At 38.2% G+C, this 72,089-nt stretch overlaps 2 protein-coding genes across 2 annotated transcripts; both read right to left on the reverse strand.

The window, feature by feature from the left end:
• Positions 1-258: 258 nt before the first annotated feature.
• Positions 259-21,695, reverse strand: LOC132106720 (terminal nucleotidyltransferase 4B-like). Its single transcript, XM_059512679.1, has 12 exons — positions 20,886-21,695; positions 7,760-7,883; positions 6,064-6,110; positions 4,745-4,865; positions 4,556-4,663; positions 3,397-3,525; positions 2,815-3,028; positions 2,567-2,693; positions 1,960-2,069; positions 1,687-1,880; positions 1,208-1,357; positions 259-730 (listed from the first exon to the last, which is right to left on the reverse strand). The coding sequence occupies exons 1-12, from the start codon at positions 21,347-21,349 to the stop codon at positions 593-595; spliced, it is 1,926 nt and encodes a 641-aa protein (XP_059368662.1). The 5' UTR covers positions 21,350-21,695; the 3' UTR covers positions 259-592.
• A 1,120-nt stretch (positions 21,696-22,815) lies between these two features.
• Positions 22,816-41,227, reverse strand: LOC132106729 (HEAT repeat-containing protein 3-like). Its single transcript, XM_059512692.1, has 15 exons — positions 40,980-41,227; positions 39,255-39,427; positions 38,637-38,724; positions 37,871-37,974; positions 37,341-37,450; positions 36,684-36,824; positions 36,066-36,358; positions 35,207-35,297; positions 34,875-35,029; positions 32,715-32,797; positions 32,500-32,636; positions 29,839-29,927; positions 29,600-29,743; positions 26,538-26,714; positions 22,816-23,130 (listed from the first exon to the last, which is right to left on the reverse strand). Exons 1-15 carry the CDS (start codon positions 41,109-41,111, stop codon positions 23,017-23,019), a joined length of 2,031 nt encoding a protein of 676 aa, XP_059368675.1. The 5' UTR covers positions 41,112-41,227; the 3' UTR covers positions 22,816-23,016.
• Between the last annotated feature and the right edge of the window lie 30,862 nt (positions 41,228-72,089).

The raw sequence follows: 72,089 nt of genomic DNA on the forward strand, positions 1-72,089 counted from the left end.
TGAAACCATTTCCATGTTTGATATTTTTGGGTTATTGTGTGGTGCTTTTTTTTTTTTTTTTAATAATATTTGTATAATCTGCTTTGACAAAAAAGAAAAAGAAAAAAAGAACCACTCTTCAAAGAAGAAAAAAAAAACCATGCATAATTCCTCTTGTACAAATTACATTTTCTTTTCTTTTTTTAGACAATTAAAAATCTTTGCACTTTCAATATAACTTTTTTTTTGTGTGTGTTTTTTTTTTATTATTATTATTTCAGTTGTCCTCAGTGAGGCAAAATCCAGGGCTTCAGGTATTGCTCAAGTTGAATTCTCTCTCCTACATTCTCTGGTCCTTCACATGTCCAGCAGAGCAGTGCAGCTCCCACATGGGCCGTGAGCAGAAGCCAGTGGAAATCAGGCCTAGACTCTCCCACATGATTCCAGTCCCATGGCCAATGCCACACTTGAATTATTCTCTTTTTTTTTTCTTTTCCATCAACAAAGTCACACACATCCCTTAAACAGTGGGACAGGAGAGATAAATGACAGCAGCACCCTTCTGTGGTCAGAGACATTAAAAGCATGTGTAAGTCTGAAAGAACAGCTCCTCCTATCTACACAGGTCCTCACGCGCTACCTCACGCTGAGGTTTCCTCTTCTTCATGTTGGTTTTTTGGGACTTGCTGTTTTGCAGGATCTTGTTGGGGTTGTTGTGTGGCCCTTGAGCACTTTTAGCAAGCTGCCGACTCTGAAAAAGAAAAAAGATAACACATTAAGTTTAAAACTCTAACAATGAAACTAACATGCTATGTTGTTAACATCAGTTAATGTTTTAGATATCAAAATAAAAACGAACAGTTTAAAAGCATTCATTCATCTAGATTATTTAATAAATCTACTGTTGTTCTCTGTTAATTTGCTGACAATTATCATTCATAACATATATGGTATTATAGACAGTTGTGGTACACAATGCCAGGTTTAACAGAAAGCTGGATTAGGCTAAAGCAGAGGAGAAATGCAAGAAAAAAAACAACTTAATGTATCAGTGAACAGTAACCGTAAACAAGATGAATAAATGATAGCTTGAATGTGTTAATACCACATCAATCTGTCAACTAATGCTAATGAATTTAATGTTATAGTAAAGTGTTGCCTACTGGGATATTGTACCAATATGTCTCAATTGTAAATTGAATCATAATCACTTCCATCAAGTTCTTACCTTATTGCCCTTATAAGTGGGGGTGGGCATTGTTGCTGAATGATTTTGTGATCTGTGATTGGACAGATTCCTTACTGTATTCTCACTGTAAGAGTTAGAGCCCCGGCCACCCAAAGCTTTCAAAGTTTTATAGGGTGTTCCATCAGAGTCCTGCAGAAAGAAAAAAATACATGTATACAAATACAAAAATACATTTTCTATCTGTTTTGAAATAATATTTGACCAAATCAGTGTCTAAAATGTATTAGGTTTTATGCTAAAACAGCTTTTTCTACGGTAAGAAAATGTTCATGATAAAATCAGTTTAAAAAAAGATCAATCAAAATAAGTAAGTGGATGTTATTAATATTTCCGTATTTAATACGAAGTAAGGAACAGACAAACATGATCATTTACATATAGAAAGAAAATCAATACAACATTTTAAGTGTGGCCAAAGAGAAAATGTGGATTTGCACGGATCCATATATTGAACTGACCGCATCACTCGAGCTAGAGGCTGTTGAAGAAGGCGATGATGAGGATGGTGATGAAGGGAGAGAGGGGGAAGGAGAGGAGGAGTTTGAGGACACTTTGCTCCGGGGAACAGTAGGAAGCACCGCACTATCTTCTGAAACATTATTATTACACTCATCAAGCTCCTCCGACTCCACGAGCAGCGTGACATCATTTGCTATGGAGAAACAAAACAGGGATATTCAGCTTTCTAAAGTGAAAGACAGAGCGAAATAAACTCAGGGATAATGTCTCACCATTACAGTTGAGGACCGGCTCATTGTTGCTCTGCTGGCCCCAATGTGCACTGATCCAGTCACGGTACTCCGCTACTTCCTGTGTGACACGGATTATTCTACCTAGAATACTGCGGGGGAAAGATAACACCAATCATGAATCCCATCCCAAATAGATCCTGATTTTAATCACAGTCATTTTTCCCCCTAAGACTATTAATATTAGTTTTCATTTCAGTTTGCAGTTGTTTTTTTACTGTTTTATGCACTTTACTATTTATGGGTGTTTAGAATACTCCAAATACATTAAGATTAAAACAAGGTTAAGAACAAATTCACATGCATATACACGTGTTGTAAACTATGCAAAAAATCTTGAGAAGTTCTCCTGTGTGCATAAATACAAATAAGCCTCGTAAATATTAGTGAATGCAACCCATTACCTACGTATGATAAGGAAGTGCATATGTCTTAAACCAAGAGAGCTTGAATACTGCTGTCATAGTCAATAAAGAAACTCTTTCTTCCAATTCATGAAATAATACCAAACACATTTAATGTTCTGCCCAGCCCTTACAACTAAGAAAGTTAAACGCACACATCTTTTACACGGTTCTCCTTGTCTCACCTCTCTGACTTGTTGTTGGGGTAGTACTTGGCAATCGGGGACACAGCATGATTTAAGACAACGTAAGCGTAATCAAAAGCCGCTTTCACCTGCATCGCCCCATATGAACTTCGCCCAACATCATTTCCTATGACACGGAAACACATGAACAAATGATAAGGATCAGAACATCTTCCATCCAATCTTTGATGACATTTACGTATCAGTTTGAAAGGTGCATGTGTGCGTGAGGGTGTGTGTGTTTGTACCTGGCTGCAAAGGATCCTCAATGTAAAGCATAGAAGGTCTGTACCCATCCAGCATGCCTTTCTGCACTTCATCCTTGGCCACGTAAGAGCCACCATCTTTTATCCTGATCCCTGTCTTCAGGTAGTTAAAATGGCGTCCGTACAGCTCAAAAAACTCAATCAGCAGGACACCCAGGTTTGGGTTTGAACTACACGCATCCTCTCTGTAGTGCAGCTGAGAAATAAAATGTTACTTATAACTACTTAATATGAAAGCCTATGGTCAATTATCTTTAAGTAGGTGATTTTCACTTTGGAGGCAAATCTGACGATGTATATACCTTGGATAACAAAAACAAGCGTTAGCAAGCTGATATTCACCATGAGTGTTGAATCTTGTACATTTAAAGCTGTATTCTAATGTGCATAACTGTTATAACTTTAAGTCTATAACGCTTACCAAGGCTTTTCATAAATATAGTAAAAACAGTAATATTGAAATATTAGAAATAACCGTTTTCAGTACACACGTTTGTTAGTATTATGTATTTTTTGGGTACTAGTGAGAGTGTGTGTTTATCTGAATGTGTAGAAGTGTGTTACCTGTAAGAAGCTGACAACCATGAGGAAGAGACTGTACGATCCGATGCCTCCCGTAAAAACCTCATTCAGCTCTCTTTGCAGCAAAAACTGCTTCAAAACCAGCACCAGGTACGGTAATACGGGAAATTGCTAAAACACGCACAAATACAAGTCAGAAAATAAATCTGTATAAAGACTGCAACTACAAGACTGAAGACCACCTCACATTTAAAGGACACCTATTGTGCCCCTTTGTACAAGATGTAATATTAATCTTATGGTTCTCCTGAATATGCCTGTGAAGTTTCAGCTCAAAATACCATACAGATCGTTTATTATAACGTGTTGATATGTGTCATTTTTGGGGCGGGTCTAAAAAGTGCTGTTTCAGGGGTGTGTTCCCTTACATGAAAATGAGCTGCAACTTCCCGCCTGACTCCAGAAGGGGGCGGAGCCTAGACGTCTCTGCTTTGCGTATGGCAATAAACAGAGAGGAGAAGCAACATGAGCAAGAGTGAGAGGACCGGTATTCAGCTGTACATGTACGAACCGGACTCAGACCCAGTACAAGGAGAGACTACAGCAGAAGAAACAATAATATGAATGAACCAGAATGTCTCGGAATGGTAGTGTGAATAATTTATGTACTTGTATAGTTTTTCACAGCCGCTTTATAACGTTGGATGCGACACAGCCAATCACACGCAGACAAAATAACTGACATGGGACAACACACTGAGGGCAGAGGATATGGTAATGTGTGCCTGTCAGTCAATAGAGTCTAGAGGGAGAGTGAAACCTGTGCGCTGAACACTGTTGGGGCGTGCGGCGCCCTATATATTTACGGATCATATTTTCAGCTCTTTTTCTCTTTTGGCCCAGAAGCGAAAATATAAGTTTTGGCTGATAATTTCCAGTGGCCAAATTTTGGAGCATCCTTAGACTGGATCTGGAACTAGTAGGAGCGTGTCTCACAAGCACACACACTCTCGACGAGAATCAACATCACGCACATAATACGATCTAGGACTTCATGTCAGGTAGTAATCGGACTTGAGTCTTGTAGTATGCACTTGACTTTAGGAGATGTTGAAAATCCAGCTCGAGTGAGTTTCTAAAACTGTCATCTTTTCGGTTTCCCCGATTTATGGCTCGAGTTGAAAGAGGACTCCACACTCACCTGTTTGAACTCCTTGATGAGGTTTGCAGCTTTAACACCGTTCTGTACATTAAAGCTGATGTCCACTTTTACCTCTGTGTGCAGATCTGTCAGTTTAATGATGGGAACCTACAAACACACAGAGCATTTAACACAAGCAGGGATGTCTGACAGCTTACAAACGTGTATGACACAAAGCACTGCGCGTACCGTTGCTTTGTCCAGGACTTTGACAGAGTTCTCATCTGCAATTTTTCTCTTGCGTAGCGCCTCTTCCAGAGTCCAGAGAGGTAAAGTCTCCCAGTGACCAAAAACCACCAAGTCTATATCACTGGTATAAAGAGGGAGAAGAGAAAGTGTTAAATATAAGCAAACAAAAATGATTTTTCTTCTTAATGAATGAACAATGTTGTTTTGGAACAAGTTTGAAAGGCAAACGCAGGTCTACGCAGAAACCAAACTATAAAGTTGGCTTCAAAGACAACAAGACACTGTGCAGTGCAAAGTCTTTGCATTGCCTTTCTTCTGATCCTAACATTAGGAAAGAGTGGATGGAGTTTATTTTTAATAAACATCAAGACTGCATCAGTTAGAACTTAGTCCTTTGTTCACTTAATTTCACAGAGGATTCTTTTACAAACAAGGCACAATTCAACGCAGGATTCTCAGAAAGACTGAAACTAAAAGACGATGCAGTGTCAAGTTTTCTATATTGGATCTGATAGTAATGTCGCGCCACACGAGTGTGAGTAACTTTTTAATTACATGGTCACTTTTGCTTTGTCTGTTATTTATATATGTCTAGTATTTATGCATTTTTAACCTAAATCACAGCCGTGTCCATCTATGTAGGATGTCAAACATACACAAATGTTCTGAGTCTTTTACTTCTGAGTCTACAGTCCACCACACACCTATTCAAACGGAGCGTTCTGATGAGAGGGTCAAAACAGGACAGAACATAGCCCATTACTTCTAAATTATTGTTTTTTTTATGTAAAAATCTTGATAACATTATAAACGCCTTTAAATAAATTAAAAACAAACTTGGGTGAGGGCAGCCAAGTATATTACAAATAAATTTATGGAAACTGGATAAAAACTGAATACTAAACTCAACTGTTTAAGCAACTAGCATACTTGTGCATTGGCACAGACAGATTTATTCCACTAAGCCACAGTTCAGGAATCCAGGTGGCGTATTAACACAGTATGACTAGTCTGAGAGACGTGAGATTGCCACAATTTTTTTTTTTTAAACAAATAAATACAAAAATTCACACACTCGGGATAGCAGGATAATCAGATCTAAAATTTCACATCTTAATCCACTCCTTGCAAGCACACAAAAAGTACACAGACACACACACAGCGGCAAGTCATAATACAATAATTTACCCAATTACTAAAATTTGACTTTCATTTAACACACATCACAAATCAGGTTTATGTACACTAACATTTATGATCATATGGATATTGAGCTGAGTGTAAAAAATGTAGCAAGAGCAAAAAAATCATAACATTACCTTGTAGGTAAATACAAGCCTGTGCTGAAGCTGCCAAACACTTGAACCTGAATCAGAAAATAGAAAAACAGATTAAATCTGCCCTTATAGGAATCTGCCCATGGAAATAATAGTCCCAACAGCCAGCCTGTGTTCATATGTAACACCGAGCATGTGGTGTTTGAGTACATGAGTGCAAAAACATTGCAGAAACAAACTAGGGCTGAAAATGGCAAGAAAGATGTGTGGCAAGAAAGAGACAAATATTTTTGCTGAAAGCTGTAAAATAAACTACATTAATCTGTGTATGCTGTTAATTAACACAGAAAATAATAATATGTAATAATGTAAAAAAAAAAGGAATATATAATATAATGTAATGTTGATCATTACATGCTATGCAAGCCTACGGGATAATTTAATAAGCACAAAATAAATATAAATTAAAGCATAAATAAATCATTTAAATCAAGCATTCAACAACTAATATACATGAAGTAAGGTATTCATTCATACAGCGACTTAATGACATAAGTACTTGGTTCTAAAAAAGTAGAACCGTGCAAAGTTAAATACTCAATCGTCTTACACCGACACAGACTATGCACAACCCTTTAGGTAATGTTGAGAGAGTCATTGAGAATAACTGATCTTTAGTACTAACCATTAGCAGCTGCTAGACTGTGCACTGCTTTCAGCTTACAGTAGAAATGATCATTATAGGAGCTAGAAAGTCTGAAATAAATATGAATTCCCAAATTGCACAAGCAACCAAACATTAGCACTGAGAAGGAAATGCTAGTTCAGTTTCCTCAATGTGTAAAAGCAGGAAGACAAACACTACATTGAGATTCAAACATAAACATGCCTCTGATACAAATGCATGTCTTATCTTCAAGTGCCATGGCTACTTTTCATATATACTACAAAGATACGTGATCCTCTGTTGCACCATTTAGCCTATGCTTCCTTGGAACATTATCCTGCAATCTGAGCTAAATATAAACACAGTTACAACCAGAAATAAAACCAGACTTTTTTTGTTTTTTTTTTTACAACACAAAAGGTCAAATAAGGGTGTTGACACTTTGAATTATTTTTCAGCTCATTATCCATGCATTTAGAGCTACATTTTAGCAACAGAAGGTCCTGCCACTTTTGGCATGCACAAAAGGTTTCACTGCTGAGTTAGCGGTGCTATTTTCTCTTAGCAGATTCTGTGCAGTTTAAATTTCCACATCACTTGTCTTTATTATTTCACTTTGTACACCCATTGGGCATATTTTTTTTTCTATGTTAGAAAACATCCACAAGCTACAGCTGGAATATAAATAAGATGATTAGTACTAACCAATTCAAAATAGCTGGACTGAACAATGCAAACTGTAAAAAATGTATATATAGCAAATTCATTGTTAAGTCAATAAACATGTCCTTTTAGATATACAGGTAAACTGAGAGGAGTATTTATTGTATTTCTGACAACTGTTCCAGTGACAACTTAGAAATGGAGTCCCTCAAGGCTCTATATTTAGACCTCTGCATGTCCATGACACCAATGTGTAATGGTGAACTACTGCAAGAGCAAATTCACGTATGGGCTTTGATATTTAAAAGGTCAAGAAGAATTGTAGTATTGATTGTTCTTCATCATCCAAATTTTCAAGAATACAAATGACATAAACCCCAAGAAGACAATCATATGAGTTAAACTAACCTCAGCATTGGGCCACAAGTCCTTGATGACTCTCTGGATCCTGTCCACCACCTCTTGCCTCATGTGGTCCTCCTCTGGACGAGGAGAAATATACTCATAAAAGTCCTTTATCTCCTCATGCAGCCTGGAAAGAGAGAGAAATTAAGGGTTACATAATCAAAAAGTTGGTGCATTATTGACAATAAAGCTCTTTAATGTTTAACTCAAATACTACATTAAAAGAGATTTGGTGGCACAGTACCACAAATAGGTGTTGTTAATGATAAACTTGGTTTCCGGTGACCTGAACGGTTGCGAGTGTAAATCAATATCAATAAAAGGTAGAACAAGAAATAACAGCCAATAGTTAGGCATATAAATGTGTTTGTTTTTCTAGTACACCAAAACCTAATCTAACTGCTTTTGGCAGAAGTCTCTTATGCTCACCAAGACTGCATTTATTTGATCAAAAATAAATCAGTAAAAGCAGTAATATTGTGAAATATTACAACTTAAAATTGTTTGTAATACAATTTAAAACCGTTTTCTATTTGAATATTTTTTAATTATGAAATTTACTCCTGTGATGGCAAAGCTGAATTTTCATTCCTCCAGTCTTTAATCCTTCATGATCCTTCAAAAATCATTCTAATATGCCGATTTGCTGCTCAAGAAAGATTTCTTATTCTCAATTATTCAAACTGTTTTAAATTTACATCTTTTAACATTATAATTGTTTTACTGTCACTTTTGATCCATTCAATGCTCCCCCACTGAATTAAATTATATAAATATTAGAGGTCTTCCGATGTATCAGTTTTGCCGATTCGCCACCGATAGTTGATTGCTAGAACAATCAGTTATCGGCAAAAATCCATGCCGATAGTTTTCCGGGTTGCGTCCGTTGCTGGAGCGGCTGAAAAGGGTATGTTTTCATTATACAGTGCGAGAGCAGTCTCTAGTGGTTGAAATCACTGACAGCACGTGCTGCTTGTTTAGACACGTGATGCTGCACGCTGAATACAGCGAGAATCCGCAATGCGGAAAACGCGGACGGAATCGCAGAATCCATTCATAAAAATGGAATTCAGTTTTACGCGCATGACGCTCGCGGTGATTGCAGCGTCTGCCGTCTGATTAAATGAAGTAAACACATGAAGAACATCTCCAAAACTGCTCTGAGAGTCACTTCATGAGCATTTGACCCGTCAAAATAAAAGTCAGGTTTTTTTTTTTAAGTCTATTTTTCAGTAGAATGTACATTGCCTGCTACAACTACTAAAATTAAACAAACATAATTTTTTTAAGGAATAATCACACAACATTTCTTCCATTATTTTAATTTGAATAGTAAATCCCCTTTATTTGCCAAAAAAAAAGTTTGCTCAATTTTCAGTAATTAAAAGATAAATAAAATGAATGTTTCATGCCTTGATTTGTATTTATATATATATATATATATATATATATATATATATATATATATATATATATATATATATATATATATAATAAAAATCATTAGGCTTCTTTAAGAAAAAAGAAATAAATTAAATTGTTTTATGCGTTCAAATAATTAGACATCAAATAATTAGACACGCTAAAACAGAATTTGGTAACAATAAAAAAATATGGTGAGAAAAAATAAAACCTTTCATAGGGCCCTTAACATGTAATTTTTGTGAAATATGATTAATAAACTTTAATTTAACTATTAAAAAGGAGTGGAGAAAAATATTAATGCAGAAAAATTAAATAACAGAATTTCAAAATAAATACAATTTAATTTAGGGGAAAATTAAACTGATTTCATAGGGCCCTATTAGATTGTAGTAATTTCAACATTTACTATTACGGTTATTATTAATTTTATTACTACTACTATTACTACTACTATTAGTATGGGTCCGTGCTGTATTTTTGTTTTGTTTAGTTTTTTGTAAATAAAGCACTATTTAAATTTTTGTTTTGTAAATTTTTATCCATTTTAAAAACTATCAGTTAATTAATCGGTATCGGCCAGTGTGGTCCAAATATCGGTTGACCTCATATTCATATATAAGAATGCCGATATATATATGTATATGAGCATTGTGCTAGCAATGCACCTGAACGCACCTCTTTTTTAGACCAGCATGCCCGCCCATGGGCGCAAAAATGAGCGCAAATGCATTTGCTTATTAAACGTCGTGGCGCTGGACGGGAAAATGTAAACGGCGCCGGACTGAAACTAGCAAACATACTTGCGCAGCGCCTTGTGTCGCATTGCGCCGGGTGTATGATAGGGCCCACAGTCTTTATATTAATCGAACAGGAACAACAAAGAAATCACTCAGTGCTCTTGATTGAATAGCTTTTGTAACTTTAATAAAGAATAATCTTTAATTTATACAGTCCAATTTGCAATGTTGTTTTACATTTGATTACTTAATTCAATTTCTTTATTCAGTTTCAGTACCTATTTCTGTACCTAACTAATGTTAGACCTACATAAAAAAAAACTGAAAAATCACTGTTAATTTTTGTATCTTTACTCTATTGCATTTATTTGCGCTGTTGCTTGTAGTTAGAATTTTTTTCTTTTTATTTGAAAGTATAGTTTTCCATAAACATAGCACATACCGAACTGTACCGAAACAGTGGCTCTAAAACCATGAAACAAACTGAACCGTGCCACCCCAATATACATATACACACACTTTTTTTTTTTTTTTTTTAGCTTACTGACACCAAACTTTTGAATGATATTGTATGCAGTCATGTAAGTGATGAGAACATTGGTTAACATGACTCAAGAAAAGAACGAATTCACACCCTAGTTACACTTAAGTAAACTTTCAAAGGCAGGTTACTACAGTTAGTGAGGCTTCAGTCAGGAAAGGGAGAGTATAGCTAGGTGACACCTCATTATTACTCATCTCTAATAATTTGACCCTAGAAAGCAGCGTACCATTACCTCGACTCAACTCAACCTGACACAGCAGTCCAAGTTTATTCCAACCTGAACTCTAAATTCAAGCAATGGTAGCAGCATCTAACACTGCATGGGACACACCTGCAGAAATATTACAAATGCAAGCTGCTTAGAGAAGCAGAATTAATTCACTGAAATAATCTCTTGGTGCCACACAAGTTCAGTATGTTCAGTAGATGACTGCGCCAAGAAACCTGCTATGACCTCTCATTCTGTTCCAGCTTTTACTAACACTGGTCTTCTGGTGCCAGGTGGCAATCCCATGACTAGGGTTGAATCCACATATGCCTGCCAAACTGGCCGCCATCCTTATTTATGAACATGTAGCTGCTACTGCAAGGGGTTTTATGTAAGGTTGCAACAATTAATCGATAAAATCGATTATCATCAATAATGAAAATCATCGACCACAATTCTCATTATTGACTAGTTGGGTTTGCCCACAGTGCATGTACAACTTCAGCCAGTTGCATGTGGGTCTTTGTCAATAAAATTTAAATAAAGAAAATATTGGGGGGGGGGGGTTATCTGATTATCTGATCTGAAAAAAATATTCGCCAACAAATCTTAAAAAAAGTTAGTTGCATCCCTAGTTTAATCATTCTGTACATGTGCCGAGTTTGCCCATGACTTAAGTAGGGATGCACGATCATGATTTTTCATGGCCGATTCCGATACAGATTTTTTTTTTCAAGCCAACTGGCCGATTCCGATACCGATTTCCGATTTTTTTTTATCTTTAAGCAACAAACAAGAAAGAAGGAAAGTATGCATAAACAAGATTTATTTGGTATTTAATAGGCCAAACTGGCTTTTTGCTATTTAAAACAAAAACTGTAACCATCTGAAATTAACGGCAGTAACTGCACAGTAAGTAGCCTACATTCAATACAAACATAGATGGTACAGGCATCAGCATTTAGTTTTTGTTTTTGAATTGGGTTGAAACTACATAGAACTGGCCTTAAATGAAAAGATTAACTGCAACCATGTGACATTAAAGGCAATAACTGCATAGTTCTACAATCCAAACAACACAATCAACACACATTCAATAAGATGTTTCTTAATCCGCATTTAGTATTTTAGTTTTTAAATTTGGTTTTAAATTTAAAAAAAGGTCTTTACCAGTGAGACTAAATAAAAGTATGCTATATAAATACATTATTCCAAAATGTTAAAATCAAGTAATGTTGGTTTCATTCATTGAGCTAATGAAAAAAAATAACTATTGTCTCAAGTTAAAAAATATAGATGTGAATCATTACCCTAAAATGTTTTAATTGGATGAATGAAACCCTTTTTTTCAGTGTGCTACAGCAGGTGATTTTTAAATCAAATTAAGTCAATGTAATTTTAAGGTAAAATAAAAATAATCATCATATACAGAACTGACGTTTACTTCTGGCTTTACAAACGTGTATGCAAGTTCTACTTCACAAAAAAACAAACAAAAAAAACAAGTCAGTTTTGTCACAGTGTAGTCCGTTTCGTTTCTCATCCAACACGCGAGAAGTTGAGCTGAACATCCCTTCACAGGGCGCGTACAGGTACAGTAAGCTCGCGCAGCTGTGTAAAGGAACTCTTAATTTGTGCAGTCGGCTGTTCACTTCCTGCTATCTGTGCCTAAGATCATAGACATCAAAAGAAATGGACACAGCGACCCCATTGGAACTCAATTGAGACAAGTGAAGCCCATTTTTAGTGATTTTTAGCACTTCCGTTTCTGACGCGCAGACTCAAACTAAGCTTGATGACGTCAGCAACCTGTCTGACAGATGTAAATCTTCTAGTAGCTGTGCGTGCAAACTGCCATCGTTAATCTTCCAGAGACGGCGAGCTTGAGCGGGGAGTTCTTTGGCGTTAGTGAGCAGGAGTAAGTATTCTGATTAATTATTTTGTATAGTATTTTAAAATGTAACGCCAGGGCTTGTATCTATGGGCTTCTCTCTTGACGTCTCCCCGATTGCCTGCGAGCTTCTCCTCCTGTCTGTACGGTAATTTCTCTACTGTGTGACAGAGAGTCGAGTGGTTATGACGCAATCGTTAGCCTATTTTTACAAAAACTGTTTCTACGGGGCCATAATGTAACATAGAAGGTAATGAAGCCCTTTATACATTGTCATGTACCTTTAGAAATAAATAATGGACAAATGGAGTCTTTAAACGCCTCATATGTAAAGTTATTCGTCAATGGGATGCTAACGCAAGTGAAGTTCTGCTACAAGATGGCGGCACGCGGCCGACTTCAACTTCCGGTCGACTTCCTTCCCGCCTGCCTAAGATGTGTGTAGCTCTGCGCTTCCAGCGCTGAACCGCTGCCCGTGTCCTGCGCACAGATTTCGAAATACTTCCACACAAATGACATGATAGCGAATGATTACAATGTAGTCTGTGCACGCGGGTGAACTTCCGGAAAAATCGGCCGGGAAAAGATAAAAAACGGGCCGATTGCCGATCGCATATTTTGAGCAAAAACCGTCCGGTTCCGATTTATGGTCGGTCAACCGGTGCATCCCTAGACTTAAGTAATGATTCTAATAAACTTCCTGTAGCTCAAACATGGAGCTAACAATGCCATGGTCATGGGGTTGGTTTAAAAAGAATGCATGAACTGATATAACATACACAATGAATAGTGTGTGTGTGAACATTGAAACTCAATTAAAGCTGCTTTACATAAGTGTGCCAAAACCATAAAAGAAAATAAGAGGAAAAAAATAAATAATACATAGTTCACATTAGGGCTGAAACGATTCCTCGAGTAACTCGATTACAAAAAATGATCGAGGAAAATTCCTCTCCCTCGAAAACTCTTTTAATTTATTTTAAATCTCACGTCAGGTTCTTTCGCAATGATTTTTTTAATGTGACAATGCGTTTACGTCACCAACAAAGCGGAAGGAGACACAAGCGATGCTTCTGAAATTGCATACTGCAAGGAGTCAGCAGTGTTTTGATTTGAGGGCGCGGGCAAACATCAAGAGAACGTTGTGGCGTGTGTCCATTGCAAGCTAGAGCTGGCATACCACAACTAGGGCCCTATGATTTCCGCGATGCCGGAAACGCAAAGGGAATCGCGGAATCCAATCATAAAAACGGAATTTACAGTTAAACGCGGAATGGCACGGACTTTGCCAAATTTTGTATGAATTAATCAAAAATAGGTCATTGCACTTACATCAAATCACGATATGGGTTAATATCTGTAAATATTAAGCCGGAACAATCTATTTAAATATGAATCCTGCATGTTCTGCGGAGCAGAAGTGCATCTTCATTCATTAAACACACAGAAGCGCGCGTGACGCTCCGGTGATTTCAGCATCTGCTGTTTCACTAAATAAGGCATGAACACATTGCTGTATTTGTATCACATGACTTTGACTAGTTACATACGTATTACGTATGCGTAAAAAACTTTGAAGAAGTATACAGAAGGAAGGAAGGGTTGGAACTAGACCATCTTTTGAACGTGAAAAATTTCTCGTTTTTGAAACTGGAATAAGTGTAGACTTTATTTTTGAATTTATTTTGTAATGTAACAAGACAAAGAAAAAGTAAAAAATTTCAAGCAAAGTTTTTGATTCACGCGACGAGTCCTTTGTGCCACCCCTTAATGGAAATGGTGAAGACTAAGCCATGGAACGCCATTACACACGATATTATTGTGCATGGGTGGAGCAAGAGAGAGACTCTTTTTTTCTTGTCATAGCATAACTATTTGATGTTTTAAACTGCGCGGGTGCGAGAGAGAGAGCCTATGGAATCACCAATAATCGAAAAATATACTTTCAAACATACTGATAAACTAACGTTAAATATGACTATTTAAAACAGCTAGTTCATATATAGTCGGAGGCAACTGTCATATCGTGCGTACTGTGACAAATTTGCCGCATCTGTGCAGTTATCAGTCTAGCCTAAATGTTCTGCAAAATCAGTCAACGGTGAAAATCAATAGATTTCATTTAAAGTCCAGCAGTTTAACACTAATATTGGACATAAATTAACATGTTAAATATAAAGTATTCAAAACAGGTGAGTTCATATATTTGGAGTAAAGTTGAATTGAACTGATGCATCAGTCATACAGCACTCCGGACCGCGTGCCTCATGACAAGCCCGACGCACCGCCACAGAAACAAGAATGAGATGCGTTTTAACATAGCGGTGGCATTAAACTCAGTTAGTGAGGGCTCGTTTACAATATTGCACATATATAGGCTGTTCAGATTACTTGTTAAAGTGCAATGAAATACCTTATATCTGCAGACTATGTACATTTGTTTGTGGATGGAGCCTTCACCGGCTACAGGCTGTGCGTGCGCGCGTGTGTGTGTGTAATAGCTATGTGTGTGAAATAGCTGGGCAGTTTGATAACTGAATTATAATAGGTCGCTAATAAAAAATTATTATTAATAATATTATAATTTAATACATTACTTGGAGAATGATCCTAATCTCGTCTTGACTATCGACTGAGACATCTGCTTACGTCGATATCTCTGACTATCCTCGATACACGATGCTATCGTCTATCGGCACAACCCTAGTGGAGAGGCCACTTATGGTGTTTTTCCACTGCGCGGCACAACACGGCACAGCTCGGTACAGCATGGTTTGCATTTCCACTGCAGTTTAGTATCGCTTTAGAGTTGGTGGGATTATTTACATGCCTTACCATGCAGTGGAAAAGTGCAATTATAAGACGTTTTCACACCTGGCTCCTTTGGAGCATTTGTTTCCCTAAAAAAGGTTTTAAAAATGGAACATAATAATCATTTAAGTCCCTGTTTCAGAACAATCTCAGTGTGGTGGATGTCAATTAATCTCAGCTTTCGGTTAAACGAGACAATCACTCTTTTTTTAGTCGTAAACATACATGCACATTAGCTGAACCAGTCTGAACAAATTACACTTTCATGCTGATTCGATTTAAATAAGCTATATTTATGATACCACTGATTTCAAACTTTATTGCTGATTTGATATTCTATTTTTTTTTATTTAACTATTTTATTTTGGTGTTTTAATCAAATAGGATAGTTTCTATGTACCAACATAGAAACTACTCAAGAAAGTTAAGATGGCAGAGTGGATAGGCTTGCTTTGTCGTCCTGAGGTTGAACACAAAATCTGTGTGGAATCTGCAATTGCACCTACACTAAGTGAACATTCTTCTTTGGTTATTTCTATATTTGCAAACTGCTAGAGCAGCCTAACATAAAATATACTGTTCTTAACATAATCTGATCCCTTCTCCACATTTGACAGCAAGTGAAGTGCTGCAAACTCAGGTTAATCTCAAGGAAGGTCTTAGTACCTTCGGTCAAAGCAAAGGGCCACAAAAACAAGTCATGCAAAGCTTTGAGCATAAACACCAATACACAGACACACACACAAGTTTCTTCTGGGGCTCTGATCAGTGTCTAAGCACATTTGTCTATCCATGCTGGTAAAACTAAACTGCATGATAAAGTTCTGCCCTGGGCATGAAGCTCTGCAGAGGCAGTATGACAGCATTCATCAGAGCCAGCCAGCCTGCAACATGAACACACCTTCAGCAGGCGCACACTCATGACTCCACAGATCAGGCCCTTGGATTAGTGTTTTGGGACTAAGGGTGGTTCATGTTACCAAGACGAAAATCATCATACATACAAAAAAAAAAGCCCATTACATCACAGAGTTTCTATGCAAACAAAACAGAACATAAATTTATAGAGCATCTCTGCTAATATTTTCATTTTGCAAAGCGTGTGTTGTTTCATCAAGACTAGACAGAAGTGTTTTTCAGTCCTGGCAAAAAAAAATAAAAAATCAGTCTAAGAAATGGAACTGAGAGAAAGCAAAAGTGGAATCACAGACACTGAACGGCCTCCTGATCTCACCATATCTGCTTTAACAGCACTCTCACAAAATGGACAAGAAAGAGCAGAAGCAAACTGATCAAATCTAAAACAAGATGAAAATTGAAAAAAACTGAAAGTACTTAATTTAACTGGAGCTAAATAAATCAGTGTCATCAAGCATTGCTGTGGAAAACTGATAACAAAAACATAGTCTGAGTTTCGTTTCAATGAATAAACGGTTCAGATCAGTTTCAATTCTCCAGAGCAGTCTGTTGTGTCTTCCAATCAAGTACAAGCAGCGTGCAGTTTACTCCCAGTGTCAGCCAATAAGAGAGCAGACTCGGTCACTAAGAAACTCTTCACTGGGAGGGCCAACACAAGTTTTGCTGTTACTGCTGTGGATTCACTGACTCACATTATACACACACACACAGTTAGCCTAGATACTGATAAACACACAATCATCCTGATTTACATTCATGAGATGAATTATAGCAAAGCACTAATATAAATGACCACTTTGTTGTTTTTAATTCAAACGTCATCGACCAATCCACATGCATCTGTTTACAGATGGCATGAAATCAAATCAATCGATATCAATAACTATGATAATTTTCAAATCTTAAAATTACATTTAGTTTAAAACTTTTTTAGTCACTGCATGTTCTATTGAGTGATATTGTTTTAAATCATGAAACAGGTTTAAGTTGCCTGACTTTGATGACACTTGTCTTCAGCACAGTTTGCAGTGGAGGCAGCAATATTAAAATAACTTTTTTGTCTCTCTGAAATGCTCACTTGACAGTAGCTTAAGTTGACAGCAGTAGTATCTTAAGCTTATAAAGAGAAGCTTTTCTCTCCATACCAGATTGTTGCTATGGCCCTGTAGTAACCCCACAAGTCAATATTGTACATTAGTATTATACTGGATATAAGCACCTAACCAAAGTTAGTTACCATTCACATTTCATTTTTGAGTTCATGTCAACTTGACCGATTTCAATTTAAGAGCAAAACCAACACCGCTAACTTCTGTGTGAAACTTACAGACTGTAAATGGGTTTTCTGGTGGTGCAGATGCCAAAACCTTGCCTTTTTGATTGAAGGTCCATGTTGAACTCATCTAAATGTACATTCGACAATGTTCTGTGATGAATTACTTACATTCACGCTATTACATAAGTTCAAAGTGCTCCCACCCAACTCTGACTCAAGTCTCAGAATCTCCCTGTAAATCAAATGGGGCAAAGCATAAGCAATTGTCCATTCCATGTTGCTAGGCACAGCATGACAGTAGTCATGTGATATGTTCTAACAGCTCTGGTCCCCTCATATTTTGCTCCTATATTCTTCATCTGGTGTAAACAGACCACAAAAGGTACACGGACATGAACATCTTGGATGACACGTATGTGAGCAAATTATTGGAAAATTTTAATTCTGGAGTGAACTAATCCTTTAATGTTTTGTAATGAATAACACAAAAAAACTACTATAATTACTATAATTAGAACTGCATGCAGTGATCATCTTAATGCAAAGATGAACTAATTTACAATTCTTTAAAGCTTCAGCATGACCAAAAACTATTCAAAGACATTAACTCAGGACACCATATGTTCAGCAACGCTTTCTGAATACAAATGAACGTTAGTGTGCAGAAATATATCCTTTGCATCCATTCAGTGTTTTTCATAAAGAGACCAGTGCACTGAACTCATCCCACACTTAAAAAAAAAACATTGAGAAGAGAAGACCCAACATAAAAAATTCAGCAGCAGCTGCTCAACCAAGCGTGGAGAGGATGTTCCCTCTTCTCTCATTGCAACACAGCTGTCAGGCAGATGAAAGAATCTCGACTCACTCTGATTGGCTGAAAGCACCATGACATCACAGAGACGGGGGGGATTGTGTGTCAGCTAGAAGGAAGGGGGAACATTTGTTTTGGGTAGAGCAAGGAAGGAACTTGTCCAACATACAGAGAATAACAACATAAAAAAATCTCTCAACACACACACACACACACACACACACACACCCATAAAACCATATGTCTGTTTTCTCACACCTCCAAACAGAATAGCAAAAATGATTGTGAATTTAGCCTCCAACACATCCACAAAAATTTATATCATGTAGGTTGGAAATACTTTGGGATGTAGGAAGGAAGCACATTCTACATCCTAGAGACAAGCAGAGATGGAAAATAATAAAATCCAAAATGATCCCAGAACAAGATTAAAATCTTTAAAGCATTTCAGACACGCTCTCTGAATACAATGCTATAGCATGAGCCAATCTGGGGTGCGTTTCCCAAAAGCATAGTTGCTTGGTTGGTTGGTTGTCAATGGGAAATTGTATTTCAACCAACAAAGTTGCTGACTTAGCAGCTATGCTTTTGGGAAATGCACCCCTGGTCTTAATCTGTACATTTTGCCCCACTTTTATAAAACAGAGCTGATGGGAGTCATTCATTTGAGAAACAAGAACAACATTGAAGGGGGTAGGGCTGGGTACCGAACTTCGATGCCTTTATGGTATCGAACAAAAAACTTTGATACTATGAGTATCGAAAAATTATTTATCTTTCGGTGCCAAATTTCGGTTCCAAAACGCAAGCGGGCGTTTTTTTTTTTTTTTTTTTTTTTTAAGCGGCTGTGTCTGTGTGAGCTTGTTGCTGCACATATCACTAAAGAGGACAATCTGAACTTTCAAAAAACCTACCAAACAACCACCACACCCTTTAGACCTATTCTAACATCATACCACTACTCAATCCATAATCCAGCACTACTTCATCATGCTTCATTCAAAACGGCACCTCATACAGTTTGACAATCGACCTCTCCAGCACACCCTTAAAGTATGGCCACTAAAACCTAAGTGAACCTCTCCCAAATTGTGGTTTGAGAGTATGCTGCTGCTTTGTTTTCATTTCACACATTCCACATTTAAAGAGATCACTCCATAATGAAAAATTCTGGCATTTACTTTTGTTTATCTTTGGAACACAAATGAAGATATTTTTCATTAGCCTTATGAGTTTGGAACAACCTCAGGCTAAGTAAATGATATGAATTAAAATTTTTGAGTGAACCTTCCCTTTCAAGCCATTTTATTCATATCAGGAAAAAAATATTCAGCAATTTTAGTAATGACAGCAATAAAACAAGGAGTAAAGAAAGAAGTCTATGTAATCATGACTTTTGATCACTAAGTAACCGGAGTGTGAAGTGCAAGGTGTAGATTATTGATTGACAAGATTGTGACTGGGAGAAGATAATGATTAATAGAGAAAGTAACTATAGAGATATCTGGGATTGGTCTCATTAAATAAATTCATGCACACAAAAGAAAAGATCCACAGAGATACAGTATGTAATCATCCATGATGGCACATTTATAAACCTTCAACTTCTAGATTTTAAATTAAGCATTTTGAAGTCTTCTACTAGTTTTTCCCCAAAGATTAATCATAATAATAATAATAATAATAATAGAAAAACTTACTACAGTAAAACAAATTAACATGGGCTTTCCTTTAAACTGTGTAAAAAGCGGAGACCAAAGTAACCACATTTTTCTAGTAGTTCTAACCACTGTAGTAACTATGGGATAAAGACAGAAACCGAACATTATATGGCTCGTGACAAGCAGCAGATTAAGTAATAGCTTCCCCCAAATGTCATGTCATCCCGAACCTGGCTTTCTTTTACAGAACATAATAAAATAAAATAAAAATTCTGAGTGTAATTTATGTCCATACAAAGTCAAAGTAACCAACATTCTTCAAAATATCCAAATATGTTCCACAGAAGAAAGAACGTTACACAGGTTTGGAACGCCAAGTGGGTGAGTAAATAATGACAACATTTAGTTTTTAGGTGAGTTATCCCTTTGAGACTAAGTGGACTTTGAGCTCGTGCTACTTGTGATTCGGGCACCAGAGACGTCAGGGGAGCAGCTGACAGGCCAGACAGCGCAGGACATTTAAAAGGAAGGATTGCAAGGATACTCTAGACATGCAAAATATGGTGAAGAAACGGCTCGAATGTCAAACCACTGGTAGACCTAAGAGAACCTTATAGCCTAGATATTTTAAGGAAACGAATGGTCGCAGGTCCAACACCGTGCTGTTGTAAGTCTTCTTATTCGGGTCATGACATGTTTAACATGTACTGATTAAACAACCCTCAGTTTAGTGTCAAACGCGTAAGAGTTAGGCCAGCTCCTGAATTCGAGCAAACAAACCGGGCCCTGCGCCGAGGTCATCATCATATACACCCACTCATATAAAGTTCGTTTCTGCACTCACCCCACAATGCCTTCCGAGTAGTTTCTGCTCTTCCACGGTGTGCCCGTGTAAATGTCCTCCACTCCATCTGTCAGCAGCAGATTTCTGTTAAAACCAAAGGTGCTCGCCTTGTTGTCTCTTTTCCTCTTGCTTGGCAACTCAGTTCCCACGACCGCAAACCTACTGCCAACCACTTGCCCCCCTCCGCCGACACCCCTGCTGCTGCTATTGGCTTCCAGAGGGATAAAATCTTGTTGATCGGAGACATCACTGTCGGGTTTGGATCCAGACATCCCCCGATGATCCTTGGGCTTGCCGCTGCGGTCGGCCGCGTTGCTGCTGCTCGTCAGTTTGGCGCTGGCTGTGTTGCAGTTGCTGTTGAAGTAGAGTCTTCCCAGCGTCTGCGTCGTTTCCCAAATGTGCATCCACAGGTTGTTGGCAGGTCCGCGCTGTTCTGGCTGAAACCAGGCGATTCTAGGATCCATCAAACGCTGAGCTGCTGCAGTCGCGCTTGCCCCCAGAGCAGAGCCTGGCTCGGTTCGCTTAACCCACTAACGGGAACACGTTCGCCCTGGACAGCTACTAAAATATCCTGTGCGGGTCCATCAACGTATTTCGGGACAAGAAAAAAAAAGACAAAGGAAAAAATGCACCAGTGTAAACTGACTGTAAAGACGTTGTTAAAAAAAACGGTAATCGTCACACTTCAGAGCACGAGGAATGGAGAATCGTGAGTGTCGTCTGTGTCACTGCCTCTGACTCGTTTCCATCGGAGATCGTGTATTTCAATGGCGGATAGACTACAGCGCGAATGCGCATGCGCGGTCAGACGCGAGCGAGCAGCGCAGGAGCCTCTTTTACTGTCTATGGGAGGAGCGCGTGGTCTACGAGAGTTACGCAAGAGAGCACGTTACAATGTCTGTTGCGTAACGTAACAACAGTGGGTTTGATACTTTGTAGTAATATATGAAACTCTCTCGTTTGTGTCATGTTCAGACCACAGACTTTATATAAAAACAGACGTACCATTTCGTTTATCTAATTCATGGGGCCTCAGTTTTATCTTCTAATTTGATTATTTTGTAATGCAGTGACAGAAATAAGATTACTGGGAATAGGAGTCCGCGAATAGAATATGAAAAACAGTATTATTGTTATGACAAGTGTTTCTTTTCTACTACTTATAAGACATATAAAACATAAGTCATATTTCGTGCCGTTCCTAATCTTCTTTCTTCAGTGAATGTCAAAAGATCCTAGGAACAAACACCTAATATTCAGAAACCTATATATATGTATGTGTGTGTGTGTGTGTGTGTGTATATATACACACATACATACTGTATATATACAAAAAAAACTATATATTTTTTTTAACAATGTAAGTGAAAGGTAACTGAGATTGTCAAACATACAGTGTCCTTTAGTGTTCCACACAATAAAGTCAGTGGTTCAGGTTGGAACAATATGAGGATTGGTCATTCAAGACTGATTTGAATTATTTTTTGGTGAGAAGTTATTTTAAGATGACACAACACCTACAAGATAATGTTTCCTTCTCCAAAAATGTGTTTCTAAGGGATCTAATACAACTCATAAACATCTGATAATCTACTGTTGTTGTGGGCCATAAAATGCTACATAAAAGGGTTTTGTTCTTGTCGCATTACTATGGACCGGGTGAGAGGGAAAGCATTGCAGTGTTTATAAAATAACCCCCGAGCACTGATCCTTCATCATTTTACAGATGATCTCACCGAAGACAAGGACAAGTCTTACCTGAAGCTCAAAAGCCAGAATATTAAGGGGGTTAAAGGGGAATCTGTTATGAGACTGGATGACATTGTTGAACTTTTCAGTTTAATTTAAATGATGGCCAATGGAGTATACGTTAAAAATCTAAAACAGACACTACTGATTCATCCTCCTAATACTATACGACACAAGACCATTCTGATATTTTATGCTTTAATTAAAGCACTTACATATGTTTGGTTTTACAAACATTATTTTTTAACTTAATTTCCTCACATAAACAATCTCACATTACAATAAAACCAAAAGAAACCCAGAGAAGAATATTGGCAAAAAAATGCTAAATAAAACAAGGTCAGATGTTTACAGAGAATTTGTACTACTGATCTTTGAAATCTCATTTTCTCTGCAGGTTCTCCAAGTAGCTGATGAATCTCTTCAGGTTGATCCTTATGTTATCCAGAACACAAAGCTGATCAGGGCTGTATTTTCCTCTGCCTTCTTTTCGCAGCTGCGAGGGAACAAAACACCAAACTGTGAAAAGCCTGCCATCTAAAGGCCTAAGAACACACTACAATACAGAGATCTAGCAGTGGCTATGGAATGATAATGCGGACATTATTCAAAAGGCATTGCAAATTGTATTTGCAATTGCGTTTTTAATTTGTGGACGCATAAAATGTGACATAATCCAAACGCAAATGCAAATCGCGCATTACCGTTTTCATTTTCGATTAAGTGAATGCACAGTGTCTGCCAAATTTAAAATGGAAATGCAAAGTCCGTTTGCAATTGTGTTTTCCATCTTACGAGCTATGAGCCTGTCATATTTAAATAGCAATATTAATTACCACATTTGCCTTTTCACTCTCTCTGCACTGTGCATGTTAACTGCCAAAACTCAAAAGGAATCGCAATACCTTTTGCATTTGAATTTCCAACGTCTACATGGAAACCTGTCCATCAAGTGACAGGGGTGGGGCCATTTTATTGGGCGTGTTTGCACTGGGAAGTGACGATCGTACTAAAATGTACCATGTTTTTACTAGGGTAAATATGAGTTAACGATAGTGTTTATAATTAAGCCACAGTAGCCACAAATGTACAGTTGTCTGAGACGTTATGAAATGTTCTTTAATATAATGAACCATAAAATGTAGTCAGTGTTCTGCTACTGTTTATTTTCATAATAGGTAAACACAGGCCACAAGTTAAGACGGTCACAGATCTGGTGTTGATTCAGTGTAGCTTGGTAGCTGAGTGGTTAGTGACTGTCATCTCCAATGGCATACCATCTTTTAGCGCGTGTTCGAAACCCGGGCCAACACAGACGTTCTTTATTTTTTTGTTTATCCTACTAACTTCAGCCGCTGATTTCGGACTTGCATCCTCAGTAGTTCAGACTTTGTGCATTCGACTCGGGAGTGTGATGTCTGCGAGGACGCAGGTCCGGTAATTCTGCAAACAGCAGCGTACTTGATAACATGTCAGCTCGCCTTGACTACTGCGATTTTCCTCACTGTATGATCGCCCGTTTGGCGACTGAAGTTAGTAGGATAAACAAAAAAATAAAGAACGCCTGTGTTGGCCCGGGTTTCGAACACGCGCTAAAAGATGGTATGCCACGAGAGATGACAGTTACTAACCACTGAGCTATCAAGCTACACTGAATCAGCACCAGATCTGTGACCATGTTAACTTGTGGCCTGTGTTTACCTATTATGAAAATAAACAATAGCAGAACACTGACTACATTTTATGGTTCATGATATTAAAGAACATTTCATAACATCTCAGACAACTGTACATTTGTGGCTACTGTAGCTTAATTATAAACACTATCGTTAACTTATATTTACCCTAGTAAAAACATGGTACATTTTAGTACGATCTTCACTTCCCAATGCAAACACGCCCAATAAAATGGCCCCACCCCTGTCACTTGATTGACAGGTTTCCATGTAGACGTTGGAAATTCAAATGCAAAAGGTATTGCGATTCCTTTTGAGTTTTGGCAGTTTACATGCACAGTGCAGAGAGAGTGAAAAGGCAAATGTGGTAATTAATATTGCTATTTAAATATGACAGGCTCATAGCTCGTAAGATATGGAAAACACAATTGCAAACGGACTTTGCATTTCCATTTTAAATTTGGCAGACACTGTGCGTTCACTTAATCGAAAATGAAAACAGTAATGCGCGATTTGCATTTGCGTTTGGATTATGTCACATTTTATGCGTCCACAAATTGAAAACGCAATTGCAAATACAATTTGCAATGCCTTTTGAATAATGTCCGCAATATCATTCCATAAGTGGCTGCACTGTGAATGGATAAAAGCAGTTGAAAAAGTACTTAAAGATTTTAAAGTGGAACATTTTAGATCAGCCACCAAAGCCCCTTTTTCTGGACAGTCATTATGAGGCTGAGACGGTGCTTATGCAACAGATCTCAGTAGCCGCTTTTCCACTGTCGGGCCAGGGCTTAAAACGGGCCAGTACCACCGAGGCCAAAATAGCGCTGTGTTTCCACAGTCAGGCCTGAAGCTCCGATGTGCATCACTAAAACCCGTCCTTCACACGCCTCTCAGGAACAACGTCATACATTTACATTACATTTACTCATTTAGCTGACGCTTTTATCCAAAGCGACTTACAATTGCTATATATGTCAGAGGTCGCACGCCTCTGGAGCAACTAGGTGTTAAGAGTCTTGCTCAGGGACACATTGGCGGTTTACAGTGGATTCGAACCCGGGTCTCCCACACCACAGTCTTATCCACTGCGCTAACACCACCCCTAACATCATACAACCCCTTCATTTCACCAACAAACAGAAGTTATCAGAAAACTAAGAAATAAGTCAGTGGAACTAGCGTGATCACAAAACGAACTCGATAAAAGCAGCCGTTTGTTCGCATGCTTTGTTAAATATTCAAATTCAAAAGTGATACATTGATCATAATGAATTAATTTATCAGGACTCATAATTAGTCACACAAAAATAAATGTATTTCTATTTTATTTAATTATTTTTAATGCTTAAGCAAATTTTTTATTTGAAGCCTGCTTATTCAGTCAAGTCTGTTTCTGTTTATTTGTAGTCACAGTAGCCAATATAGGCTGTCACATTTAGAAAGAAAGATAATTTCTCTATTTTTCTCTATTTTTATAAGAGCTCCAGAACAAAAACCATTATTATATTTTTATGACATACGCTACGTGGAGATAAACTCTCCAGACGAGACTTATGACAGATAATATAAGTTACTAAATGAATACATGATTGTGATAGAGAATAAGAAGCTGACGTCTGATTTCTCCAAGCGGTCATATTTGCCATGTTTACTATGGTAACGTTAATGTTTAGCGTGCACAGTCTTACATCGCTTATAAATATTTCTGCCTTGTTTAGTGATTATAATCCACATCAGATCAAGTTATTTCAAACACTTGCTGCTAACTAAGAGTGATTTTTTAGCTCAACTTATTTTAGAAAGTCTTTAATGCTGGTGTTATAGCTGTTATCTTTCTGAAATGATCCGCCTTTGTTCATGACCACTCCTCTAGCCCCAGCTGGCCCACTTTGGCCCAAGGTTTTCGTCGGGCCAAAAAACCCTGGCCGTTGGCCCTGAGGAAGCCCCGACAAGGCACGATCAAGCACCGGAAGTGACAGTGGAAACGCGACTGGCCCTGGCACACACTAGCACACCCGCTTTTGGCCCGACAGTGGAAACGCGGCTAATGTCAGAGAAGACAAACTTGAGCCTTGAGCTCAAGCCTGAACATGCATTTGGAGGAGTGAGATTTGGCATTTTAGTGTCTGATTTAATATTATTGTTCGGGTCTGTGAATGTGATAAATGATATTGAAATGAGATTTGTATCTGTGGTGATATTTCTTGTTTTTTGAACAAACCTTAGCCCTAAACCCTGGCTGAAGGGCTTTGAGAGAGGAAAGCAGGTTAATGTTTTTTCCAGCTTTCTCTGCTTCTTCACCATCTGCAAACACATCGAAGAGGGCATCCAGCGCTTCCCCGCACACAACCAAGTTTGAGTCCTTCATTGCAATATTCAGTAATGCATTTCCAATCAACTGTAAAAAGAGATTGCATAGCTTTGGTCAGTTGTTCAGCTAACCTAATGACAAATGTATAAGGCGTTTTATATATGATATATTTCCATAATCACAAGCTTCATCTAGTCACACCCCTAAATATAAATATATATATATATATATTTAGAGATTAACTCCGCAGACAGACTTAATTCAAATATTGACGATAGTAACAAAAATACAGTAACAAGAGCTTAAAGTACTTAGAAAATGGTTTATTTTTATTTATTTATTTAGCTTAATATTTAAAATTGGTCTATTTTGTTATTGAGGAATAAGGATATTTTTTTGTTAAATGTTTGAATGAATTGCTCAGGCCCCATAAGATACTTTTCCTTTGAAACTGAAATAAATCCAGGTTTATTATTATTATATAATTTATAAGGCTATATAGCCTAATTATTATAGGTAGGCCTATATATATATTTTTATTTACATTTCTTACTTTTTTTTACTGTATATGTTCTAAGTTCCTTGTTCATGTTCATACTTTTAATTAAACGCAAATAAAACGAAACATTTGTTTATTTTCCGTTTCTTTTTAAATTTATATTCAACAGGGGAGCGAGTGAAAAAATAAGAGTAGCAGGCAGAATATGCAATATTAAAAAAAAAAGAAAAACTACTGTAGGCTATACGTTTACCCGCGGGATTTTGCGGGCGGGAGCGGGACGAAACTTTATTGTTTGCGGACGGGAGCGGGAGAAAATAACATATTTTTGCGGGAGCGGGACGGAAAAATCCCTCCAGCGCAGGTCTCTACTCCCAGCAACGTCGTGGTAAGTTTAAGTGCACGGGCAGCAGCTCTATGACCGGAGTATGGTGCTGCTTTCCAGGCAGGTTTTAGCTCGCAAGTCACTATTTCAAACCACGACTAACGACTTTTGACTTCTGAGCGCAGGGAAATTTAGCTAGATTATTAATTTTATTGCAACGTTACATTGTCCTAAAATCTATTTTTCAACGTGTACCACTTGCATAAACACTGGCTGTTGTTTCACAGGTTTAAGGTTGGAAAACACGGGTTGCCTGGAACGCGACATAAATCATAACGAGCAAGCACTTTCTTACCGCTGCTGGCATACAGTAATTCCTCGAGCAAATCATTCAGAAACAAGCCCCGGGCTCTCTCAGTTTCTTGCACCAACTGCCAAAAAGCGCCATTTATTTTTGAGTCCTTTATCTATTGCTAGGAGTCTAGGACATCATCCCCAGGCTTCATAAACTTGCGCTCCATTTTTGTTTTCTCCGACAACGCTAACGTGACATTGATGCATGGGCGTCAATCATCCTTCACGCCCTTCTCTGCTTCTGATAGGCTTGTAAACGTTAGTTAAAGCTGCGTTCCTCTCATATGATTGGTATAAGAAATAAATTGGCTCGAAAATATTAAACTGCATGCGCAGGCTCTCAAATATTATATAATTTTTTTTCCCTCACGGCCACACGCCGGAGATCCGGCACGGTGCCGGAATACTTTAAGCCCTGTATTATATATGAAAAAAAAAATTATATATATTTATATATATATATATATATATATATATATATATATATATATATATATATATATATATATATATTGTTTTTTTTTTTTTTTTTAGGGGTGTGACTAGAAGCTCGCGATTATGGAAAGGGGCATTACATTTCCTACGAGTGCTTGTGGTGTTCGGCCAATCACAATGCACTGGGTCAGTTGGCCAATCAGAGAACAATTCATTTGACCCTTTTAAGACATGGAGTATTCCTATTTTTGTCACATTCTTAAAGTGCAGTACGCACCTTAAACTATTTCCTTCGTATTGGACTTTTCGCTGCATTTTGCGACAGGCTACACACCCGGCAGTTGTCAACCATTTGATGGCTGTGTCCCAATTTGCCCACTTATACTATGCCCTAAAAATATGTACTCTTTTTGTGAAGAATAAGTACATACCTTTGAGTATGTAGCAGAGTAATAGGCAAGATTACATATATATATATATATATATATATATATATAAATATATATATATATATTTTTTTTTTTTTTTTTAAAGCTGAAGTACATAACTTTTGGTGCTCTAGTGGTAAATAAACAGAACTGCATGCAACTTGTGGAAGAACAATGTAGCCGGAGCTGTTTAAGTCTATGGTGAATCAAGCAGGTACCGGGATAGTCTACAGTCTAAATAGTCAGAATATAAATACTTGTTATACGTATACCCTTGTTATACGTTTCCCTTTTTGGAAAATAATTTCATGGTGTACTCGCTTATTACAGAATTTTTTACATTTTGAACACAAAAAAAGTTATGGACTGAAGCTTTAATAAAAATCTAAAAATGATCTAATAATAAATGCAAAAACAAAAAGAATAACAAATTAAATAAACAATTAAAAGGTTTAATTAGGTCTAACATTATAAAAGGAATATTGAATATTTTGTCCATTCTCTATAATGTAAAATAGGGTAAAAAAGTTCTGAATGTTTTCCACCTTATTGTTCATGTAAGAGTGGGCGATTTGTAAATTTTATGTGCAAGGTTTCCAGTGTCATTCACTTCCAGTTATTATTAGCAGAACAAAACAGCGCATTTTGCTGCTTGATATTGCAAACTGGTTTGCTGAACCATGTTATTTTCATGTATTTTCTTAATTATGAGCACAGTGGTTTGTAGTGCAAACAGTTTTACCAATTACAGTAATTTATTCTTCTTCTTGCTATTTCACTACAGCGGTTAATGAACCGTGAGCATTTTACATTCACAGAAAACATCTAGCTTCCATGTTGAAAAATAAGGTGGATATTTCTTGTAGGCATAATAATGGCACTATAAATATGGCTAATATGATTCTAATATTTCTACCGCAGTTAGTATTACCTGTAGAGTGTCTGCTGTGTTTTTCTCTTTGGAAAGAGAGCTTCCTGTGATCCCGAGAATGGCCAGCGCATTAACTCTCACGCTGACCAGCTCACAGCTGGTGGCAGCCTCACAAAAAATCATTAGCTGGTGAGGAGTCATACACTACAGAGTACAACATATAAAACACATACAGTTAAAAATTCAGAAAAAATAATGAATCGCTAAAGCATAAAATGATAAAAGAATGTTGTTCTCACCTGAGGGATGTTTTTGGTAGCCATGATCTGTAGTAGAGAGCGAAGAGCACTAGTCACAGCCTCCAGGAACTCCTCATCCTTTAATGACTCTGGAAATTAATGTACAATTGTAGAAGAGAATATTATAAATGTACACCTAAAGTGGAAAAAACACATATCAATAAATACAAGATCTCCTATATGTCTAATCAATAACAAACAGTAAAAAAAACAGCAGGAACAACAACAAAAACAGAACAATTAAAAGTGCTTATACTGAAGCCTGACAGATTCAGTAAAATGTCACAAAGTAGGGTTGCTCAAATATGAAAAAAATAAGAAGTATTTTTATCAATGGATTTACCTACATTTTTTCCATGAAACTAAAAAACAAATACAAATATTAAAAAATAGATGAAATATATGTCCACTACCGTGAAAAGTCTTAGGCCTCTAGTATAACCTTCTAGTTATTTCTGTCTTTTGCTGTAGTGTGTCAGTAGGAAATATCAGTTTACATTACCAAACATTCCTTTTGCCATTAATTGTAATAATCCAGTGAGATTTTCGGATGCACAATGAGTCTCTCCACACAGAGATCTGATCTCACCATCATCAGTCCGTCTGGGATTATATGAAGAAACTGAGACAGACTAAATCTGTAAGAACTGTGGCAACGACTCCAAGACACTTCAAGAAAACTACAATACTGTGAAAAGCTTTAGGCACTTGTGTAAAAATCCTGTAAATTGAGGATCATGCTTTAAAAAAATAATGATTATAGTTAGCAATTAGCTTATTAACTAAATCAATTAAATATCTGGTCTGACCGCCCTTTGCATTTAAAACAGCTTTTGTCCTTGGTACACTTGCGCATAGTTTTTCAGGTAGTGTTGCAGGAAAGTTTTTAAGTGTCTTGGAGACGCTGCTCCAGTTCTTTAGTCTGTCAAATTTTTTTCCTGATTCATCATGTAATCCCATACGGACTGATGATGGTGAGATCAGATCTCTGTGTGGAGAGACTCTTTGTGCATACAAAAATCTCACTGGATTATTACAATTAATGGCAAAAGGAGTGTTTGGTAAAGTAAACTGATATTTCCTACCGACTAACTAAAGAAAAATATAGAAATAACTGATTTACAGTTTTTCTCAGTCGCTTTGGTACATTTCTCGAATCAAACTCACAATTTTCAAATCAGTAAGTGCATTTCTCAAAACAACTCGTACAAATAGCAAAACACAATGGATTACCTGCAAAAGCCAATCTCTTGCTCAAAATCCTTAGTTCATCTCTCAAAAATAAATATCTGTGTCAATGAACATGTCAGTGCCATCGAATGACAAGTCCTTGTGTCATAGTTTACGGATAAGACAGTCAAATTGCTTAATCATGTTGTCAATATAACAGTGTATTCTGGAGGGATGTTCTGATGTAAACTATGGCAGCATTTTGGATGACAGTTACTGTATTGAACAGTATGCAATATGCTTATATATGCCATATATCCATTTCAAAAGTACAAATTTACACATTACTGTATGTGGGGTATTGATTGAAAGAGACTGGATAGAATTCCCGGTTACACTTTTACTAGTGGTCTGGCCAAAAAAAAAAACCTTTACAATGTCATTGTGATATAGAAAAGGAAAAAGAAATATGGGCACAAAGATGAAAATAAGTCCATTGTCAGAATGTGTAACTCTTGTGTTGTCCTCTGTCTATACAGTATAAGCTTTCCAACTGAAGATTCATGAGATGAACCTTTGAGCTATTTCAGAGAAATGGTTTATCATTGGTTTATCATCTACATTCTCCTCATTAGTAAATATTCACTTGCACAATTCATGCCAAATTGTCAAAAAGTCTAATAATAATGTGTAAAAAAAAAAAAAAAAAAAAAAGTGTGCTTGGCAGTTTATGACAACTAGATTAACCATTTTGCATTTAATGACTTATACGATGAACTAAAGACCCGATGTTTTGGGGGTAAGACTATTGCACAGAAAACTATATAATACATTTTGAGCAACATGACATTAGCAAATGATAATGTAGGAAACAACAGAGAATTGTACATAACCATTTGCATGGATGTACCAAAGCATTTGCAATTTGTTCAAAGAAATGAGAAACTGCTTTTTTGATGTGCACAAGTGACACAATGATGTGAGAATTGAACAGGTAGTTTTGAGAATTTCAATTCTGATCTGAGAAATGTACCAAAGTGACTGAGAAAAACTGTAAAAGGTTTTTTTTTTTTTTTTTTTGGTGAAAATACTACTGGCCTAAGACTTTTGCACACACACACACTTAAAATAAAACCTATAAATAAAATTTCAGATAATTTAAGAACAATTATGTTGCATTGTTCTTCCATAGTGCACTACAAAATATATGATTTAACTTATTTTGGTACAATTTATTTGTATAATTTTTTATATTAAATTCGATATTTTTTATGTATATTTTTACATGTCAAAATGCCTGCCGATGTAAGTGAAAAAAGTGTGCTGGATTTGTAACACAAGACAAATGGAAGCATCACTGCAAAAAGGAATGTGGCACAGGAAGCATTTTATCTCGATTATATTGTGTTCACAATTGCTGGAAGCCCAAATTAGGAAAAAAATAAATAAAAGGTTAAATTGCCCAGCCCTACGTTATAGTGAGACGTCTACCTGCTGAGCTGAAAACCAATGAGGAGAGGTGCTGAGCCACAACCTGTAACCCTGAAGCACCTCCAAGAGATTCTGTATCCACAGAAGAAAGGATATTATGGAGACATGTGAGTGCCCGACACTGCACCCGGTGCATCCTAGAAGAAACAGAGAGTATATGAATTGGGTTTTCACAGATTTGTATGAACACTACAAACATCATGAATGTTTTTTACTTTTTCAAAAGGCATTTCCAAGTAGGGTACTTGCTACAGAGCTCAAGGGCAGCAGCACTGGGGAACTCAGCCTTCTTCAGGACCTGAAAGAAATCAATCAGGGAAGTGAAACAGTATACACACTTCACAAAAGGGGCTTTCACACCTGAGGAACCTTTCATAGTTCCTAGAAGTACTGGTGGAAATACCCGCTTTTTGGTGTGTTCGCATGGCAGAAACTAGGAACGGTTTCAGTTCTAGGAACTGTGAGAGAAGTTGGCTCTCTAGGAACCACCCTGCTGGCTAATCCTAGAACTAAGTTCCTAGAACTAGCCCCTTATGACACAGGTACAGTATGTTATACGACAGTGGTGGGTGGTATGACCAAAAATTAATATCATTCTTTTTCAAAATTATAGTTTCTTTTTTCCACACATGATCGGATGTAAACCAAATTTTCTATTGATTGAGAGAGGAAATAGGCTACTGCTGTATATTCACTTAGAATGCCCTATTTTACTGTCATGAGTGAATATTGTAGAAAATTCTACTCTAAATAGTGACGAAACACGACCCATTATATACATGTTAACCAGGAGTCACTCTCATTTATAATCACAACATCGTCAGATAAAATGAACATGCATGTACAGTAGATGCATCTTGGGTGGCTATGTGGTGGTTTTGGCTATATTACTTTTTGTCTCATGCAGCGCACTGCCTCCGTCTGAGTAACAAACAAACAAAAAACAACAAACAAAAAGAACAGACACAGAAAGCTGGACCTCGCGCTCACGGGGCAGCACTGGCGACATCTAACTGAATCATAGCTAAGGTTTATCTAAAAAAGTTGCTAGGTTTGTCAGTATATATATTCTATAGAAAAACGCTTCTAAAAGCGTCTGAGGGTTGTTAATTCTAGCGCTGAAGTCACAATCGTGTGTGAGAGGCGCGGGAGCTGATGGCAGCAGCCGGTGGATATGTGTGGTGGTCAGGGGATATTGTGGACGAGATGTCATCACGTTCTACAGCATCAGTGTCTGAACTTTCACACTTAGTGACACATACAGCTGTGTCCTCGCCTCAGTGCAACAGTGAAAAGAGACCCCTCTCAAATGCATTCTGAACATTATTAAAACGACACAGGTATTGCAGTATTTTGAAAATACATATCATAAGAAAAATAAACACTGGTATTCAGCATGAACAGGTATACTGCCCAGCATTATTATACGAACAATATGGGAGTATGTATTGAGTATATTAGGCAAAAAGAATGCCTTTAACACATCTTATGATCTTCTAGAGCGGGATTGTTAGTCACCCCTAAATTAAATCTGGTGACTATGGGAGCCAGGTCTTTCAGTTCTATGGGAGCCGCGGTCACACAAAACCTATGTTCCATTGACTTCCAATCATGCTCATGCGAATGCGTCAGAGCGGAAACGCACGCCCATGCGAAGATATTCCGCATTTCGCTTTGTAGCAAAGTTCACGTTTGCCTTTACTCTGAACTGGGAATTCACGTCACGTGAAACCGTGAGAACAGTAGAAGATCAAAAAAGTCACAGAGTGACCTCTTGGTACAGAAATTAACGAAATGCTAATTCTAATCTCAAACTGTTCACCAATCACAACACAATGGGACAGCTAACCAATCACATCACATTTCATTTTTCGGAAGGTGGGCCGTCATCAAACCCGGAACTAATCGAGCCGTTTGTGCCAGGCTGGGGAGAAAGGTATTTTAATAATGTTAATTATGTGAAAAATCATGCGTTTTTCAAACCACTAAGCATGAGAGCATGTTCTTTTACACCCCCAAAACAAAATCAAAACTTTGATCCAGTTTTCTGAACAATAATCTGCAAATTTGTTGATTATTTTACCAACAAGCACATTTTTGTCATGGACTACATTAATTTCCCTTCTCTGTGCCTGCAAACACAAGACAAATCCTTCACAACGCCTAACCAGTGTCCTCATTTAGATGCCAGAATATGCCCATCACACTCCCATTTGGTGGTTTTACCATTTTAGGAGGTTTTAATATCCCAAAGTGGCCTGGAGTACAGTATGTGAGAGCTGTGATCTCACTGAGCCAGAAGGGTCAGTAACATCAGAATAAAATAAAAACTGTGGCATTGTAAGTATTGCTGACAGTGTAATAATGTGTGTTACCTTTTGAGGTATGCTGTGGTTGAGCAGGATTGTGTGAAGTTCAGCAGACAGACAGAGAGGAGAGAACAAGCTGGAATTAGTGTCTGACATCCCATCAGCACACATCTCGCTCTCATCGCTGCTGGACATCTCCTCCCACTCATCATCTGAGGGATCTACAGACAAACACACACACACACACACAGTCAATATCCCATCATATTATCTGTCTCGTCTAATCTGACACAAACATAGAACTCATTCCTCTATTCATTTCGCACATTAGCAGAAAAATCCTGAGGATTGCCTATAATATTCTTGTCGTCCCTGCTCGCATATAAACACACACTCACCATCGGAGCAGCACATGTTGCCGATGATTTCCAGCGACGTCTGCTGTGCTGACAGCAGTGCTTTGGCCTCTCGCAACTCCAGTCTGTCTCTCTGAAAAACACAGACACATACAACAAAACCACACAAGTAATTGTTTGGGTTATTTATACACATACTGTATAGAGATAGTTTGAATGAATACCGATTTGATAAAGCTGAAATAGAGAATTAAATCATTAAGAGCATTCACAACATGGAGATTTTAAACATGGTTTGCATTGCTTCATGATGTAAACTGGGCTACAAATATGTGGCTCAAATCTCTCTCTGAACTTTCAAAGAGGAGGACATTCAGGACACCTATGGGTAGGTTAGACAGGAGCTGGAGTGGTAACAGCAGCCCTGCACACTCAAGTGTAAGTGGGGAAAGTCACTCTGTTTAGAGAGAGTGAGAACCATCTGGCTCTGAGGGACAGATGTGCCATCATTTGAGTTGACATGGTGTGAAGGGGAAAGAGAGAGTGCAGAAAGAGTGCAAGAGGTATGCTATAGCCTTTACGTCAAGGAACATAGAGGAAATAGTCTTTAAGAACGCATCTATGATCTCCATAGGCACACTAACCTATCATAATAATATAAGTGGCTCATATTTTGTAGTTAATGTTTTTAGATAATTCACCACAAAATAAACTGTCATCATTCAATCACCCTCATGTTGCTCCAAACCAGACTTTCTTCTGGAAGGACGTAAGAGTGAGTAAGTCACACAAATTTTATTTTCAATGCTTTTAACATAAATATTGACAAATTTGAAATGTTCCGAAATGTGCAAACTTTATCCTAGTTTTATTCCACTTAAAATAATAGCATATAACATACTGGCAACAGATCTGAGACGTCATCGTTTGTTTTTGACATTCGATCATTAGGCTTTCTTCCATTCATCTTCTCATCTTTCATGTCCTCCTCCATCTCTTCGGCCTCGTGACCTGCGGGCCGTGCATCTGAATGATCTGACTGTGTGGCCAGACGGGCAGATTCAGCCCGCCACAGCTCTGGGATGAGTTCTCCTGTGTCCAGACTGAGGCTGTGTGAGAGAGTGGTGGCCAGCGCAGTCAGAGTCTGAGACTGCTGTGCTGAAGACAAACCGCTCTTCAGATTCAGTAAGGAGCCTGAAAAAGATGAACAACTATTAACCACACGAAACAGTCTTTAGCTTTATTTCAACTATTCATTCAACCACTTCCACACATTCACAAAGCAACATAACTGTATTAATTATAAATTAACTCGCTGGTTATTAGCACTATATCAACTATTAGAAATATAACGACAAGGTTCAATTAGCTATATATATATATATATATATATATATATATATATATATATATATATATATATATATATATATATATGTATGTATGTATAGTAGCATGTTGCATATTGTTGATGTAGTAAATGTATTTATTTCACATCCAGTGTCATGTGTACTTTTACCTGCAGCCAGCGTTCGCAGGAGAGTGTATTCCATACTCGTGTGTGTGGAGGACAGGATGTTTTCCAACACTCCAAACATTGCTGCATTCACACTGCGCACCAGCTCTTCGTTCTCTTCTGTTACTGTGTGCAAGCAGTAGGCTACACAAAACACACACACACACACACACACACACAACAACTATTTGAGTTTGGGGTATTATACAATACTGTTTAAAAGCATGGGGATAGTAAGAATGTATTTGAAAAAAAGTCTCTTATACTCACCAAGGCTGCATTTATTGGATTAAAAATACAAAATACAAAAAAGGTCATGCCACAAAATATCATTAAAAAAAAAATCGAAAATAAGTGTTTTCTATTTGAAAGCCTGTAAAATGTAGCTTACTCCAGTGAGGGTAAAGCTGAATTTTCAGCATCATTACTCCAGTCTTCAGTGTCACATGATCATTCAGAAATCATTCTAGTATGATTTTTGTGGAAACCATGACATGATTTAAGGAATCTTTGATTAATAGAAAGTTCAAAAGAACAATATTTACTTGAAACTGAAATCCTTTGTAACATTACAAATGTGCAAATGTCTTTAACACTTACTGATCCCTAACTTTTGATTGGTAGTGTAATTATGTGTTGTTTGTCTATAACTGTAGTCACCTGCTGATATTGCCAGCTCCATATTCTGAGGGTGTCTCTGTAGACAATGTAGAAGAACATCTAGAAGTCCAGCCTTGTTAAACACTGAAACAGCTGTGCTACTGCTCTCACTACACGTCCACAAAAGAAGAAACACACAGATTATACAAGACTCCAACCATGTCATCTTATTGAACATTACTGGCATTTTGACTGTTTTGACTGTCATTAAGTAAACCATTTAGTGATGGTATTTTAAAAACCACCAGGCATATACATGTTTTTATTGTATGTATATGCCAGGAGGTTTTTACTTAATGACTTTGCTTTTAATATGCTAACTGATTAAACAACCGATCTCATATTTTGGCCTAATCTTCAGCCTGCAAACTAGTGACTAGTACATAAAGCATGATGATGTGCTGTCAAGTGGGCATTTGTAACATTTGTTAATACACTTGTTAAATGTAAATGTCAATCAATCTGTCTTGACTGCTCACTGGTGATTGGGTCTCTCAAGGACCATGAAGTCAGTTTAAGCTCAATCTTACCAGAGGTTCCAAAGTAAATTTACAGCCTCATTGGCGACGTCTTCCGCCGTATGTTTCTGTCCTTTCATAGTAGGAGACGAGCTCATGTCAAAGCCAGTACAGCACTGATCAACAAACACACACAAGAGAGACTGTCAAAAAGAGCTTTTTCTCTCTTCTCTCTAGGAGTGGGCCATATGGCAAAATTAGCATATCATATAATTTATTTATTTTATTAAGCCAGGATCAAGATCCAAAATCTTTTTCATGTTAATTTTTAAGACTATCGTGCAAGTGAATAAGAAGTACGGCCATGCTAATTTCATTATCGAAAAAAATATAGCCTTGCAAAGTAACAAAATATCTCTACATGGTTAATGAATTAAGTGGACTGACGAAAATATCCTTCATCAATGCAATAAAAAAAGAATAATAATGTTTTAAGGGGTGGTCATACTTTTGACTTCCATGCATACGCATACAAATGCTGGAGTCCGGAAACGCAAGCTCGTACGAAAAAGTTTCACATTTAAAATTTCTATCGATTAATACTAATTAAGACCAATAAAAGATTGATACATCACAGCATGAGCTCTCAGCTGAGATAAAAAACACAAACTTTAAAGCTACAGGCTGGCTGCATTACAGGAAAGTGGATTATATATTTGTACATTCTGAATTTAATTATTAATTAATTATTATGTGTTGAACTTATGTTTTTTCTGTTTTAAGTTAAAGACTGTCATGCCAAAAAGCTCTTTAAATTGAACTGATCCAGCATTCGTACCTCCCTCAGGAGAGCAGACAGAGGGGTCAGCACATCCTGTCTCACCATGTCCTCACACACTTCAGGGCCTCCGCAGGCACTAAGATTCCTGTAGCACAGACACAGAAGAAAATAAACCCCCGAAGCTGAGCAGTCTTGTAGCAGGTGTAATAATGAGAGCAAGCATGTAATACACCAAGCTGTTCATTAGACAAACTACAGTGGAGGGAAATAATAACATTAACATTTTATAATTGCCGCTTAGCATTTCTATGCAATAAATGCACAGTCTGCATGATGAGTTTCTGTGTCTTTCATTTCATTGATGGCTGGATGTGTACTACAGTTCACAGTTAAAGTTAAGTATGTCAGTGTCACCTTGTGTGTGTGTGTGTGTGTGTGTGCTCTTGTTTTTGTGACATATCAGGACACAAGTCTGTATAATGACATGGGTATGACACAGGTATTACAAGGAGAGGGTGACTTATGAGGACATTATGAGGACAAGTTTCCTGTGAGGGTTAGTTAGGGTTAGGTGTAGGGTTAGTGAAGGGCCATAGAATATAGTTTGTACAGTATAAAAACCATTACGCCTATGGGATGTCCCCACTTTTCACAAAAACAAACGTGTGTGTGTACCTGAGTGCTCCAGCAGCAGTCTCTCTGACCACCAGGCTGCGATCCAGCAGTAAAGGTCCGATTTTCCTGACTGCATCTCTCTGGAGGAATCCTGGAATCATCTGACTCTGCTGTACAACACGAGAGATACTGGCACACGCATAGTCGCGCACATCAGCTGATGGACTCTGCAGCTAAACACACACATAGAGAAGGAGAGTCACCTGCAAATAGACATATAGGTGGGAGAGCAGGGTGATTTGACCCCGTGGGGAAGTTGAGCCACCCCTTATATCTAGACAACCTTAAACAAAATTGGTGATATGACCACACATATTTGAAGAGTTAACCTTTTTACTCCATCTATGATGGAGAAGGGCCCATGTTAATACATTTGTAACTACATTTAGGGTAAAAAAAACTTCTTCTTTTCTTTTTTTACAGTTCAAAGTGATTTTTGTATGTTCAAGGACTCATGCTTCTTGTGTCTGAACAATTACAGACAAATCTGAAAACACACCGCAAATGTGTTTGCTCTATAAGACGTTATAATATGAGTCTATAAGGTTAGCTCTGAACTGCTGGATGACCGAATTTTGTTAAAAATGGTCCAAGGGTTGTAATTTGAGCCAACAGTCCTGGGTTAAGTTGAGCCAGTGGCTCACCCCTTCCTATGATTATAAAGTATAATTTTACTGTAATTCTACATGATATCTTACTCATTTTAGACCAAACATTTTTGGTTATGTTCTTTGTGTTTAACTTGATTTTGATATGTATAGGCCTTGTTTATGAAAGTTGGCCATTGAACGTTTATGAAATTGTGCAACATTTATAAGTGGGATGTAGAGTACTATTAGCCCAGTTCTGTAAGGTCAACTGAAGTCATTTTTTTTTTCTTTCTTTTTTCAATTCTTCAATTTGAACTGTATTTTGTCCAGAAATTTGTAAATAATAATCTTTATTACGTTTAATTACGAATGTTCAGGAGTCATCCTTCCATCCATTCTATTATCCAAACTTTTTTGTCCTTAGGGTTGTGTGGAGCTGGAATCTAACCCAGCATCTTAAACCACAGGTAGAGAAAAACCCTGGATGGATGGCCAGTCCATCACAAGGCTCACACATAGATATCGTAAAGTCATTTTTATTGAATTTCTCTTCTTTTGAAGAGAAGGTGTACTTCAGCATAATTAATGGCACAGTTAAACTCCATATATGGCTCAACTTACCCATCACTGGGGGCAAATTGAGCCAAGAGACCACCTTTTTTTTGGAAAGCAGTTTATTTTAGAATCAATGTGATTATTTCCAATGATGCACCACATCATGAAATGCATGTACATATTTATGTTGGACCCATTAACTATCATGTGCTCCCTTTAAACACACTAAACGAAAATCAAAAAGGATCAGCTCAACATACACTGACACAGCCCTATTTGAACCCCCCTTAGGAATTTAAGAAAGACTGGATGTAAAGGTTGAAGATATCGCTTGCTTGACAGCTGCATCAGTCCGTTCAGCCGTCAAGGTTTGCTGACTCGCTTCATTTCTTCATCATGCCAAAATCATTCATCATTCTTCATTTCTTCATCAGTCAAAGACCTCACACAGTCCGTCAGTACACACGGCATATTTAACTGTTACGCTAATATTGTTTTTATCTCAGCAAGTACAATATTCAGATTAATAAAACATAGTATACAGCAAGACTGACGAGTTGTCACAGCAGTGCAAGCCTACTTTCTGGAGCAGCTCCGCCGCCGGAGAGTCTTCGTCTTCTGATTCTTCAACAGTCTGTTTAACAGCAGCTGCTGGAAGACCATCGGGAGAAAATGACGGCCGTTTGAATTTATTGTTTTTAGTCTTTCCCATGTTGTTAATGTGTTTGGACTACAACTGAAGTTAAATATCGATTTCAATCTGTTTTACGACTCCGGCCAGCTCACAACACGAGCGACCATGTGGACATATTTTCCGCTGCCGTAAATCGTCGTTAGAGACAGTCGTAAGAAAAGTGTTGTCGAAAAAATGGGAGCGCCACCCTGTGGGTCCAATAACGCACTGCACATTTGAACACGGGTGTGATAGAAATCGTATTAATCCGCGTGAGATATATTGGATGTCAGATGGTCAGCATCCAGTCATCTGTTTTCTCTATCTGACGTTCCACCACAGAATAATGCTTAAATCAAAACCAAGCGTATTGGATCCTGTTACAGATAAACGCCTTCAGGAAAGCCCATGTCTAATCTTTAACAGCATTAAGAGTGAATCTTCCCATGTGGAGTTTGAGATCTGTCTGTACTCCCTCTTCTGCATCCTCTGGGAGTTTCATCTTTTTCTCCTGAGAACCAGAATGAAGAGTTTAAGGAGTTTTTATTTATTTATTTATAAAAAAAATTATGTGTTTACATTGGTTACAGCATAAGTAACAAATGAAGAAATTGAGAAAAAAATGTAAAAACAATAAAATATATATTATATTCATATTTTATGTTATGTTGTTTGAGGAAGTTATTACTATACATTGCAACTAATTTGCATATTAATATGTTCTTGGGGCAAACCATAATATAAAAAGAAGAGTAGGCTAATAATGGAAATAATAACTTGGCAAGATTTTGATGAGAATATATCATATTTCACAGGAATATTGCTCTATAATTTCTGTACCTATTGACTTCTTGTCTCTCCCCAAAGTTCCTGATTAACATGATGTTTGTCTTTGTGTCCTCTACAGAAGACATGTATGAAAATCATGCCGTTTTGTAACTAAAAGTCATATTCCTGACATTTTTCTGAGATGGTTATTTACGACAGACAATTTGAAAATGAGCCAGATTTAAATGATAATTGCAAAACATTATCACATTTCCCTAAGAGTGATAAATTGCATCATTCTGTCAATATCAGTCATATTTAAAGACCAAGAAGAGGGAGTGTTTATGATCAAACTTCCAAGCATTTGATATCTCTAAAAAGACCCTGAATGCGCTCTGTACAGGACATCCATCCAGACTTAAGAAAGAAACATTTCGTACGATTAGTCATTTTTATGGAAATCGTGATTCTCTCTCAGGATTCTTTGATGAATAGAAAGTTCAAAAGAATGGCATTTATTTGAAATGTATTTACTGTCTTTAATGCATCCCTGCTAAATAAAAGAATTAAGTCCTTAGAAAGAAAGAAAAATCCAATGGCCCAATACTTTTTAACGGTAGGCTACTGTAAGCAAACAAGTAGTTTAGCTTAGATAAAGAAAATAGCATCTATATCTCCCACAGACATTTTAAAAGCCTTCAGATGGTCTCAGTTTTAACAATTTTATTTAAATTTCAGTTTCTTCCTTTCTTTCTTTCATTCTTTCTTTCTCAATAGAGCTCGTTTTGGCTGTAGAGCTTGTTTGACCTGTCCTAACCCTGTGCAGTGTGTTGAATGAGAGCTAGAGACCCTAGGTCTTCCTTTCCAAATCCCCTACTGCAAGTCAGCGCGTGGCAACCCTCCCCAACAACTATCCTGAGAGGACCCATGATTAATCCCAATTCAGCATGTTTCAAAATCACATATACAGCCAGCAGATCAGAGAGGATTTCAACATTATGTGTCTGAAACAATTTTAGTAAAAAAAATACTCAAATTGTAAAAAGTGCACACACATTTATCTCTGTCTTTCTGTCTACATCGAATAAACTGAAAAAGAAAAAAAGAAAACACAGTGTGTAAAGGTTAATTCTTGTTCCAACAGGTTTCCTCTAGGCACAGCGTCTGCTGTCCTTGCATTATTTCACTGATAATGTCTCTCTATCTACAAAGGACAGAGGAACCCATAAACACATAAACTCTTTATCTAACATACACACCTACACATCCTAAAGCAGGGGTGTCAAACTCAATTCCTGGAGGGCCAGAGCCCTGCAGAGTTTGGATTTAACACTGGATTTAACACCTGGTCCAACTAATCAAGTCCTTCAGGCTTATTTGAAAACTGGTTTGTGTGTTGGTGTTGGAGCAGGGTTGGAACAAAACTCTTCAGGAGTCCGACCCTCCAGGAACTGAGTTTGACACCCCTGTCTTAAAGTTTATATGTTCTTAAATATGTTTATTTTATTCAACCAAGTCAAAGATTACGTAAACACCATACTTACAGAAGAACCTCAAGAGCCCCTCAAAGAACAGAAAGATGAACGCAAATTCGTCCATCTCGCCACTAGATGGAAGTGTTGGTCTATGTTTCTAAAACAGCCTCGTCCCAAATTTCTCTCTCGGTTTTTTTTTTGTGTCAGATCGAGTTTGTGTGGATAAACAGTGCAGCATAATGACGAAACACATCTGCTGGGTGAAATATCCTTCAGCGCCTGAGCTAAATGAAAGCTGGACCGTTGTGAGAGGCTGTTCTGTCGGATAGGCATTGGCCATTTGGCCATTTTGAGGTGAATGATCGATGTGCATAGTTTTTCTTCAGAGAAAAAACTAAAATAACACACATTCCTCCAGCAAGCACATTTAGTTATATGGCTTACCATTGTTCACCCAACATTAAAACACAAGCTATTTCAACACAAAGTTAATGTAAATTTCCATATTGCTGAAGATTCTTGGACTTTTTTAAATTTATTTGAATGTTAGAATCTAAATTCCAGAAGACATTTGAATCTCTTGCAGAGATTTGTTTGTTGTGTGTTAGATGGTATCTACAAATCCTCACCATGTGAGAACAGTAAGCACAAGACAGCAGAAGATTATTTCTGCTTTTTCTAACGGATGTTCACAATCTCTCCGAGCAAAATGAAGAGAGGAACCCATACAAAAACTCTCGACTTCGTGTGATTTCTTGTTTACCCGTCTGCTCAAGGAGTCCATTTCAACTGATTTCACTACTAAATATTCAAAAGTTCAGTTCTGTATATAGTAGTTCAGTTCAATATACAGTACAGACCAAAAGTTTGGACACACCTTCTCATTCAAAAAGTTTTCTTTATTTTCATGACTGAAAATTGTAGATTCACACTGAAGGCATCAAAACTATGAATTAACACATGTGGAATTATATACATAACAAAAAAGTGTGAAACAACTGAAAATATGTCATATTGTAGGTTGTTCAAAGTAGCCACCTTTTGCTTTGATTACTGCTTTGCACACTCTTGGCATTCTCTTGATGAGCTTCAAGAGGTAGTCACCTGAAATGGTCTTCCAACAGTCTTGAAGGAGTTCCCCGAGAGATGCTTAGCACTTGTTGGCCCTTTTGCCTTCTGTCTGCGGTCCAGCTCGCCCCTAAACCAACTCGATTGGGTTCAGGTCCGGTGACTGTGGAGGCCAGGTCATCTGGCGCAGCACCCCATCACTCTCCTTCTTGGTCAAATAGCCCTTGATGCCTTCAGTGTGACTAAATTCTTTTCTGTATACATCTAATGCAAAACAACGACAACAACAACATATTTTATGCCTAAGTTTCACTTTTTATTTATTAATATTTCATTTAAATATTTATCTATCTTCAATGCTCCTGTTCTGAGTTTTGAATTGAGAGAAAAATTGCCGTGAATTCTTATAGAGGACATGGCTGTGTGTTTATACCTCATGACAAGCTCATCAGTCCACTGCCTTACGAGACAGTAACCTCTTATACTTAAACATCATCTTCACCCACATAAGCACTATAACAGAGTCAGAACACAGAGTTATTCCCATGCTGCCGTAAAATGCTACAATAGAGCATTTCCATCCAAGATAGAGCATGAGAAAGGCAGAAGAATGAATAAACCGACTGATGCTATAAAAAATGGAGAAGGGAAGCTCTTTAGGTCAAAAAAAGTGGGTGATGTTTATCTCTGATGTCAGAGAAACCACATAATGAAATGTAATTACAATATATGGACATAACCCCCCCCCCCCCCCCCCCCCATCCACCCCAAGCCCTCCTCCACTGGGTAAGACTGAGGAACAACAAGAACAATTACCATTTTCTTCCTACAGACAAATTAAAAGTATAAAAGAGAATTATTGTATTTATTTTCCATGTAATAAAGAGAGGGAGAAAGAGCGGCCAAATGAGCAGATGAGGTATAATTGTTATAATGTTTCGTGTGATCTTTATCCATCAGCTGTTGCCCTGCAGGCTTCAATCTGACCTCTTGAGCAAAGCGAAAAACACACACACTCCAGCTGCAGAAACAATGAGGGAAGAATAAATACAGCGCAAATCTGGACAGAGCGAGCGGGTCCAAATACTTTTCTTCACCTCTCTTCTCTCTGAATCCGGCCTGATCAGTGGCCCTCAGTGTAGGAGGGAACTGTGACATCATGCTAAAAATGTGGATCACTCATGCAAGAACAACCTGATCAGAGAGGTTAACTCGTGGTTTACGGAAAAAACTGCCTTGATTAATAAGCGTGGCTTTCCAGAGAAAAACGATACCTAAAAGGATGAATCGGTTAATTGTAGAGTATTGCTAGAAGGAAACAATATTTCCTTGATAGTGTAATAACAACATTCCTCAATTGTAAGGTACTTTGCTCTGACATAGACACTCAGTTCTCAGTTAATCACACAAATTAAGTGCTTGAGGGTAAATACATTGTTATTCAACTGGACTCCAGCCATCAGCGAAACACATACAGCGTTGTGATTTATCTACACATCAGTGAAAAGGATCCTTAAGAAGTGTCCCTTAACATGACCCTTAACATGACCATTACATTTAAAGTACATTTCTAATTTTCACTTTTATGAGTAAAAAGTTCAGATGTCAGGTTTTTTTAAGTGCCTTGTAGCACTAAGTAAATACCATTATTTATGAAAATACCATGGTAGCATTAATGTGGTACCACCAAAACACTTGAAAGGGATGGCATTGTCTCTCTGTGTCTCTGTCAGAAGACAGTAGTGAACCCTTCAGTGCACAATTGAGGGGATTTCTGACTCTGGCCATATGATAGCAACACTTTCAACCAGATTAGCATGCATTAGCTGTGTTTTTCATTGTAAGGTGATTTTTAAAAAATCTACAAATTATACCTACAACTACACCTTACACATAACCTACGACTACTTACAACTAAAGTCTTAAATGTCCCGAAGGTGTTAGCATTAGCATGTGGAGAGCATGATAAGCCCCAAACAATGGCATTATGCAAATTCACAGTGAATTTGTATTTGTATGTGTAGTATGCCTTAACCTTTTGAAATCTGTTACATTTTTGACCCACACTCGGAAGTCATTTAGTGGGTGAATAAACAATAGTTTACAAAGATATACAAGAGCATGCAATGCAGTGTGTGTCTGAGAAAAGGAAGTTTGGTGACTGTAATTTTACATTTGTATGTGTCAATGAAAAACTTGAGAAAATTGTAAGTCATTGAATCAAGTGAACATTGATCTCCCATTCTTGTTAGCTAATCCTGACGTCTATTCTGAGTCCAGTTTACAAATTTCAGCTGGCTAGAACTAGTTCAGCTGATTTTATGCAACCATATTCCTCTATACCTGAACATCCAAAACTTTGAACTGCTTTTTTGTTCTGAGCAACATCTACACCATTGTGGCCACACAAGCACTGTAACAGATTAAAAGCACATCTCATTATGTATTCAAATATGCAGTATATATTTTCGAATATTATTGGCAGCTAAAACTTACAATATGTACTTGACAGCATCTAAAATGTATTTGCATACTTGCAGCTTTAGAAACAAAACAAATCTTTAATATAACTAGCAGTTAGAGGTGTCATGAGTTACGGTCTGAGAGTATGATGCTTCAGTGAGCATGAGATATGAAACACTTGCATACTCTTCCAACAGTAACACTGTGATGACAGACACATAATGTTGGCTTTGTACCATATCTTGGGATCAGTCAGTGGAATAATAATCTCTAGGAAGTGCTAATACCTCTATAGTGACAGTTGTGCTGCTGGGCTTTTCATTGCTTATGCTTAATATTATGTCAAGCACTACATAACAATATGCAATTCCGTTATGCGTATTGAATATGTATGAAAAAAAAGGCAAAAAAAAAAAGATTTGTTTTTGTACCACGTGATGAACCTGTTGAAACTACACCTGAGAAAGTCTTGTTCGTATTGTTCTCGTGTTCTTGAACTACCGCAACAAATGCTGCCCCTCCAATCACTTTACACGGAAATCGGCATGTTGCTTACGGATGATGTGTTTTTGTATTCACCACCCATTACTTTGCCCGGATGATGGTCATAAATATAAAGGACAAGCGGAAAAGTCACATGGCTGAAACATGAATAACTGGATCAAATCAATGTATCGAATTTCAGACAATGGTACCCTGTTGTGAATATTCATACACCATAAGTCACCCACACTGTTCCTTTGATGTCACATCCAAGATACTGCATTTGCACAAGTCTGTGAAAAACTGCATTTTGGTCTCTGTACTTTTTGGGTTTAGGAGTATAGGCCTAAATGAAAGCATACTACTCAAACATTTTACTGATTGGACTCTGGTGTCACACCGATTTAATTTCTTGTGCATAAAGGGCATAAGTTGAAATTGCTTGGGTGAAAGGCTGTAATATGATGGAAAAATCTCACCGGGGCGTAAAGTTTCGTTTTAATATTTAACTCCCAAATGATGATTTTTGCTTCAGTATTTCGTGAAAAGAGACTTTTCCCGTAGCGTCTTAAGCTAAGACGCAGTACGAGAGAGCTCTCGTAAGAGAACTTTGGTTGGATATGAATAAATGTACTGTAAATGAAACCCTAAGACGCTATGTCTACCTGATGTAAACTTTAAATTTACTTTTGTTTGGGAACAGTGTACTTAGGTTGATTCAGTGATGCTAATACAATATTTTGGATTCGATTAAAATCAATTGATTTAAATGTTACCACATGAAGCACATTTTTCCTCAGCTGTGCCTCCACAGTACAGTACTTCAGACCATATGTATCTGAGCTGTGAGCCAGATCTGATCTGAATTACATTTCGTCATATATTCATTAAAGCTCTCTCTGAACAGGTCCAGCTTCTTACAGTTTAAGCTATTGGCAGTATTCAAAGCATCATTCTAAATATTATCACTTATAAAAGTCCGCATCTATATGCATTATGGTCCTGATGATTTTTATTAAGATTCCTAAACCCTCAATGCTTCATTCTCTAGAACAACTAAAACATGCAGTAATTCAGAGGGAGACATTTTTACAGTCCCTTTGTTTTCTGAGAGCTAGTTTGGGTTGTTAGAGGAATATTCCAAACACTGCTTTCCAAAATCATTCTGCAGATGACACTGATTTATTTCATCTTACTGCAGCAAAAAACATGAGAGTTCACTGACCTCTGCTGAATTAAATCTCCACATCTTCTAAAGGGCAAAATCAGGTGACTGGCATTGGCGCTAACATTTAATGGAAAAGTCTTGTGTGCACACATTGACTTTTTGACACAGCAAACATTGATTTTTCATTATTTAATATTTTGAAGAATGAATTCAAAAACTGTTACAATTCATTTTTTCTGTATCGAATACAGACTATTTCCATTTGTCTTTTTATTAATCAAAGTTGGGATGTGGGGAATCCATCTCAATAATTACTAATGTTCTTTGGACTGATCCTTCATTGAACTTCAAAGGATAAATATTGACATGAGCAAAGCCAGATGACCCGTACTGGCCCCAATGGCTATTTTGGACATGTGTTTAGGAGATAAAACCAACATCATGATCAGAGACGTATGAAGAACTTTCCCAAATAATTATTTTCTCCTCTTTTTTTTTTATTGAGAAAAACACTGAACATATACAAAACAGTTCAGGCTCTGCTTTTGGTATTCTGAGGGGATAAACAAGCCAATTCCATCGCCATTCCAAAGCTGAAATCATAAAAAAGTACACAGGTCAGGTTTTTTTTTTTTTTCTAACAGAGCTGACCATTGAACATACTCAATTTGCTTTAAATCAAGTAGAACAGAACTTCCTGTAGATCAGTAAAGATCCAGTCCAGAATGTGCTTATTATCAATGAATGAGTGCAGATATATGTAATGAGCTTGAGTGTATGGCATGTTTGCTGAATCAGCGCTCTGTGTTAACGTCCCCTGCCAAAAGCAGAGCCTGGTTCTCACATGCTCTGGTTCATAAGGTCATACTGCACGTCCCACACAAGAGTTTGCTGTTGTAGGAGGATCCCATCATAAGTCCCTAATGGATCTTATCACTTCTCCAATGCAGGACGGTGAAGGGGGGTAAGGGATACAGTATCCTCCCTTCACTGCGGTCATAGTAACAGTGGATACAACTAGAATGGGATGAATTTATAATCAAAGTTGTAATTTATATGAACATATATTAAACAATTCATTTTAATAAATTTTTATAATAGTAATTTTATATATATTTTTTAATTGTGTCTAATTCATGTAATTACATGTAGTTTACATTTACATTAATTTAAGTTTATATAATCAAATAATTAAATAAGTTATATTTCCCCCCTTATTTTTTAAGATAGTAAAGTTTTGTTATATGTGCATTTTAGAAATTTGATTTGCACATTGGTGTTTCCATTAAGAATTTATAATGTAAAATGGATATTTCAATAAATCTTAATGGAAACAGGCCTATGAAAATATCCTTTGCATATCTGAGCACTTCCATGTTTTAACTGTAAAGTGTTTTAATTATCTTGAACCAGCTGTAAAATGCAGTAAGGATTACTTTTTCTCAGAGAACTGAAAGCCATTCAAATCTATTTTGAATCAGGTCTACGGTCATAAATATGAGTAAGCTAACTTTTGCACAGCATTCTTAATGCTTCTCATGTCACCTTTCACCCTGATGAGCAGCTGCCCCATGCACTTCAGACAGAATCAGCAGAAATGCCACACTGAGACTGAAGAAGTGATTATATGGAGCTGTTCTCTGAGGGTTTATAGAACTGTGACTGAAATAAGATCAGCATCAAATGGTGCACACAACGAAGTGATGATGCAGAAGCACATGATCCGTAAGAGGATTTACTTCCTGTAGAGACAAATAAACACTAGCACACAGGCAATAAGTCTGGTGTTTGTATGCGTCTGTACAATATGAAGACAGTCTCCCTACAAACAACCCCTCCACCCCCAAATCATGAGACTATCCATACTGTCTGTCTCTCTCTTTCTCTCCTGTCTTTCTCTGACTGAAAGAGGAAGTGCAGAGACCACTTCCCGGTGTAGCATGCAGAGTTGTGCTGATTCACGAGTCCACTAAGAAACCAAAAATTTTCCATCCACAAACTGTGACGAAACATCTAAATGATTCAAATAAAAAAACAGAAAGCATTTATTTAAACAACCACTGTGAACATAAATGTTAGTGAACAACAGTAGTGGTTCTCAAATTTTTTGGGGCAGCACCCCCTTATTCATTATCCAAGTCCTGTACTGTTCCCATCAAATAAGATATAGTATAATTGTATTCCCTGAAGTATAATGTTCATTTGATTTGACTGGACAGTTATCCTTATAGTTTCCCAGAAAGCACATAAAATAAATATTGTTTGAATTATATAATAAAATATATAATATCGAATATAATATAATCAAATTATATCCAGATTATAAAAAAAAAATAATCAAATGTGGGACAGGGACTTGTTTCTATGCATCGGTTGTTAATTGGATGTTGAAATGTGAGCATTGCACTCAAAAGTGGAGGCAGATGAACGGGGCCGGGTTTATTAAAGTTTAGAATAAAACCTACAACAGACCTTTCAAAAATAGATTGCGTGAATTTTTATTTTGTGCTGAGTTTAGGTAAAGAGGCAGATGTCACCAACAGTAAATAGAAACCGAGTTCAGTTTTCAGACATAGTTCACGTGTCTGTTTTACTTCTGAAAACAGGAAAGTCATTTCTTTTACTGAACATCCCAATCGTCCAGACAGAGCTACATTGGCTCAACCAGTGATTTGAGTCTGGGGGCGGGACTAACAATTTTGCTAACCAATGACAGACGGAGATAATCTTCTGAAAACTTGTTTGAAAACTTGTTTGGTGATGCTAACAGTGTGGTAATTATTCAAGTTGACAGTACAGCTCATGCTTCTAGTGTTTTTTTTATACATCTAAAATTATAAACTAATTCTTGAGTTACTTTTCAACAAGGTATAAAAGAGCTAAAGAAGTTATTTACAACAAAACTCTGTGCAAAATCTTATAGCATAAGCCATAACACATAGAAGCCTGTGGCTTTCAACCTTTGATAAGAAGTTTAATGGATGGCAGTATGTTTGTGTGTATTCCCATGAGTTTAAAAGCTTAGAGAACCATTTCACCAACTTGGCCCTGATGAAGTCCAGTGTGGTACTTCACTTCATTCCTGCTATGAGACTGACATGAAATACAGTAAAATCCCCAAACCGCTCGCAACTTGAAGCATATGCTTGTGTCCAGGGCTGTTGCTGCAACTCTTTGACAACAATTACAGCCACCCAAATCTGTTAAAGCCTTTGCTTTGAAACGTAAATGAAGGCTGTCACTAACTCAAATGTTCATCTGCCATCTCTTTTTCACACATCATAACTAACGTGTTTTCCTACTGCTACATGTTGGATAAACCATCACATTACAGATCTGTGGTTTGGTTTGTAATAATCTCTTGGTTTAAATGATGTGCATAACAGAAATACTTTGGTTGAACCATAATTATCCATTTGAGTCTGTTTGAAAACAAGTAACCCCAGAGTACGCCTCAGTGCTCAAATCAAAATGTTTAATCTCTTTTGGAGTGGTGTAATTAATAAAAACAGAGCATAGTGTATGTTCCACCATACTTATAATGAAACCAGAAGCACACTGATGGTAGACACAAAGGTCATTTCCTCTTATTATGCTGTCAAGACATAAAGATGAATGGCAGTTAATGAGTGATGCTTTGCTATATTAATTAAAAGCTTGGTTTGAGCACTCAAACCATGATATCAAAGTTTATGCATCATTTACACGAAAGCAAACCCTGCTTACACAAACTGTGGCATCACTAGGCATGTTGTCAAATGCTTGTGTGTTTTTCTAACAGGTCCCACAGTCAAAAAAAACAACAAAAAAACAGGTACATCACATGCTTTCCTATTAAAAGTGATTGATAGTGGATTACCACATGGTAACATTATAGAAATCTTCCTTTATTTGTAACTGCATTCTAGTGGTTTTCTAAACTTTTTTTTTTTCTTTTTGGCCTTAAGTTATAATTTAATTCACTTTTTCATTCAGTTAAAATGCAGTCACTTCTTAAGTGGTAAATGTATGTAATATATGTTAGTGATTGTCTTGGTTAACTGCCAAACCTAAGCAATAATGCCTTGCAACATTCAGTCCAGGGACATATACAACTGACTTGGGTTTTGAAACATTGGCATGTTGTCACTCAGCCTGTGTAAGGTGATTTTGAAAGTGTAGAAACTGTCATTGGATTATCAATACTTGATGTTAGGGCCCTTATAATTTGCAGAAATCGTAACAGACATCAGCAGGAACCAGCTTTAATGTACTATCATTAAAATACTGTAGGTTTTATCAATATTTTTGAATTAGTATTTGTTTTTATAATTTATGTTTTAATTTTAATTTTAAAGTTTTAGCAATTTTGTTGTGTTTTTGTCACTTTTGTTAGGTTTTCAAATATGAGTATATAGTTTTTTAAATGATTTCGTATTTCAGTTAGTTAAAGTAAACTAAATGAAAATAAGAAATGCTTTTATATTTTAATATATTCAGACAGAGTTTTTATTTTAACATCTGCCTTTTTCCATGTTGAAACTGTTTAAAAAGATATCTCAAAGAACTTCTCTGCTAACAGCAGCACACTTCAAACCCTGAACAAATGGGAAATTGTGGTCTATTAGACAATCCAGTAAACTAGGTTTTGTTATGTCACTGTGTTGTAGTGCATCGAGGTGCCCTTTAAATCTCCATCAAAGTATCACCAAGCACATGAGACTGTTAGCATCTGTGCGTACCCACTGTACAACACTGACTTTGTGCCATGTGCAGGCACAGGAAGGCCTGGCACCCGATCGTGTCAGCACATACTGTAAGCGGGTCGAGGCGCAATTGAAGAAAGAACTTTGTCTTTCCCCTCCCCTTCTTGTCAACCAATGAAAAAATCCAGTCCAATCCAAATCCGATTGTTTGCAGTGATCAAAAGCCTCTGTCATGCAAATGAAGTACACAAGCTTTCCTTGAGGACAAATGACATGAGGAAAAAGAGAACGCGTTCTAACAGACTGATACAATGATAACCTTGGCAGCAAAGGCTGCCATTCATTTTTATAGTAAGTCATATATCCACTAGTGTGTGTGTGTGTGTGTGTGTGTGTGCTCTTGTTTTTGTGACATATCAGGACACAACTCTGTGTAATGACATGGGTATGACACAGGTATTACAAGGAGAGGGTGACTTATGAGGACATAACCCAAGTCAAAACGCTTATAAATCATACAGAATGAGTTTTTTTGAGAAAGTAAAAATGCACAAAGTTTCCTGTGAGGGTTAGGGTTCAGTGTAGGGTTGGTGAAGGGCCATAGAATATATAGTTTGTACAGTATAAAAACCATTACGCCTATGGGATGTCCCCACTTTTCACAAAAACAAACGTGTGTGTGTGTGTGCGGTAATGCACAACTGATTAAGGCAGATTGTAAACATGCATTTGCTTAACTTTGATTAACTCTTCAATTCAAGGAAAGTGAATCACATATAATGAGCACACACACACAAAAATGTATTAAACCAGCATATCTAGAGGAAACAGTTCAGCTCTGACTTTTTCGTTATTAGAAAGCTGTGGCATCTGTGCAAACAAGTTCTTGATTATAGAGCAGTGCATCAGAAATGCTGACACACCAAAACATAGTGCATACTTCTTAGTGCAGATCCCAGAGGGCTCAATAAACAAGTACACATGCCTTAAAGAGATGGTTCACACATAAAATAAAAAGGCTTACTTGTGTTTCAAACCTGTAAGCCTTTCTTTTTCATGTGAAACACAAAAGCAGACGTGTTTATAAATTAACATTAATCTAAATTCATAAATACTGTTAAATTAATATTGTTGCTCATTGTTAGATTATGATACTTAATGCATTATCTGATTGAAATGAATTTAAGCTAATTTGTAAAGTGTTACCATTTAAATCTGTTCCCCCTTTGTTTCTGCCTGTTCTCTGTGTTTGTGTGTGTAGGCCAGAGGCATCCGTGCTCCTGCGTGTGTTTCTGATTCAGTGCAAGACTGCATATCTCACGCAGAGATTTCCTCTTAGGTGTCTCACAGGTCAACACAATCATGACTGTCGATGACCTCCTGTTCCTGCTAAGTAATTATTTGCCAAATATATATATGGTTTTGTGTTTGAAAACGTTTCAGCATTTCTCTGTACCTTATCTAATAGTAATTGTAAATATCTCTCTTTTCATAGCTATGTTTTCATGGAAGATGAAGTCCAGAACCATAAGGGAGGAGTTTATAGATATCTATATCTTAACCAGCAACATTCATCAAACAGAAACAAAAAGATAAGATGTATAAGTTAGGAGGCAGAAGGATTGGGATTAGGTTTGTTCACTCTGAATGTGATTATGTGATTAGAGATACAGTTATTTTGTAAAACAAGCAACAGTCAAGCAGCTATAAAACACACTCTGCTGTTGATGACAGCCTCATGACCATGACACATTCTGTCCTGATGACATCTGATGACACAAGGTCTACTGTTTATACACTGAAGCTCAATATCTGAGTATGATACTGTGGGGGCATCATATCTGTTATGAGCTGATCCAATGCTGAACATAATCTTTAGGCTCCAAGAATACACAAAATAAATCAAACTTTCTTACTTGAAGCCTTAACACGTACTGTATGTAACACCCATTTGTTTAGAAAAGCAGAAGTTTTTTCAAACAAACAAACACAGGCTGAAGAAAGAAAGAAAGACATAAAGAATGATTAAAAAAGCTTTTTTGTCATTAAATGAGAGAAAGGAAACACAGAAATGTATTATTATTATTACTCCATCTTTTAGTTTTCAAAACTATGATTATCTAAACAAAATTTCAAAATAAACAAATCTCATTTTAATATTTACTTTGAGATCATTATTATTATTATTATTATTATTACTTAATTTTGACCTAATTTCTGCCACACTTAAAATGTGGGCTTAGTAATGAGATGTGTGATGTGTAAAGAAATTAATAAATCAGTTAAGACAATAATTACCAGTGAACAGAACATTTTCTGTTTACAGTGTCATGTTCAATCAGTCTCGAATTATGTGAAAATATTATTCAATTATGTGTATGCAGGATACATAAAATGCTAGCTATACATAAAATGCTACACAAATGTGTCATTACCCAACAATGTTTACATGTCATTTCCCATTAGAATCCAATTAAACAATACATACTGAAATTTGTCATTGATGGATGCATATACACAGTTGGACACTGTTTGTGGAGAACCAGTGAAAGTGTGAACAGTGTTACTTTCTAAAAGTTTACTGGGCCAAACGTGCCTGTAATTGAAGAAAGATTCATTACTGAATTTAGACATTTTGTCTTCAGCTTGTTTCTGTATATTTGAAAGGTTCAAATCATACCAATGCTGTAAAATCCCAGATCCCAAATCCCAGAGCTGTCAATCATTAAGAATCGACATATTCACCCTGTTATCTCCGACAAACTGTAAAGAAGAGTTTGTGTGATGAATACATGAGCATCTGTGTCAGAGGATATTTTGGTATCAGATGACTTCCTATCATGGTGTTTGATCATAACAGTTTGTTTGTTTCCATTGTGACACAGCATGTTCTCACTCGAGTATCAAACTCACTCAGGACTCCAGACTAGAAGCTTCTTGTTTAATACAGCATAACTGCACTTGGTGAGCTGTGATTGGACTGTAAATGGTCTCCACAAGATGCTGGGACAGTTGTTCTTCAGTCCTTTGGTTTACAGCATGCAGATGAAACAGGGGTGTGTAAGTGGCCTTCTGAAATGAGGAAGCTAAGTGCACTCCTTGGCTTTATATATATATTTTTTTGTCTAGTGTAAATTCCTGCTGTATTTGATGTTTACACAGTTCCTGAGTTAAAGGACCCACTTAAACTAACAACAAGCATAGTTTTGAGTTGGTGAGTTTTAACTCTGTAATTCATTTCCACAGCATCATCTGTAAAGTGCTAGTTTGACTTTTCCCTTACAATTTCTCCACAATTTAGGAGCTCAGTGAAAACATAATGAGATTGTATACAAGGAAAAAAAATAAACACTGCGTCTTTCTGAACCTCTATCCACAGCTGAACAATGTTCATTCAGAAAAATTTAGTGGTTTGCCTAGAATCTCATATTTCAGAATATTTGTTTTGCAGTATTTTGTACTGTTGATAATTTTTCCATCCAATTTTTCCATAGTCTCCTCAGAGAAAATGGCCTTTTTGGAAATACAGCTGGTGTGATTAAAGTCAAGTAGGCTTTAGTGTTGGTTCTTATTGACTATTTATGTGTGTGTGTGTGGGTGTGTTTTTGTGACATATCAGGACTCAACTCTGTATAATGACATGGGTATGACACAGGTATTACAAGGAGAGGGTGACTTATGAGGACATAACCCATGTCCCCATTTTTCAAAACGCTTATGAGACAGAATGAGTTTTTTTGATAGAGTAAAACTGCACAAAGTTTCCTGTGAGGGTTAGGATTAGGTGTAGGGTTGGTGCGACAGAATATACAGTTACGTGTGTGTGTGTGTATGTGTGTGATTTTGTGTGTGCGTGTGCATGGCCATAACCAGGGTTTAAAAATGAATGAGGTCTGGGGTGGGGTTAAGAATTGTTCTAGAAAAAAACCCTATAAATGCAACTCATTACATACACCAAACACTTTAAAAGAAATATACATGTAGATGTTTGTGAAAAATGTTTTCTCTGTTTTGAAGGGATGACTATTGTTAAATTATACCAAATTTATTGCATCAAAATTTGTTAATACTTTACTATAGGTGGATAATTTTGATTAGTTGTTTAGTATACATGCAACAATACATATTACTGTTATAGTTTATTTTTATTTTTAGCATAACTTTGTGAAAATGTAACTACTAGCCTATACTGAATGAAATATCAGCATAGACTTCTACTTGGCTAGCGTTTGCATATTTCATTTCATTCTGTAACCTAGGCCTACTTGTTCTAAAGATCTGTGTACTAGTGTTAAATGCTACTGATAGCATTGATAATGTTTCTGACAGAAAATATCATGATATTTTTTGCATTTTCCTTTGCCGAATGGCAGCAATAACCTGTCCATGGGCTTTTTTGATTACTGTCAGTGTAAGTGATGATGATGCAGTGTTGCTCGATATTACTATGAAAACATACAACAATAATAATAATAATAATAATAATAAAAATAAATGAATCGATATTAGTTCAGATCTTTAAAAAAAGAAGAAGATAAAATTAATAAATTACTAATCCTAAACAGTAACTTCCCACTTTATTAACTTTCTAAAGTGTCAGATTAAGTGGAAAAGACAAGTCCAAAGAAGCTAATAATTACTGGATCTGGCAACATGGAGGCTGCGCCCGTGACCTCACAACTCAAGCAGTGGTTATTTTCATACCACAGACGCTAAACATTCTTACGAACTGTCTAAATGATCCCACTTTATATTGTGACCCTAATACCTGTGTACTTGCATAGTAACTAGATGTGTACATAGTATGTAACCACAGTGTAAGTACACATTGGTACATAGTATCTACAGCTCTAATGTTTGTGTAACTACACATATGTAACAACCCACTTAATGGTTTGTCTAGTAAGTACAAATGTGTAACAGGACATTGGTAACAACACTTTTTGGTAATGAAAGCACAAATGTGTAATAGGACTAACAGCACTTTTTGGTAAAGAAAGTGTTACACTTTATATTAGATTTATCATGTAATGTTACACAGCAGCGGCCAGCAAGTTAGGCTTTACATATATATGGTGGTTGGTTTCCAGAATGTTAGATTTTATATTAAATGGACAGTATTAAGTATATTACAGTGGTGCACCAACATCCAACTCCTACCACTTTACATATCCCTAAACCTACCCATCTCCACCCCTTGGATCAAATTACAATTATACATATTGTTGTAACAAATTCCTGTTATATGATTATATGGTTCCTGTTACACGAGTACTTAGTGAAGTGAAAAAAAGTGTTGTTACCAATGTCTTATTACACATTTGTACTTACACAAACCGTCCTGAGGTTTGTTATGTGTGTAGTTACAGAAATATTACAGCTGTAGATACTATGTACCAATGTGTACTAACACTGTGGTTACTATGTAAGTACACAGGTATTAGGGATACAATATAAAGTGGGACCAATGTTACTTTTGAACATGAAAAATGTTCCAAGGTTCAGACCAGAGTATAAAGAAAAGGTATTTATCTTTGACAAATTAACAAATTAACCGCATCAGCTGTCACATGCAACAAATGCACAACCACAATGGACAGCTTTTATACTTAATGTCAACCTCACTCACAGCATTTCACTGACATCCTGTAACATCAGCCAATGATATCAGCACTTCATCTTTTCCTGGAAATCTACAAATACTCCTAGCCTTTGGCATCAAATACACAAACATTGCCCAACACATAAAGCCTATGCATGCTCACACCAGGCATCAGAGCACACAGAGAGTCACGTCTCAAACATAGAACAGAACACACTGCTAACTCTCATACACCCTCACACACTGCCATGATTATGAGACAATATGTTTATAAAAATTAAATTACACACAATAAAAAAATCAGCTGGATGAGTCACTCTATAATGCACTGTTACGGCTCTGAAAAGCAATGATGTCAGCATAGTGTAACTATTATAAAACTTTAAATGATGAGCACTCCTTCTTGCTCAGATAATGTGCTACAGCCTGCCCAAGTTTCAATATACAAATTAACAAATACTTCAATAGAGGAATTAATACTTAATTGATCAAAAAATGTAACCTGAGAGAGAAAAAAACAAGTAAATAAAAAGTGTGATATTACCCTTTTAACAGCATCTCTAAGGACATTTGTTTGAATCGTACTGTGCTGCAGCATGACATATATTGTATTATTAAAGTTCTCCTTTGGAGAGACATCATAAAATGAAGTTTAGGGGTCTGTTTTAGGGTTTAATACAGTTCTGATAGATGGTCAAATCTATAAATCTTTAAACTAAGTTTGGCAATTCAGTGACTAAAAACCATGTGGGAGTCGCAGGTGCCAAACCCCATGTTTCTCAATACAACAAAAATTGAAATTGTGTTGCAAGTACAGCTTCATGAAATGAAACTCTTTGTTTCAGTGCGAACACAGTTTAGCCTATTCAAATAAACATACTTGTACGCCAGATGAAAACTGAACACCCAGAGTCAAATGTGCTCACTTTGTGCCATTCTAGATCGCTTAGATCAGGGGAGCCTAAACTCGGACCTGGAGGGCCAGTGTCCTGCAGAGTTTAGCTCCAGCCTTAATCAAACACACCTGAACCAGCTAATCAAGCTCTTACTAATCATGCTACAAAGATCCCAGCAGATGAGTTGAGGCAAGTTGGAGATAAACTCTGCAGGACACCGGCCCTCCAGGACTGAGTTTGGGCACCCCTTGCTTAGATGCTTGAGTTATGTTGTCATTCCAAAAGTGTAATTATTCATGGAGCAATATGATGAACCTGCAGTCATAGCCTTGATTCCAGAATGTAAATCGACAGGTGCTGCTATTGACAGACTTAGGTGCATAAAGAAGAAGTACGGTAAAATCTGCTGTTGCAATACAAATTGCAGCACAAATAATCAGTTCTGATCGAAATCCCTTCATGATGGCATAAACATTGAAGATTGTGAAACTGCTATGAACACATCCATTCTATTTCTTCAAGATCTTCATTAATTCTGCATTAAAACTGATTAAAATACTTTTCACACTACAGGCTTGACAACTAAAACTACAACATGGCAAATCAAAATGACAAAGCGGCTATAATCAAATAATTATATAACCATTTTACACAGGCCATACACATTTAAAACTCTTTGAGGTAAGAAGTGAATCAGTTTTTTTAATAGAATGGCATTTGTGTACGAGTTAACATTGTTAAAATGTTGGATTGATGTCTGTCTTTGTGACATTGATCGTGTCAGGTTGCAGTATCTGCCATGCTAATTCAAACAGTCAATTTTTTTTTATGGTGGCCGAGAGAGCTCAATGTACTGCAACTTAAGAAAACACATAAAAATAGAAAAAGCACAAGCAAATTAAGAAAGCATCTTCATCAGTTGCTGCAAATACTCACAATGCAAAAGGGGAAGTTGTAAAAGTAAGACATAATGTTTACCAGTTACAGTAATTGTGTATTTCATTAGCTTATTTAGGCTAATAATATTTAAGGAATCACATGATCAGGATGTAAAAACAACAATCACACCTTTCAGAAAAGACAATGAAGCGTGTCCCAGCCAGTTTTGTAACTTGTTTCCTATCTGTAGCTCGTTCCTGTATTTAATTGTGTCGTGAGTTTTTGCAGCACGTTTCTGGAATTCGTTGTGTTGAATTGTGAGTCTTTGCAGTGTTTTTCTGTATTTGGTTGTGTTGTGAGTCTTTGCAGTGCATTTCTGTATTTGCAACGTGTTTCTGTATTTGGTTGTGTTGTCAGTCTTTGCAACACGTTTCTCTATTTGGTTGTGCTGCAATTCTTTGCAGCTCATTTCTGTATTTGGTTGTGTTGTGAGTATTTGCAGCGCATTTCTGTATTTGAAGTGAGTTTCAGAATTTGGTTGTGTTGTAAGTATTTGCAGCGCATTTCTGTATTTGCAGCAAGTTTCTGTATTTGGTTATGTTGGGAGTCTTTGCAGCGCTTTCTGTATTGGATTGTATTGTGAGTCTTTGCAGCTCATTTCTGTATTTGGTTGTGTTGTGAGTCTTTGCAGCGCTTTCTGTATTTGAATTGAGTTTCTCAATTTGGTTGTGTTGTGAGTCTTTGCACCGTTTTCTGTATTTAGTTGTTTTGTGAGTATTTGCAGCACTTTCTCTATTTGTTTGTGTTGTGAGCCTTTGCAGTGTGTTTCTGCATTGCAGAGCATTTCTGTATTTGGTTGTGTTGTGAGTCTTTGCAGTGTGTTTCTGTATTTGCAGTGAGTTTCTGTATTTGGTTGTGTTGTGAATCTTTGCAGCACTTTCCCTATTTTGTTGTGTTGTGAGACTTTGAAGCATGTTTCTGCATTTGGTTGTGTTTTGATGTCTTTGCAGTGTGTTTCTGTATTTGCATTTGCTGTGAGTTTTTGCAGTTTGTTTCCGTATTTGCAGTGTGTTTCTATATTTGGTTTTGCTGTGAGTGTTTCTTGCAGTGCGATTCTGTATTTGGTTGTGTTGTGAGTCTTTGAAGCCTGTTTCTGTGTTTGGTTGTGTTTTGATGTCTTTGCATTGTGTTTCTGTATTTGGTTGTGTTGTGAGTCTTTGCAGTGTGTTTCTGTATTTGCATTGTGTTTCTGTATTTGGTTGTGTTGTGAGTCTTTGCAGTGTGTTTCTGTATTTGCATTGTGTTTCTGTATTTGGTTGTGTTGTGAGTATTTGCAGTGTGTTTCTGTATTTGGTTGTACTGTGATTCTTTGCAGTGTGTTTCTGTATTTGGTTGTACTGTGATTCTTTTCCGTGTGTTTCTGTATTTGCATTGTGTTTCTGTATTTGGTTGTCTTGTGAGTCTGCAGTGTTTCTCTGTATTTGCATTATGTTTCTGTATTTGGTTGTGTTGTGAGTCTTTGCAGTGTGTTTCTGTATTTGCATTGTGTTTCTGTATTTGGTTGTGTTGTGAGTCTTTGCAGTGTGTTTCTGTATTTGCATTGCGTTTCTGTATTTGGTTGTCTTGTGAGTCTGCAGTGTTTCTCTGTATTTGCATTATGTTTCTGTATTTGGTTGTGTTGTGAGTCTTTGCAGTGTGTTTCTGTATTTGCATTGTGTTTCTGTATTTGGTTGTGCTGTGAGTCTTTGCAGTGTGTTTCTGTATTTGCATTGTGTTTCTGTATTTGGTTGTGTTTTGATGTCTTTGCATTGTGTTTCTGTATTTGGTTGTGTTGTGAGTCTTTGCAGTGTGTTTCTGTATTTGGTTGTACTGTGAGTTTTTGCAGTGTGTTTCTGTATTTTGTTGTACTTTGATTCTTTGCAGTGTGTTTCTATATTTGGTTGTACTGTGATTCTTTGCAGTGTGTTTCTGTATTTGCATTGTGTTTCTGTATTTGGTTGTGTTGTGAGTCTTTGCAGTGTGTTTCTGTATTTGCATTGTGTTTCTGTATTTGGTTGTGTTGTGAGTCTTTGCAGTGTGTTTCTGTATTTGCATTGTGTTTCTTTATGTGGTTGTGTTGTGATTCTTTGCACTGTGTTTCTGTATTTGGTTGTAATGTGAGTCTTTGCAGTGTGATTCTGTATTTGCAATGTGTTTCTGTATTTGGTTGTGTTGTGAGTCTTTGCAGTGTGTTTCTGCATTTGGTTGTACTGTGAGTCTTTGCAGTGTGTTTCAGTCTTTGCAGTGTGTTTCTGTATTTGGTTGTACTGTGAGGCTTTGCAGTGTGTCTCAGTCTTTGCAGTGTGTTTCTGCATTTGGTTGTACTGTGAGTCTTTGCAGTGTGTTTCTGCATTTGGTTGTACTGTGAGTCTTTGCAGTGTGTTTCTGCATTTGGTTGTACTGTGAGTCTTTGCAGTGTGTTTCAGTCTTTGCAGTGTGTTTCTGCATTTGGTTGTACTGTGAGTCTTTGTAGTGTGTTTCAGTCTTTGCAGTGTGTTTCTGCATTTGGTTGTACCGTGAGTCTTTGTAGTGTGTTTCAGTCTTTGCAGTGTGTTTCTGCATTTGGTTGTACTATGAGTCTTTGTAGTGTGTTTCAGTCTTTGCAGTGTGTTTCTGCATTTGGTTGTACTGTGAGTCTTTGCAGTGTGTTTCTGTATTTGCAGTGAGTTTCTGTATTTGGTTGTGCTGTGAGTCTTTGCAGTGTGTTTATGTATTTGCCATCTGTATCTGTATTTGGTTGTGTTGTGAGTCTTTGCAGTGCGTTTCTGTATTTTTGTTGTGATTTGAGTCTTTGCAGTATGTTTCTGTATTTTTGTTGTGTTGTGAGACTTTGCAGTGCATTTCTGTATTTGCAGTGTGTTTCTGTATTTGGTTGTGTTATAAGTATTTGCAACGTGTGTGTTGGCAAACTGATAAAGATGTTTTTTGCTGCCGTTTTTTCTATTTGGATGTTTGTTTTTATTTTTTGTCCATTTGCAGTGCTCTCTCGGCCACTGTAATTTTTCATGTACAAGTTCTCATGGTTCTAATCTATGAACATTTATGGACATTTATGGACTTTACCTTCTTCCTAATTATAATTAATTCACTTTTATTGCTTTCTAGAAGACAAATCAACAAAAAGAAAAAAGAGCGAAAGAAAGAAATATGTGCTGGTAGGGAAGTGCTGGGGGATGGATGAGGTTCATTGTTTATTCTCTCAAGGTTCAAAACTCAACATTAAGAAACAGTGTTGAAAGAAAACTCCCTTTGGTTAACATACTCCTCCACATCCCCACTTCCGTTTCTTTCTATGTACATATTTTTCACTTAATTTCTGTATTTTTCTCTCTCTTTTTCTCTTTACCTCTTTCTGCCCCCACCCCACTTATAGTTTGAGTTATGGTTTTCGGACATAATTATTATCTGAGCTCCAGAATGTAGAAAAGCAACAAATCATTCCTGTTCCCCCTGCATCTCTGGGGAATGTGCTGGTAGCAATCAAATTAGTGTAACCCATTAAGAGATTTCACAGCTGTCAATGATGTATAGTGCAAAAAGTTCTTTCTTTTCTCTCTGGACTATTTCAGAAGAATTTTTGAATGAGTTCAGTGTAACATTGGACTCATTTATGTGTGTGTGTGTGTGTGTGTGCGTGAGCACATACGTTTAGCTTTCATAAGGGATTGTCGACTGTGCATATTTATTTAGGGATTACAAAACAAAAATTTGTGAAATCTCCACTATATGTGGAATACTGCATACTAAATACTATTATGAAAAACAGACAGATCTCATCAAAACTGAGGTGCAAATTTGGACAAATTGTTATGGATGTAGGCTGGAATAAGTTGGATTAAATATTAAAAGTTCTGAGCTTGCAGTCATGGAGACTAAAGCACAGTTAACCTTGAGGTTTATTAAACTTTATTATTATTATTTTCCCCTGATATCCTCTAATTTTATTTTTATTTTTATTATTATTTTTTAATAACTTTCACACCATTATAATTAAACACACAGCTTTTTTTGGCTTTTGTACCTTTAAGATTCGCACATTTGAGTTGCAAGCTGTACTAACAAATGCTAAGTAGACTAAGGGGTCACTGCGACATGCGCTACTGACTTCTAGAAACTCCTGCTCATATTGTTAAGTTTGTCATTTTAGTTTCAAATATTGAGTAGAGCTATATTAATGTATTAAATATAGCCATCATCCACTGCCATAATTACGGTGGCTAAGAGAGCTCAACACGCTGCAACTTAAGAAAAGACATGCAAACTGAAAAAACACAAGCAAATGAAGAAAACATCTTCATTAGTTTGACAACACAAGTGTTGCAAATCATCGCAACACGTGCATATAACGAAATGCTGGGTTTCCACTAGGTGTCCTCCTTTTCCACGGTGTCTGTCACCTTATCACTTCCTGTTCCCTTATTTGGTCACCTTCCTCCTTGTTTGGGTTAATTGATTGTTCCCCACCTGTCTCCAGTTCCCTCATCATCCTTCTGTGTATTTATACCCGGTCTGTCTGAGTCTGTGTCACGGAGTCCTTGTCTTAGGTGTGATACTATTCATAGTCTGCTCTTGCCGTGTGTTCTTGTTTTGTTTTCATGTTTATTGGATATTCTGGTTTTGACCCTGCCTGGACTGTTTACCCTTTTGGATTGCCCCTCAATAAACCTCTTACCTGCACTTGGATCTCTCCTGTGTTTCCTGTATCACCGAACGTGACAGAAGGACTCTGTCACCCTGAGATCCAGCGGTATGTCGGTTGACGCTTCTTCCCCAGCCACCGAGCGGGAGAGAAGCAATCGGTTTGAGGGAACCCGCCTGGTCGTGTTTCGCGGGACCAGGGGAGGTCGCCGAAGAGGAGGTGGGCGAGAGGAAGCTCAGCATCGCTCTCCACCATGGCCCCCCTTCGACACCATGGCAGAAGGAGAAAGCCAGCGCCACGACCCATGATGGCCGCAGGTCCAGCGCCACAGCACAAGATGGCCGCCAACCAAGCGTCGCTGCGGTGCATGGCCACCAACCCCGCACCACGAGGCAAGATGGAAGCCAGCTTCACACCACAGTACAGGATGGCCGCCAGCTCAGCGCCACGTGGCAACATGGCCGCCAACCCAGTACCACGAAGCAAGACGGCCGCCAGCCCAGCGCCACAGCACAAGATGGCCATCAACCCAGCGCCACGAGGCAATATGGATGCCAGCACAACGCCACAGCACAAAGTGGTCACCAGTCCAGCGCCACGGTGCAAGGTGGCTGCCAGCTCAGCGCCAACGGCCAAGACGGCCACGGACACATTTCTCGATTACTTCGAGATGCTGTCAAAGATCCTAGAGATTCCCAAGACGGTTCACTTCATGGCTGCTGAGCCAGCGCCACAGCCCAAGATGGCTGCCAGCCCAGCGCCACAGCACCGAGTGGTCGCCAGCCCAGCACCACAGCACAAGATGGCCACTAACCCAGCGCCAATGCCCAAGATGGCCACCGGTCCAGCACCACAACCCAAGATGGCCACCGGTCCAGCACCACAACCCAAGATGGCCGCCAGCCCAGTACCACAGCACAAGATGGCCGCTAACCCAGCGCCAATGCCCAAGATGGCCACTGGTCCAGAGCCACAGCACAAGATGGCCGCCAGTCCAGCGCCACAGCACAAGATGGCTGTCAGCCCAGCTCCACAGTACAAGATGGCCGCTAACCAGCGCCGCTGCACAGGATGACAGTTACAGTTGACCCTCCAGAGTCAAGTCAAGCTCCAGTGAACTCTCCAGAGTCGAGTCAGGTTCCAGTTGACCCTCCAGAGTCGAGTCAGGTTCCAGTTGACCCTCCAGAGTCGAGTCAGGTTCCAGTTGACCCTCCAGAGTCGAGTCAGGTTCCAGTTGACCCTCCAGAGTCGAGTCAGGTTCCAGTTGACCCTCCAGAGTCGAGTCAGGTTCCAGTTGACCCTCCAGAGTCGAGTCAGGTTCCAGTTGACCCTCCAGAGTCGAGTCAGGTTCCAGTTGACCCTCCAGAGTCGAGTCCGGTTCCAGTTGACCCTCCAGAGTCGAGTCCGGTTCCAGTTGACCCTCCAGAGTCGAGTCAGGTTCCAGTGAACTCTCCGGAGTCGAGTCAGGTTCCAGTGAACTCTCCGGAGTCGAGTCAGGTTCCAGTGAACTCTCCGGAGTCGAGTCAGGTTCCAGTGAACTCTCCGGAGTCGAGTCAGGTTCCAGTGAACTCTCCGGAGTCGAGTCAGGTTCCAGTGAACTCTCCGGAGTCGAGTCAGGTTCCAGTGAACTCTCCGGAGTCGAGTCAGGTTCCAGTGAACTCTCCGGAGTCGAGTCAGGTTCCAGTGAACTCTCCGGAGTCGAGTCAGGTTCCAGTGAACTCTCCGGAGTCGAGTCAGGTTCCAGTGAACTCTCCGGAGTCGAGTCAGGTTCCAGTGAACTCTCCGGAGTCGAGTCAGGTTCCAGTGAACTCTCCGGAGTCGAGTCAGGTTCCAGTGAACTCTCCGGAGTCGAGTCAGGTTCCAGTGAACTCTCCGGAGTCGAGTCAGGTTCCAGTGAACTCTCCGGAGTCGAGTCAGGTTCCAGTGAACTCTCCGGAGTCGAGTCAGGTTCCAGTTGACCCTCCGGAGTCGAGTCAGGTTCCAGTTGACCCTCCGGAGTCGAGTCAGGTTCCAGTTGACCCTCCGGAGTCGAGTCAGGTTCCAGTTGACCCTCCGGAGTCGAGTCAGGTTCCAGTTGACCCTCCGGAGTCGAGTCAGGTTCCAGTTGACCCTCCAGAGTCAAGTCAGGTTCCAGTGAACTCTCCGGTGTTCGTGGACCCTTCGGAGTCAGGGCTAGTCACCGCTGACCCTCCGGAGTCAGGGCTAGTCACCGCTGACCCTCCGGAGTCAGGGCTTGTCACCGCTGACCCTCCGGAGTCAGGGCTAGTCACCGCTGACCCTCCGGAGTCAGGGCTAGTCACCGCTGACCCTCCGGAGTCAGGGCTAGTCACCGCTGACCCTCCGGAGTCAGGGCTAGTCACCGCTGACCCTCCGGAGTCAGGGCTAGTCACCGGTGATCTTCAAGGACTGTGTCAAGTCACCGGTGATCTTCCAGGACTGTGTCAAGTCACCGGTCTTTATGAACAAGTGCCAGTCACCAATGATCTTGGCGAGCAGAGTCAGGCCAGCACCGATCTTCTGGAGTCCAGTAAGAACACCAGGGGATTACCAGAGCTTCGTCGTTCCGCTGGTCCGGCCGCACGGAGGTCTGATCCGCCCTGGAGGGCTTCCGCCTTGACCACACGGCTGTGGTGGTCTTCTGCTCCGCCCTGGGGGAAACCAGCATCGACCACAAGGACGTGGTGGTCTTCTGCTTCGCCCTGGGGGGCTTCCGCTCTGACCACACGGTTGTGGTGTCCCCCTACCCAGTGGAAAAAATTCTGAGATTAGACCGTTGGTTTGAACCGCTGCTACCGGTTGTTTATACAATAATTTGATCCATCTTATAAATATGTTTCCAAACCCATAAGCTTCTAAAATTTAAAAAAAAAACTCCCACTCCACCATGTCGAATGCCTTCTCCGCATCTAGTGAGACGGCGGCAATCGGTGTCTGTTCCTCCCTTACTGACCACCAAATGTCAATAAACCGTCGAATGTTATCAGAAGAACTACGGCCAGTAATAAATCCTACTTGATCTTCGTGTATAAGTGATGATATAACTTTATTTAAACGATTAGTTAGGATTTTTGACAAAATTTTTATATCCAATTGGATCAGCGATATTGGGCGGTAGCTCTTGCACTCACTTGAATCCTTATCCTTCTTAAGTATAAGACTAATTAGAGCTTGAGACATTGTTGGTGGTAATTCCTCCCTCTGAAATGCCTCCATAAAAACTTCTAGCATTAATGGAGCAAGTTCTTTGATATTATCTCTAAAAAATTCTGCGGGGAAGCCATCCGGACCAGGTGCTTTTCCTGTGGGCAAAGCTTTGATCACCTCCATCACTTCCTCCAGAGTTATATCTGAATCAAGAAGTTGCTTCTGTTCATTTGAAAGTTTAGGGAGACCCAGCGGTTCCAGGAATCTAATAATATCATCATCAGTTGATGATGATGCTGGTTTGTAAAGATCTATGTAGAATTCCTTAAATGTTCTATTTATATCCGTAGCAGCTGTAAATATATCTCCCCTGGAAGATCTAACAGATGGAATAATGGAGGACCACTCCTTTTGTTTGATATAATTAGCTAGAAGATTCCCAGCCTTATCGCCTGACTCAAAATATGTCTGTCTTGTCCTGAATAGCAAAAATTCAATCTTTTGAGACAGAATGATGTTATATTTATATTTTAGCTGGGTTAGTTCCCTAAGACCACTAGATGTCACTTGATGTTTCATCTCTGTTTCAATCTTCTTAATGCTACTATCCAACTCTAAAAGTTCTCGTGCTTTAAGTTTTTTAGAATGTGCGGCAAATTGAATGATACATCCCCTAATAACTGCCTTAAGAGCGTCCCATGCCACTCCCACTGGGGATACTGATGACCAGTTAATTTCTACGTAATTCTCTATTTCTGTTTTTAACATTTTTTGGAATACTGGGTTTTGTAAGAGAGATGTATTAAGACGCCATCTACATGATTTTTTCCTCTCTATAGAAGGCTTCAAGTCTAAACATACACCGGCATGGTCCGAGATGATGATGTTCCCGATTTTACATGTAATAACCGAAGGGATAAGAGATTTTGATAAAAGGAAAAAATCAATTCTAGAAAAAATTTTATGTGCATTCGAAAAAAAGGTATAGTCCCTCCCATTTGGATTCAAAAGTCTCCAAATATCTACGAGTCCTAAAGATTGACACATCCTATCTAAGATAAATTTTGCTTTGGGGGTGTTATATACTCTTGAGCAGCTATGATCTAGGAGTGGATCCATTAATAAATTAAAATCTCCACCCAACACAATCTCATAGTTCAAAGGAGTTCGTAACTTCACTTCCAAATCTATAAAAAAATTCTGATCATCAAGATTGGGCGCATAGATATTAGCCAATAATAAATTTTGCCCCTGTATTTCCGCCCAGACCATAATGACTCTTCCAAATGTATCTTTCATTTGTTTAACACATTTAAATTGCAACTGCTTTTTTATTAATATTATAACTCCCCTACTGTTACTTGACCCTTCGCTGCAAAACACATATCCGCCAAATGCCCTGCCTAGTTTTTCAGCTTCCTGCATATGAAGGTGTGTCTCTTGGAGAAATACTATATCAGATCTATTGCGTCTAAGAGCTGATATCACCTTCTTCCTTTTAATAGGGTGCCCCAACCCATTCACATTCCACGTGAAAAAAGTTAATTTACCTAAGTCAAGAGGTGGCATATTTGAAATGTACAGTCAGTTGTAGCCGTGCCAACATCATCTAGACTATAATAAAACAATAGTGTGACCATGAACCCCAAAACAACCCACAAAAACAAAAAAACAAAATGCGCTTCAACTTGAACCATGCGCACCAACGTTTTGTCAAAAAAACATCCCCCCAGAGTCCAAAGGTCCATGACTCGTTCAAGAGGCGTTAACGCGACTGTTTTGCTACTCCAAAAGTCATGACTCATGACCGATGAAATTCAATGGTCTCTCCTCCAGTCTTAAATGTAACCAATAACTATGCAAGTATTGTTGACATATATTCTGTACTAAAAAAAAACAAACAGCTAACAGTTGTGTGTACACACACAAAAAAAAAAAAAAAAAAAAAAAACGGAGGCGGGGAAAGAAAAAGGATATCAGCGATCACTCAATTTTCTCAATGAAGGCCATAGCTTGTCGTGGGCAGGAAAATGTCTTGTGGCCATTCTTAGTTTCGATTCGCAATTTTGCAGGATAAAGCAGTGCGAAGCTCACCTTCTTCGTGTGAAGCATTTTCTTGCATTCCTTGAATCTGTCTCGCTTCTGCTGTGTTGATCTGGCGAAGTCAGGAAAGACCATAATAATCTTCCCTTCCCAGCATAGCTTGCCTTTAACCCTCGCCGCCCGTAACACGAAGTCCCTATCCGATGACCGTAGGAATTTAGCCAAAATCGGCCGGGGTCTTTCCGTCGAGTTGAGGCGCTGCCCGGGAGATCTGTGTGCTCGTTCGATTTCAAGCTGCCGGCCCGACGAGTCGATCAATTGCGGGATAAGTCCATCCAGAAAGCTCACCATGTCCTGGCCTTCCTTCCCTTCCGGGATCCCAACGATACGAATATTGTTGCGTCTATTCCGGTTCTCCATGTCTTCCAATTTGTCCCATATCTGCTCCAACTCAGCTTTGGTGGCAGGCGGATTAGCCTGCAATTCTTTCTCGGTACCCTCTAAAAACTCCACACGTTTTTCAACCTCATCCAATCTTGTAATCAGAGAGGATAGTTTAGCCTCCACCGACGCGGTAGTTTTCCGTATCTCCGCGATTCCCTCCATGTCACCCGAGATCTTTGTCAGAATTGCATAGATGTTCGCGATGTCCTGACTTCCATCAGTATGTTCGTCGTCGTGATCGTGATCAACAACCCGGCCATCTTGATCACCCTGAGTAGCGTCGGGCGCGTGCGAACGCAAATGCCTTTTTATGTCGCCACAGGCTGAGAATTTCGAATTTTTGGACATTATCCGCTTCCAGTATAACTTAATGACCGAACACTTGTGATTTTCACCGAATCAAAATAATTGTCAGGATAATTGTAGCAAACTGAAGCGGAGCTCGCTATTAAGCTGCCTCCTCTCGCATCGCGTCACGTGACTCTCACTACTCTCACTGGTCTCTGTTTTGTGTCTGTCGTGGAGCGTCTGGGAGCCGCTCCGTAGAGGGGGGGGTACTGTTCCCTGGGTTTCCACTAGGTGTCCTCCTTTTCCACAGTGTCTGTCACCTTATCACTTCCTGTTCCCTTATGTGGTCACCTTCCTCCTTGTTTGGGTTAATTGATTGTTCCCCACCTGTCTCCAGTTCCCTCATCATCCTTCTGTGTATTTATACCCGGTCTGTCTGAGTCTGTGTCACGGAGTCCTTGTCTTAGGTGTGATACTATTCATAGTCTGCTCTTGCTGTGTGTTCTTGTTTTGTTTTGTTTTCATGTTTATTGGATATTCTGGTTTTGACCCTGCCTGGACTGTTTACCCTTTTGGATTGCCCCTCAATAAACCTCTTACCTGCACTTGGATCTCTCCTGTGTTTCCTGTATCACCGAAAATGACAGCAAATCCTTCACAACACATGCATATAACGAGACGCGCTGCAAATCATTGCAACACATGCATATGGGGGCGGCAGTGGCTCAGTGGTTCATGTAGGTTGTCTACAAACCGGAAGGTTGGTGGTTCAATCCCCGGCTCCACCTGACCAAGTGTCGAGGTGTCCTTGAGCAAGACACCTAACCCCAGCTGCTCCCGAAGAGCTGGATGGTGCCTTGAATGGCTGACACCGCAGTCGGTGTATGAATGAGTGTGTGAATGGGTGAATGTGAGGCAAATTGTAAAGCGCTT

This window comes from Carassius carassius, chromosome 2 (genome assembly GCF_963082965.1).
Source record: "Carassius carassius chromosome 2, fCarCar2.1, whole genome shotgun sequence".
Taxonomy (NCBI): domain Eukaryota; kingdom Metazoa; phylum Chordata; class Actinopteri; order Cypriniformes; family Cyprinidae; genus Carassius; species Carassius carassius.

Coding starts and splice junctions, on each gene's coding strand:
- LOC132106720 (XM_059512679.1), bottom strand. CDS start 21,349: ATGGATCCTAGAATCGCCTGGTTTCAGCCAGAACAGCGCGGACCTGCC. Junction 6,111..7,759: donor ACTTGTGGCCCAATGCTGAG/GTTAGTTTAACT, acceptor TTTCTGATTCAG/GTTCAAGTGTTTGGCAGCTT. Junction 2,694..2,814: donor TGAGGATCCTTTGCAGCCAG/GTACAAACACAC, acceptor TCCGTGTCATAG/GAAATGATGTTGGGCGAAGT.
- LOC132106729 (XM_059512692.1), bottom strand. CDS start 41,111: ATGGGAAAGACTAAAAACAATAAATTCAAACGGCCGTCATTTTCTCCC. Junction 37,451..37,870: donor AATTTACTTTGGAACCTCTG/GTAAGATTGAGC, acceptor GTGGACGTGTAG/TGAGAGCAGTAGCACAGCTG. Junction 36,359..36,683: donor CCTGCGAACGCTGGCTGCAG/GTAAAAGTACAC, acceptor CATCTTTTTCAG/GCTCCTTACTGAATCTGAAG.